Raw genomic sequence first — 72,089 nt, 5'->3', positions numbered from 1 at the left:
AATAAAGTTATTAGATCTGAGATCTTCAAGTTCTGTTACTGGATTATTTTTTTTTTATAGAAAATTTATTTTTCCTATATTTTTCTAAATGGGAGGGAAGGATAGATGGATGTTTCATTATTTTATAAACTTTGATCCATGCCATGCCATTGGTAAAGTCTCCTTTCCCAGCATTTCAGCTATGCTCTGAAATTGTTCGTTGGATCTAGATCCCTGTTCGTCAATCCCACTGAAAGTTACTTGCTAAGTCCGATTCTAACGTTAGCTGTGATCATGAGAATGAATGTTAATTGGAGTCGGTGAGCCTGATAAGAATCGATCAGCAGAGTCGATCTGCTGGGAGTCTAAGCAACAAATCTGAGATCCATGATAGCTGCGTTAATGGTCTTCTGCTGCAAAACCATCAGGCCCGATCATTGAGGAAAGATCTGTTATACCTCTGCAACACCATCCCTTGTAACCCATTACAGTAAGATTAGGCATGTTGCCATTTATCTTTTACTACAACACACCTGGGGTCATCACTTATTGAGGATACGCTTCCTCGGTCATGGATATATCTGTCAATGGTTGCAACAAAAAATTTTTTTTTGGAGGAAACAAAGTGGATTTACAAATCCTGGTCATAATGTTGTGCAAAAAAAAAGAAAGAAAAATTTGATGTCCATTACAGGAATTACAATTGTTGTGCTCCAGTTTGCTTGCTGTTTACATTTAAAATGTATGCTTATCTTGTTATGTGAATCTATTAATAGAGGTACTTATCAGCATGTTTCGATATTTGAAAAATAATCTGCATCATATTTAGCCTTTATTTTCCTGTAGGATGTCAGGTTCAGTTTCTGCAACAGGATTTCCCATCACATACTATCCCAACAATATCAACAATCCCTTATGTTTGATTGTAGCGGATACTCCAGATTTCATTTCTTTTTATATATGTATATCAGATTCTGAGGTAGTTGTGTAATATAGATGACTGTGTGAATGGTAATTCTAATAAGCATGATACGTTTGCTTATGAGATTCTATGCATATAGGTATTTTTTTTATTTTTTTTTTGAAAGAGAAAACTCTTGTGTATATATTCAGTGTACAATTTTTTTTTTTTTGTTTTCTCTGCTCCTTTTGAGTGGATAGTCAATGTAGGGAAATAGATTATCTAGATTTCTGCAATAAGGGCAATCGTAACCAGGAGATCAACTGAACCACTATAGGAAAACTTCCACGAGTCCCACTTCTGTATTACTAATTGAGTGATTGTTAATTTTTTCTTTCTTTTTTTATTCCTCAATAACTTCCTCTCCCGTGCAGATTTTCTCCCTTTGCATCTTAATTATACATGGGACCTCTGTATTTAGTGTTTTAGTTTGTTCTTTCATAATCACATGTGTATGGTGTATTATGGTCTTCATATAACATTGTGTTAAGTATATATGTGAAGATGAAATTCTGGAGTATCTGTAAAGATGGAATTTTGGAACATCTGTGAAGATCGCATTGGTAGTCATTGCCAATGGAGAGCTACCATGGTACATTGTCACGACCAGAACTCCTGGAAACAGCAACCAGGGTAGTTAAATTGTTTCGTTTTAGAGAAATCAGAGTCCACTGTTGCTGATGGTACATCGAATCCATTGAAGGGTTATCTTCCTGCAAAATTGCTTATTATTTGTCTCACTGTAGTGCACACACGTGTGTATTGACCACACCATTTCTGCATGATATCTTGTATTCTGATTCTTTCAAAATCAATGTTATACAGAAGGATGTAAAAAGGGAGCTCGAGTGTTTCCCCTTATCATACATCGGCATATGTTTTGCAATTCAATGTGAAGCATGTTGTTGTTTTTAATGCTCGGTTATATATATCATTTGCGGTAGATATATGCACTTAATACCTTTCTCATATCTTCCTCTCTGCATACTTATTATACCATTCATGTTGTCCCAAAGTCATTATAACCTGTCTGAGTATTCATTGTTGCGCCATCTGTAGCAACTCTTTCCCTTGCCAATCCCACCCATAGTGCCTACCACTCTCTACCACTTATATTCCCACTGTTATTTCCCTATTGCACAGTATTTTATTGTCACTTCCATTTTCTATATATCCACCTGCACATTCACCAGCAGCCATGCTTTTAACCAATTTCATAACAACCCTGTAGCTTCCGGCGGCTGTGTGTTGCCAAGCCACCCTCACAGCAAAGCCCAAATACCTCACATTATTCTTTCCCCACTGCCTTTAGGTATTGCTGCACTCACTTTTCCCGGCACTTCCTCTTGTCTTTTCATTATTACTGCATTGTTTTACCTTTTGATCTGCAGGAAAGTGCAAAAAGGATGTTGTTCATAACCCTTTTTCAGCCATCCTGTGCAAAAGGCACATTAAAGCTACTTCCTTTGTTATCATTTGCCATTCGAAGTTGTATTGAATTGATGGCTGTATTTCTATAAAATGTGTTATCTCATTTCCTGCATTCATGTAAATACTAATTAGAATCAGTGCCAATTCCATGCCTACATTTCATTAGGCACCCCTACTACCTGTGCACTTACATTTAGTGTGTCACCAGCCATAATATCTCACTGCCTTATTGTTTTCCTGCCGCCATACAATTTGCACACATCACTCCACTTATATATATATATATACATATATATATATATATACATATATATATATATATATACGTTCATACTCAGGTACATATATATATATATATATATATATATATATATATATATATATATATATATATATACGTTCATACTCAGGTACATATATATATATATATATATATATATATATATATATATATATATATAAATATATGTATACATATATACATATGTACATAAATATATATCATTTTTTTTTTTTATATATATATATATACTTTTAGATTTCAAATATCTTGGCATGTGAGCATTCTTCTACTATTAACATCCATATGACATTTTGCAAAATCTCTCCTACATTTCATACTAACCCAATGCTTTTGCAGGAACTATGTAAAGAATGTCATTACTTGGGGAGTTGTATTGGCAATTTCACGTGTTGTAATAGTTAGATTTTAATGAGAATCTACCTTTTTCTGCTTTAGGTAGAATAAATGAACATTGTAAAAAGAATGAATTACTTGTTTTATGCATTTCTCCTTTATTTCTCAAATTCTCACAATGGTGAAACACGAATGACACGTGCACCATTTCATAAGAGGTAAATCAATCCTAAGTTGACGATCCACATCAATGGCCATAGTCAGGGTGTGGACAAAACTTAGGATTTTTATCTTTTACGAAATAACACTGGATCCACACTGGATCCGTTTTCAAAATTCATCATATTTCCTCAAATATTTTCTTCTTTTATCAGAATTTAACTTAAAATTAATTCAAGATATATACCAATGGCCATAGTCAGGGTATATTGAGAGTTAATTTCATTTTAAATTCTATAAAAGCACCAAATGTATTTCATTCTTCACCTGAATTTAAATATAGATTATTACATAATACATTCAATGACCATAGTCAAGGATGTATTATATTTTCAATCTTATTTTAATTCATCTAAAGAATGGAATAGCTTTTTCAAAAATCCAATTTCAAACTCTTTAAATTCATTCATCACTTAGGATAGAACTGCATCATATTTTCCAAATTCCTTTTTCAAAACTCCAAGTGATGTAAATATCTTCTTCAATCAATCTTCAATTCTTGTAAAATCCTATTCATCTTTTCATTTTCAATTCTATTTCATTTTCCATCTCAAAGTCCAAATTTAACTTTGAGATTTCAAATTCATTTCATATTCAAATTTTCCAATTCAAATTCATTTTTAAAAGTTCAATTTGATTTTGAAATTCCAAATTTAATTTATATTCAAAACTCCAATCAGATTTCAAAGTTCAATTTGACTTTGAAATTTCAAGTTCATATTCAAAATTTCCAATTCACAACAGAAGTCAAGTCCAATTCGACTTTGAAATTCATTTGTATATTCAAGATTCAAATTCTAAATTTCATTTTTCAAGTTCAAATTCTTAATTCGTCTTCTGAATTTAACAAACTCCAAATCAATTTTAGGATCCAGGATTCAAACTCATATTGGATCTCAGACTTCAGATCCAATTCCTCTTTAGGATCCAGGATTCAACACTCATATTGGATCTCAGACCTCAGATCCAATTCCTCTTTAGGATCCAGAGTCCAATTCCACTTTTGGATCTCAGACTTTAGATTCGATTCTCCTTTAGGATCCAGAACCCAATTCTACATTTGGATCTCAGACTTCAGATCCAAATCCATCTTAGGATCTAGAACCCAATTTTATAACGCATCTCAGATTTCAGATTTTAAATCCATCTTTAGATCCAATTCCATTCCCAATTCTAGATTTCAAATCCAATTCCATTTTCAGATCTCATCTAAACTCCCTAAATCCATTTCTATTCTTAAATACCATTTGATTATCTCAGATCCATTCCAAACTTAAAAATCCAAATTCAATTTCATCTCAAGTATTCATTTCCTTTTCTAAATTCAAATCCAAATTCAAGTCGATTTTGACTTTGAAACTTCATTTCCTTTCATTTCAAAGCTTCAAGTATCTTTCTCATTTATTTTCCCAACTCTGATTTACTTCAAAGACTTAGAACTTCTCTGATCTATCTAAAGTTCTAAGTTAAATTCAAACATTTCTTCATTCTCTTACCAAGTTCATCTCAGAATACTTGGAAATTTCCAAAAACATTCTTTTCCAAAGAGCATACATTCTTGCATTGCACAAGCATGACTCTTTGTGCATTTAGAGTTAGATTAAATTCTTAGATTATATTTAGACAAAGCAAAAGGCATAGATTTGATCCTTGGTTCGATTACCCCTGGTAAAGGCGCCAGGAACGGTCGAACCTCGTACCGACGAGCGAATCCCGTCTCTCCATTTTTTCCCGCAATATTTTCAAAACGGAGGCGAGTAATCTTTTAAATCTTTTCAAATCATGGTCAAGTGAAAACCCGCAAAAGAGTTCTTCTTCTCTCTCTCTTTCTTTCTTTTCTCTTCTCTCTTTCTTTTCTGCCTTTTATTCTTCTCCTTTCAAAAAGGAGGAAAATAGAGGTTAGAAAAGGAAAAGAGAAGGAAGAGAGAGAAACAACAAGAGAATAGGAAAAATTTTGCGATGATCACAGAGTTCTCATTCATAAATCTCAAAAAATTTAGGTTAATTAGGTTTACTTGTTGTTAATTTTCTGCCAAAAATTTCATTCCCTTTGAATTTTATAGTCCCATTAAATAAATCCAAAACTGAGTTTGGATTTTGAACTCACTGGGAATTCTAGATCCATCTTTAGTAGACAAAAACCTCCGGCACCACCCTTTTGGGAGATCCGGGTCATCCTTCAAAAATCACAGTAGATTCATGATTGAATCTACTAATGATCTGGAAATTTTGAGGTTTTTTTAATTAGTTTTGATCTCTGTAAAAAATCGGATTTCTCAAACCTCTGGGAAAATATCGATTTTCTTTTGTCAGGGTATAGACAGACTCTAATGCACCAGGTCCATCCAATCTGTAACCCGTCTGCAAAAACTTTCAACATAAAAGTTGTTCCTAACATAATTTCCTGTCATTTCCCAAAATTTGGGAATTTTTGAATCTGTTTAATTATTTTGCCCGGATTTTCGATTTCTGTCTAACAGATTCCAATGTCCAGAAATCTCAGAGATTTAGGTCTCTGATAACAGTATGGCCTTTTCCAAACCGTAACCCAAATCCCCATGGTGTCAAAAGTCAAATCTTTCTCTGTTTGTCAGAGACATTTTCCCATAATTTCAGCCTTTTTCCCATCTGTCTTCCATTTTTCCCATGTTTTCTACCGAAACCTGTTTGTTTCCCCTAAATCCTAGTCGCCGGATTCCGATCCGACTTTCCGGAGTGTCACAGCTCCGACCATAGGTCAAAACCAGAAAGTGTAAAAGGCAAAAATCCTTGAATTACTATCCTCTATCACCCCATAAAATTTGGAAAATTTTTATAGAAATTTTGATATCCTAAATCCCCTTTAGAATCAACATTTTAGGCAAAAATCACAAAATTTAGGGTTTTTATTTGAATTTCCATATTTAAAAATACAAAAAAATTATATTTTCGAGCTCCATTATGTTTCTAGGGTTATTTTAGGTGTCCATTCCAAATTTGGTTTAATTCAAAGTTCATTTGATCCATGTGTTAGTTTATCTTTAAATTTAGAAGCGAAAATCAGGCGAAAATCAGGTTAAATTCGATATTTTATGATATTTTTGCCATTTTAGGGTTTTTATCATGTACATTAGCATGTATAATCATATTAGGGTTAATTTCAATCTCATTTGCATTTCATATTTTTCAATTTTGCAAAATTTATTTCAGAAAACCCTGGTTTTAAGGCCATAGTCTTGTTATCGGGGGTATTTTGGTCATTTTGACCTAAATTTCGAAAGTTAAATTTCTAATTCACCAAAATTTCATGGATATCATCATATTTTATCATGTTATATTTGATTTATTTCATTTGATTTTCAAAATTCCAAAATTTCTTTCAGAAAACCCTGATTTCAAGGTCATCAGGGGTATTTTGGTCATTTTGACCACAATTTTGAATTTTCAAGTTTATTTTCAAAATTTATTCATTATTTATAATGTTTATATCAAAGGGGGTATGATTTTGGGTTTATATTTGAATAATATCCGATAATTTCCCATATTTTCGGATAAATTCAGAAAAACCTACATTTTTGTGCTAACCTTGTTTTCTAGTTTTGCAGGAACATTCAAGAAGAAGGCTTAGCTTTTATTTTTTTTATTTCAATTCAATGTAACCTCAAATGTAATAATTTGGAATAAGACTTACTTTTCTGCTTAGAATAGGGTTGCATTGCATATAGTTTAATTTATGCAAATTTTGATATTTGATGTATGATTCATGTGAATTTATTTCAAATCCACTATGGTTTACACGAATGGCACGCGCACAAGATTTTATGGAGTTTATAAACTCGGTGGGATTCATATTTATGGCCATAGTCAGAATACGAAGAAAACCAAGATTTATGATCTTCGTATTAGCCACATTCAGCCTACACACTTAGGCTAACTTCAAAATGCACTGCATTTTTCAAAGTTTTAAAAGGATTTTCCAATTCCTCAATGAAATTCCCTTTTCAAATTCATATTCATTCATTCATATCATTCAAATTGCATTGTTTTCAAATTCATTTTCCAATTTCAATTTCAAAAAATTCAGTTTTCTCAAGAATTTCCAAGTCTTTCTTAGGATCTGATTTTCTCAAAATCCTGAGTTTTCAAAAGAGATTTCAAAGCATTTCTCAAGTTCAAACCAAGATTTTCCAATGTTTTAAAATTCTCAAATTTCAAAGTCTCAAGTTTTAAAAAAGATCGTTTTTCTCAGATTTCCCATTTTCCTGAGAATCCATTTTTCATTTCAAAAGTCATTTTCCAATGAATTTCTTAGATTTTCTCAGAATTCTCAAATCCATGTCCTCAGAAAAGAAATCTAAATCTCAAAATTGATTTTCCAAAGTACAAGTTTTCCTGAGAAATCACTTTCCAATGCAAATTTCTGATTTCCAATGAAATTCAATGATTTTCTCAAGAATTCAATTTTCAAGTACTTTTCCAATCAATTTTCCAGCATACTTCAATTTTCCAAAGCAAACATCATATTTTCTCAAACTTGCATTATTTTCAAAATTTCATAGCACAAGCCTGATTCTTTGTGCATTCTAGGAAAAATAGAGCATAATTTAGCTATTTGAGTCGAGTTAAAGCACATAATTGGTCCTTGGTTCAATTACCCCTAGTAAAGGCGCCAGGAACGGTTGAACCTCGTACCGACAGACGGATCCCATTCCACGGAATTTTCCCGCAAATTTTAAAAACGGAGGTGAGTTAATTTTCAAAACCATTTTAAAAAACTTTGGTCGAGTTTGACTCGCGAAATTCATCTCTCTCGCAAGGGAGGGGAAATTTTTTGCGATGATAACAGGTTTGGCGACCGTGATGGGACCTGTCTTCGCCTGATCAATTATGTGTTTTAACTTAGCTCAATTATCAAAATTATGTTCTATGGAATGTCAGCTTTAATTTCTGATATCATGTAAACCTAGGAGCCTAGACTTGAACCCAGCTGACATGGATTGCATGTAGACTAGGCATGGTTTGGTAGGACCATATTGAGGAGAATTATGCATGCTCACTTAGACTTAGGTCTGAAATACAACACTCCTCAATTTAGGACTTGTATGAAAACAATGTTTGCTTCTTCAAAAGTTTTCAAAATTCTATCTCTTTAGGACTTAGAGCTCTCTGTTTGCCTGCATGTGATCATATTTCAAAAACCACCCCACCTATGTCTACCCGGTCTTCACGTTGTTGGGCTCTCTTCCAGAACCATAGTTCGGGACAGAGCCTCACAACTGGGCCACTTATTTGGGCTAACGCCCCCCTGCCACGTACCAAGGGCCATAGTCTAAAGTATATCGGCAGGCGCTCAAGGATGTTGGGAAAACACAAGCCTAGAACCGGAGATGAATTTATATGCCATGTACATCGAGCCTCGGCTCGAGTATATCGGCATAACTGGATTTGACACAGTTGATCTGAGCCTAGAGTCAGGATTAGGGTCCTAAAGCTCTTTCAAAATCAATGCATTTAGAGTCAGCTTCTTAGGGATTGTTGTATGTGCATAATTGTTTGAGAATGTATGATATTCATTTTTGTCTTATTTTCTCATATTTTTCCCATTTTTTCCAAAATACCGAACAATTTTCCAAAATACCTCATTTTCCATCTTTTGTGAAATATCTCCTTTTTTTAAAAAAACCCTGGACGATTTTTCTAAATTATCCACCTTTTCCTTCAAAACTCCAGGAGATTTTCCATTCTTTCGTTCCTCTGGACTTCGAATTTCCAGCTTTCATTTTATCCTGCCTGCAATTTTCAAAATTCTTGTATTTTTCCAAAGTCTAATTTCAGTCTTTTTGTCTTTCAGTCCAATGGCATCCAGTCAGCTCAATTCTGTTTTTTCTGAGGGTCACATCTCCTACGAGGTGCAACAAAGTCTTCTTGAGCATCGATCTCTTAGCACCGGACCCTTCTTCCCCCGGTGGTACTATGTCTGGTTCAAAAACTTCTCTCGTATGTTTCTGGACCACTTGAGCGATTGCGGGTTGGAATTGGCATCTGCAGTGGGAAAGTTGACAGTCAACGGCAATTTGATTCATGCACTGGCAGAGCGGTGGAATCCGCACACTTGCACGTTCTGGTTCCCGTGGGGCGAGATGACACTACTGATGGATAAATTTTCAGAGATTATGGGACTGCACGAGCCAGCCGGTCAGCCTGGAGATCCATTAGAGCAGCAATTTCTAATCAATGTCAAGGGTCTGGACCCCAAAGATGTCGTAGCTCGCATGACAGGGCGCAAGTCTTGGCCACTAATTGAAGAAAATGGGAATGAGTACGTGAGCCTGATCGAGATCTACCGACAGTATGGAGAATTCGCAGAAGTCAGCTCGCTGTCCAGAATAGCTCGAGAGAGAATTCAGCATGCGATGGTTTTGTGCACTGTGGGACTTGCTTTCTTTCCAGACGGACAGAACTATGTGGATATGAGAATAGTTCAGCTTCTGAGGAGATGGGGAAGTCGACAGACCAGTCGTCTTTCGATAGCCATGGTCGCACTTGCTTTTCTATACAGAGGACTGACCCGTTTCACACTTGGAGAGTCCATCTTAGTCGAGGGATATACTTATGCTCTTCAATCTTGGTTCCTTCAGCATGTACCGGCCAAAACTAGTTCGTTCAGATACAATGGCAAGGAACTTCTTCCAGTTGCGCGGTACTGATTCATGATCGATTATCTGTAGGAAGAAGTGGTGTGGGACTACTTTGATCAAGAATTATCACCTCCCTGCAAATTCTTCAAATCTTAAATCTTTGCCATCTACTTTCAAAATTCTTTTTCCTCTTTTGTAATAAAACATCTTTTGTCAGGATATGTCCTTTTCAAAATTAATATTTGTTCATGTTTTACTTATTCATCCTTTTCAGAAAAACAATATGGTTGTCGCAAATTTTGGTGACAACCTGATCTCTCGTAATGGGATATTTTCATTTTCAGATTATGATTTCCTTCTTTATTAAAATTTCTTCCTAGATCTTTTTCTAAAGACCCCTATTTTTCCCTCCAGTAGAGAGCATTGACATTATCAGTTGATTTGGGGCGAAGATCAAAGATTGCACTACTCTAACATCCCAGTTATAAGCAGAAAGTAAGGAATGGATTCTCAAAAGTTTGTCAAAGAGGGAGTTCAGGATAGCAAAAGTGAGATCGATCCCGCGATATATCAATTATTCAAAAGGATGATGGTTGAGATATTGTCTGAACAAGCTGAAGCCAGTTGCAGAAAAGCTCCCACAGAAGGAAAGGCACCTGTCACTTTCCCCATGAATGAACACAGCAATATCAGTGTAGGAAATTCCAAAGCCAGCAGAAGCAACAACCAAGGCAATCAGGGCAACAACTTGGGAGAGCGTAAAGGCCAGATTGGGAAATATTGTGAAAACCATGATAGACTTCTTCAATACAGTCCTCAGCAAAAATGCAAGAAGCAAGAAGAACAAAAGCGTAAGGATTGGAGCAAGGATCGAGATTTCACTCGTTTAGATGAACCACTCGACAAAATCCTCGAATACATGATGTCTAGCGGATTACTCAGGCTCCCAAAAGCCGCCAGCCCTTCCACAGTCATGGGAAAATATATAGACCAGTTCTGCGGGTACCATCGAGTAACAGGGCATGACACTGAACATTGCTTTGACTTCAAGAATATTGTTCATGATTGCCTTGATAAGAATCTTTTTGTCAAAAACGAAGAAGAAAGGCATCCAGATCTCCTAAACATGCAAGCTCAGTTCAGCTACCAGGCAGGGGTCAGCACTCGGCAGAAGTCAAGCAAGCCGAAGAAAGCAAAGCATGAAGGTTGGGGTTATGATCGTTTGCTTACCCCTCTAGGTCAGCCGATCGAAGAAGTTCTCCAATACCTGCTCGAGAAAGAAATGATCAAACTCCCAAAGCAGGATCATCCCTCTGTCACCAAAGGGAAATGGAAGAATTGCTTTTGCAAGTTTCATCGAGCAAGGGGGCATGACACAGAGCGTTGTTTCGTCCTTAAAAATATTGTGCAGGACTACATTGACAAAGAGCTTCTGGTGCCAGAGAAAAGAGAGGAGCAGACTGCAATTCCGCCCGAACCATTTCCAGATCACCCAGAGAGTTGAGAATACCAAGAGTTTTTTGCTTTCATCCCTTTCTGTCAGTCGCTTTGTAGGGGCAAGTCAGCCCAGTCTTTGTGACCTTTTTTTAGCATACTTGTAAATATTCAGTTCTGTTATCAAACTTTTGCTTATCAATGAAATATCGATTTTCTTTATATCTTTGATATTCAATACTTCCTTCTTTTTTGGGGCATTAAATTCCTTTTCTTTTTCAAAATGTAGGACAATCCTGACATCATTCATGAGAGAAATGATATTACCTATGAGGGTCTTTCAAAAATCATGAAAATTTTAGTTCAAATATTTTATTACAACCTTTTTTTTTCAAAGATCAACCCTTGTGTTGATCATATTTTTCTACAAATTGATTCTGAATCATTGCATTTCAAAGATCAACCCTTGTGTTGATCATATTTTCTGAAAATTCACTTCAAATTATTGCATTTCAAAGATCAACCCTTGTGTTGATCATATTTTCCAAAAATTGACTTCGAATCATTACATTCAAAGATCAACCCTTGTGTTGATCTCATTTTTCAAAAAGTTTGATTCCATTACATTCAAACATCAACCCTTGTGTTGACCACATTTTCTAAAAAGTTGATTTCGAATCATTACATTCAAAGATCAACCCTTGTGTTGATCATATTTTCTAAAAAATGATTTTGAATTATTGCATTTAAATATCAACCCTCGTGTTGATCATATTTTCTAAAAATTGGTTTTCAAATCATTGCTTCAAAAAATTAACCCTCATTATGATCTCTCATGAATGATCTCCTTTCAAAGATTAGTTCTCGCAGTTAATCTTTCTTTCCAAAAAATGATTTTCTCATCTTCTTCTCTCATTTTAAAGATCCCATATGCAGGCAGAATCAAACTCTTTTTCAAATTTTTTCAAATCTTCTTTCATTCTTTATCAGTTTTATTTACCTTTATCAAATTTTATTAAATTTTATTCATCCATTTTTCCTTCTTGTCAATTCTTATTTCAAAATCCTACCCTTTCAGGTTAAGGGATAAACCTGATGCCTCTTTTCCCACGAGGTATTTCTTCTTCCATCTTTGTCCTCCTCCCCCCTGTAAACACCCCAAATTTTCACCCTCATCCAGTGTTTGTCCATTTCATAGGTCATCACAGATTATTGCATATCATTGCATGTATTCTGCATTTCATTTCATCACATCTCATTGCATTACATAGCATTGCATGTCATCCCATCTCATTTTCGAGATCCAGCACTCCTGTTTTCAAAACATTCAATCCAGATTTGAATTTTAAAGCTTTATTTCAAAATCAATTTCAAAACCTGGGTTTTTATTCAATACTCTGTCATTTTCCAACCCCAGGACTTTATATTTCGAAATATTTTCTCAAGGAAACAATCTGGATTCATTTCAAATTCAAATTTTAATCGATTTCAATTCACAGATGAGACCCATTGAGGTGGTGTTGCTTCTGAATTCCTCTATTCATCAAATTTTTTAAATTTTTGAAAGTTTCAGTCCGATCAGGACTCTGTCTCAGAGTCCTAATCCGGTCAGGAGTCTGTTTTGAAGTCGGTTTTACTTTCATTTTCAATCTTTTCCGTTTGCTTTCAAAATTTAGGTTATTTTACATAGTCCAGTTAGTTCAGGACTCTATTTTAGAGTTCGGTCGAGTTAGGAGTCTAACCCTGACTGTGTTTTCTGACTTATTTCATCATTTCTTGATAAAATCTTTTGAAAATTCTTTCATTTGGATTTTAAAATCTAAACTCTCAGAGTCCTAAGAGCTCAGGACTCTAACCCGGAGTTCCAGTTCGCTTGAGACCCTATTTTCAAAGATCTTGAATTTTAATTATTAATTTTAACCCCTTTTCAAAGGTATTTTCAGTGTTTATTTCAAAATTTGCAAAACTCGATGTGGGCCTACTCAGTTGGTACCATATTCAGAGGAGTCTTGATCCAGTTAGGACCCTATGCCATTTCAAAAATTTTAATTTCAAAGTTTACTTTTGAAAATCTTTTGAAAACTTTCTCAATTTCAAGTTTTAAAAACATTTTTAAAAAAAAAAAAACTCAAGTAGGGCCCACTCGGGGTGGCGCCATATTCGAGTAAGTCAGGGCTAGACTAGGGTTAGTCATTGTCCTAGTTAGGTTAGAGGTTTATAGGAGTCAAAATCAATTTTAAAAATCCATTTTATTTAAGTTTTAAACCATTGGTTTTTAAAGGTTTTAAATTCAGGTTTTAAAAACCAAATGTGGGTCCATACTAGGTGGTACCACATTTGGACTTTTTAGGGTTTAATTAGGTGTTAATTAAGGTTTAATTAGAGTTCATTTAGGGTTAGAAAACCACAAAAAATCGTTGTCTTTAGTGAATTTATTAGAAAGAGTCCTAAAAAAATGAAAAAACCTCTTAATTAACCCTAATTAAGTGACTTTTTGAAAAACTATAAAAAGGGACCTAAGGAGGGCTCTTTTCTCTAAAATTTTCGTGGCCTCTCTCTCCTCTCCAGCACTTCCACCTTCCTCCATTACAGCTGCAAGCACCAAGGTAATATTTTTAATATTTTTTAGTTTTATTTAATACTTTTTCATGTTTTAAATCAATTTTAGCCATTGGTGTCATCCCCTTCATGGATTAAACCATGGATTCAACCTCAAGAACCATCAATAATCAGCAAGAACGATCCAATAAGGTGATCTAACCCTGTTTTGGGTGATTTACAAGGATTTTAATCCATTAGAATTGATTTTAATATGGTTCTTTATATTATTAACCAATAAAATATATGATTTACCCTTTTTAATGGGTTAAATCTATGTTTTAAAGGTGATATCAAATTCCATCCATTGATTCCCTGTTTTTAATTTATTTTCATGGTTTATTCATGTTTGTTTTACGTTCTACAGCATAAAAATAATTTTTATTTACTGTTTTATGGTTTATTTTATTTATTTACATTAGTTAATGCATGGTTTTTCAAGTTTCTTAAATTTCTGTGTGTTCTAGGTTTGGAACAGTAAAGATGATGTTATTTCGGATGGAAGCACTCATTGTTTATTTCTGATTTTTTTATATGTGGTGCATGCATGAGTTATTGAGTTACTGTAGAAAAATCAGAGGTTTTGGATCTCGGGAACCCTGTCAAAAAAATCAGACATCAAATCCGGTTTTTAAAGCTTTAAAATCGTGGTTAAAATCAAGAAGGTAACTTGCTGTTATGATATTTCTCTCATCTTATATCCGATTTTAGATCTGTAATATGCTATGGATTCACATTGAGTAGATATTTCTTCTGTGAAATTTTAGGATTTTTTGATCACTGTTTAGTATTTTTCCCCTTTTAGAGAATCTGTTTTTAAAGTTTAAACTCGTTAGGGTTTACCAAAACCCTAATCAGACTTGTATTAGTCATAAATCCCAAACCACAGATCCGATTTTAGATCTGTAAAAAGTGAGTATTATTATTTTTATGTCTACTGTTCATCACTAAAATTTCAGAGATTTTTGTTTAGGTTTTCTATTTATTCCTGTATTTTCAATCTGAAGTAGCCGTTTTAATCCCTGTTAAGAGTGATATATTTTAGCCCAGGTTGCCGGAAGGGTTTCTCCCTAACCGGAGATTACTTTTCCGATCTGTAAATTGGGAAATCTCTGTTTTCCTTTCTAGTTAGTCTCTGTAAAATTTCATAAATTTCTATGGAGATTTGACCCCTGATTCAGGTCTTGGATTGAAACTGGTTGGTGAATTAGGTCAAAAATAGCATATTTTTAGGGTTTAATGCAATTTTCGGATTAATTTAATGTCAAAAAATTATTTTTATAATTCCAATTCGACATTAGGGTTATAAAAAGTACAGGTACCAATTTTTATGTATTTTGGAATCCATTTGATGGCTGAATTAAGCAAATTGCAAAACCGGGTTCTAGAAAGATCCAAAAACACTGCAAAAATCACAAAATTTGTGATATTATTGGATTTTCGTGCATAAGCATATATTTTTAGGGTTTAATCATGTTCATAATCATGTTAGGATGCTTTAGGTTTAATTTGATGCTCATTTGATTTCATTTAGTGCATAAAACCTAGGTTTTTACCAAAATCTATTTCAGAAAACCCTGATTTCAAGGCCATAGTCTTGCTATCGGGGGTAATTTGGTCATTTGACCTAAATTTCGAAATCCCTAACCCTAATTTCATATTTTTAATCATGTCATAGCATATTTGGTTTGGGTTTATTCCATTCAAATTTCAAAATTTGCATTTTATCAAAATATCTTTCTAAAAACCCTAATTTCAAGGCCATAGTCTTGTTATTAGGCGTATTTTGGTCATTTTGACCCCAATTTCGAAATTCCATATCTTCTCTTTCATATTTATTCAATTTTATTTCATACTTTATCATTTTTATTTAAGGGAATCAAGGAAGAGGCTTATATCTAGCAAAATCCAACAGTTTCCTGATATTGTTGGATAAATCTAGAAAAACCAACATATATTCATTAACCAAGTTTTCTAGTTTTGCAGGTGCATTGAAGACTTTATTTTTCATGTATTTAATTTTCAATAGTGATGTAATTTGTAATTAAACTTTGGAATAAGAATTTACATTTCCTGCATAGATTAGGTTGCATTGCATATAGTTTATTTTTATCATGTTAATGTGTGATGGATGATGATTCATGCATATTTTTACAAATTCACCATGGTCTACACGAATGGCACATGCACCAGCTTCTATGAAGTTTATAAACTTGGTGGAATTTGTATTTATGGCCATAGTCAGAATATGAATGATACTTAGATTTATGATCTTCACATTAGCCACATTCAGCCTACACTCTTAGGCTAACTTCAAAAATGCACTGCATTTCTCAAAAATACAAAAAGTATTTCTCAATTCCTCAAAATCATATTCATTCATTTCATGCATTTGCCAATTCCAATCTCAATTCAAAGAAGTTCATTTCCTCAAAATCTCCTAAGTCTTATAGCAAAATCGATTTTCCCAAAGACATTGAATTTCAAAGGATATTTCAAGTATTTCCCAAGTTCCAAATTCAAATTTTCTAAGTTAGAATTTCAATTTCCAAGTTTGAATTCAGAGAAACCAAGTCTCTCAGAATCGATTTTCACTAAATGTCAAGGATTTCTCAAAATCGATTTTTATTTCTCTCAGAAGTATATTTCAAATCCCAATTCACGATTTCTCATGTGATATCATTTCCAAGATTTACATTTTCTGAATATTTCAATCATTCAAAGCAAACATCATGTTTTCAAATGTGCATTTTCTGAAAATTCATAGCACATGCCTGATTCTATGTGCATTTAGAAATTAGAATATGATTTAGACAAGTTGAATAGATTAGAGCATAAGATTGATCCTTGGTTCAATTACCCCTGTTAAAGGTGGCAGGAACGGTTGAACCTCGTACCGACAGGCGAGTCCCATTCTTCGGAATTTTCCCGCATTTTAAAAAACGGAGGCGAGTTATTTTCAAAACCTTTTTCAAAGGTCAGTTTGATTTGCAAAAGTAAAAATTTTGCGATGATAACACCCCCCCCCCCCCCCCTTCAGGTTAAGGGATAACCCTGAAACCTCATCCTACGAGGTTCTTCTTTCTTCAGGATAAGGGATAGTCCTGAATGTCTTTCTCTTTTAAAGCTTCATTAATCTCTGTTAAATCTTTTTCTTCATCCAATTTTATCAATTTTATTTCTTAATTAAATTTTAATTCTTCTAATTCTTTATCAAAGCTTTTCATCAACTTTTGCCTAAATTTTATTCCTTTCCCATTCAGGATAAAGGATAATCCTGAAACCCCTCATAGGAGCAACAATGCTACCTGTGAGAATTCTTTTTACAAAGAAAATTTCCATAAAATTTTCTTGATTCTTCTCTTTCGTCAAATTTCCCATCAATTTTTATCTCTTCTTGTCAGTTCTTCTCAAATTTTATTTTCTCCCCAGTCGAGATAAGGGGCAATCAGATCACCATGCAAATAAATTTAGTCCTCTAAATGGTCATTCTCAATCCTAGGTCCAGTCCTCGCATTAGCAAACTTTCAAAACTCAATCTTTTGATTAAAAACATTATGTCAAAAACCCAAATTCTCACTTGGGCTTCTTCCCTTTATTCTTTCATTTGAAGTTCTGAGTTCCGACCAAGACTTCCTTTTAAATCCAATCATCGCATGGGAAATCAATCATTTCTTTAGAAATCTGAGTTCCAGCTCAGGTTTTTTCTCTATTATTTTTCGTTCGAAGTTCTGAGTTCCGACTAGGACTTCCTTTTGAATCCAATCCTCGCATCGCAAATCAATCATTTCTTTAGAAATCCGAGTTCCAGCTCGGGTTTTTCCTTTATTATTTTTCGTTCGAAGTTCTGAGTTCCGACCAGAACTTCTTTTTGAATCCAATCCTAGCATTGGAAATCAGTCATTTCTTTAGAAATTCGAGTTTTCAAAACTCAGGTTTCTCTTTATCTTTTATCCGAGTTCCAGCTCGGGTTTTTCCTCTATTATTTTTCATTCGAAGTTCTGAGTTCCGACCAGGACTTCCTTTTGAATCCAATCCTCGCATTGGAAATCCGTCATTTCTTTAGAAATTCGAGTTTTCAAAACTTAGGTTTCTCTTTATCTTTTATCCGAGTTCCAGCTCGGGGTTTTCCTCTATTATTTTTCTTTGAAGTTCTGAGTTCCGACAAGGACTTCCTTTTGAATCCAATCCTCGCATTGGAAATCAATCATTTCTTTAGAAATCCGAGTTCCAGCTCAGGTTTTTCCTCTATTATTTTTTCGTTCGAAGTTTTGAGTTCCGACCAGGACTTCCTTTTGAATCCAATCCTCGCATTGGAAATCAGTCATTTCTTTATAAATTCGAGTTTTCAAAACTTTGGTTTCTCTTTATCTTTTATCCGAGTTCCAGCTCGGGTTTTTCCTCTATTATTTTCGTTTGAAGTTCTGAGTTCCGACCAGGACTTCCTTTTGAATCCAATCCTCGCATTAGAAATCAATCATTTCTTTAGAAATCCGAGTTTCAGCTCGGGTTTTTCCTCTATTATTTTTCGTTCAAAGTTCTGAGTTCTGACCAGGACTTCCTTTTGAATCCAATCCTCGCATTGGAAATCAGTCATTTCTTTAGAAATTTGAGTTTTTAAAACTCGAGTTTCTCTTTATCGTTTATCCGAGTTTCAGCTCGGGTTATTCCTATATTATTTTCATTTGAAGTTCCGAGTTCCGACCATGACTTCCTTCAGAATCCAATCATCACATTGGAAAACAATCATTTCTTTAAAAATTCAAGTTTTCAAAACTCGGGTTTCTCTTTATCTTTTATTTTCTGAAGATTCGAGTCCCAACTTGGACTCCCTTCTTTTTCAAAAAACCCTAATTGCCAGGCGGGACCTTCTTCCAAAATCCAGCCTTTCGACTAGTCCATTTCAAAATTTCAAAATTCAGGTTTATTTCTTTCCCTCCTTCCCCTTCAGGTTAAGGGATAAACTTGATGCCTCCTGCTAACGAGGTATTTCTTTCCTTCCTTCCCCATTCAGGATAAGGATTAAATCTTGAAAAACCAAGCCACATATATTTAACTATGATGGCCTATTAAAATTCAGAAATTCCATCAATCTTTCCTTAAATTTTGTCACTCTCTATCAATCTTTCATCGATTTCTACCATTCTTCAATTCTCATCAATTTTCCTTTGCCCTTTCAGGATAAGGGATAAAACCTGATGCCTCCTACTAACGAGGTATTTCTTCCCTTTCCCCTTCAGGTTAAGGGATAAACTTGATGCCTCCTGCTAACGAGGTATTTCTTTCCTTCCTTCCTCCTTCAGGTTAAGGGATAAACCTGATGCTTCCTGCTAACGAGGTATTTCTTTCCTTCTTCCCCCGTTCAGGATAAAGAGATAAATCCTGAAAAGAGACCACACAGTTAGGATGTGACGGTCCATTGAATTCAAAATTTCTCATCAAATTTTACTTTCCAAATCTAGCTCATCTTCATAACCCATTCCTCACACTGGTTATTTCTCAAATTTTTCAATCATATGTTGAGCTCATTTAGAAAATCCGGTTCTCGCACCGTTAATCTTCTAAATTCAGTGTTCTGATCAAATTCTTTCCTTTTACAAAATTCAAGATCTCACTTATATCTGATGTATTTCCAAAAGATCCAGCAGCTCGCTGGTCATGTATTTTCAAAGGATCCAACTTTCATTGGTCATGTATTTCCAAAAGACCCAGCTTTTGCTGATCATGTATTTCAAACGTTCCAGCTTTTTGCTGGTCAGGTATTTCAAACATTTCAGCTTCCGCTGGTCAGGTATTTCAAAAGATCCAACACTCATTGGTCATGTATTTCAAACGTTCCAGTATTTTGCTGGTCAAGTATTTCAAACGTTCCAGCTTTTGCTGGTCAGGTATTTCAAGCGTTCCAGCTTTCGCTGGTCAGGTATTTCCAAAAGATCAACACTAGTTGGTCATGTATTTCAAACATTCCAGCATTTTGCTAATCAAGTATTTCAAACGTTCCAACTTTTGCTGGTCAGGTATTTCAAACGTTCCAGCTTTCGTTGGTCAGGTATTTCCAAAAGATCAACACTCGTTGGTCATGTATTTCAAACGTTCCAGTTTTTGCTGGTCAGGTATTTCAAACGTTCCAGCTTTTGCTGGTCAGGTATTTCAAACGTTCCAGCTTTCGCTGGTGAGGTATTTCAAAAAGATCCAACACTCGTTGGTCATGTATTTCCAAACGTTCCAACATTTTGCTGGTCAAGTATTTCAAACGTTCCAGCTCTTGCTGGTTAGGTATTTCAAACATTCCAGTTTCGCTGGTCAGGTATTTCCAAAAGATCAATACTCGTTGGTCATGTATTTCAAACGTTCCAGGTTTTGCTGGTCATGTATTTCAAACGTTCTAGCAATTTGCTGGTCAGGTATTTCAAATGTTCCAGCTTTTGCTGGTCAGGTATTTCAAATGTTCCAGTTTTTGCTGGTCAGGTATTTCAAACGTTCTAGCTTCTGCTGGTCATGTATTTCAAAGGTCCCAGCTTTTGCTGGTCATGTATTTCCAGAATCAAAAATTGCAAATAAATGTCTCATCAAAATCTATATCGAGTGATTATTTCATAAAGAATTCATGAAAATTTTGCCAATTTGCTAAAAGCATTTGTTGATTCTAAATATTTTTACTGCACAAAAGATTTTCGTCAGATCACCTCTAGTATTCTTTCCAAAAAGGTGAAACTTTTTGCAAAAAAGAGGTAAAATTCAAATCTTGTCATGTTGATCAACCACAAGGATGTAAGAAATGTCCTCGATATGATTTATGAAAGAAATATTCAATGATGTTGAAAAGCCAAAAGTGATTTGTTATTGATCATGGCTATAACACATGTTTTAAAATGACTTTCTGGCAATCAGGGAGTGGAAATATCTTGAGCGATAAAAAAAATCCACTTAACCCATATCTTCTCATTCGTTTTAAGCAGCAATCAAATATCTGCAAAAGGGATCTCTCAACTATCGTCAAGATGAAGACGAATATGCGAACAGACCCCCGGGGCCAAAGAAGATTCAGATCATCTCCGAGATGAAGAAGTTTGTGAAGGATCCTTCCAGGGAAAGTTTAGATCACCGTCGAGATGAAGGCGAGTGTGATGAGCCTACCGACAAACCCTAAAAGATATTTGATTTCTGCTATCATCTAAAGACCTTTTGAGCCAATATCATATATGAAAGTGCACTAGGATCTAGGCAACGAGCACTAGAAGGGGGGTGAATAGTGCTTTTAAAAATTGTCTGCGAAATATTTAATGATTTTGCAAATCTCAAAGCAAACACACAAAGAATGCAAGATTTTATCCTGGTTCGGTCTAACCCGACCTACATCCAGTCCCCAAGCAAAACCCGCTTGAGATTTCCACTGTCAACCTTGTAAACTACAAGATCACACAGACCATAACCGGTGCCACTTTCAGTAACAATCCTACTGAAAGCAAACAACTCCTTTACACCAAGGAGTCCTTTTTATAGAAAAGAAATAACAACTTACAATACAACCTATGAGCCTTCCTTTTGAATGCAAATGAGATGCAATTGGCTTTTGAGGTTGTTGAAATACTCTACTCACGAATTCACTATCTCTCAAAGTGATTTGAGTGAAAAACTGAAGTGAAAATATCACGTGAGTGAGAAAACAAATACTTGAATGAATAGGAGTGAAAAACAAAAAGTAATTCAATATAATTCTATTGAATTTTATATTTTTTGAGTGTAGAATGCACTCATATTTATAGCTGAAAATTTTCCATACGTTGAGAGTATGAATGGGTGTCAAAACGGTCCATTTCGAATGATCAAAACGTTTGAAAAATGAAAAGACACGCCTTTGTGAAGTTTCAGGAAAATGACAAAATTAGTCGACTGAAACATCAGTTAGTCGACTAATAGTTAGTTATTAGTAGACTGACAGTTATCGTCGGTCGACTAATCTGTTAATCGATCCGTTTGAAAATCTGAACTTTTGAAACTTAGTCGACTTGAGAAAAGTTAGTCGACTGATAATATCATCAGTAGACTGAAAAACCGTTTAGTCGACTGCTGCTAAAATCTTCTGAAAAACAAACATTTTGTTCGGTCGACTGATAAAAAGTATTAGTCGACTGCTGCTAAATTTTCAGAAAACACATGTTCTGTTCAGTCGACTGATAAAACCATTAGTCGACTGCTGCTAATTTTCCAGAAAACAGACATTCTGTCCAGTCGACTGATAAAACCTTCGGTCGACTAATTTGACAAAAATGACTTTTTAGAAAATATGGCGCGAAAGGATTAGTCGACTGGTAAGTCTATTGGTCGACTAATAAACATGAAAATTTAAGAAAAGAGTTTTCTAAAAAGATTTTCATGAGGGTTATTTTTAGAAAAGTTTTTCTAAAGACTTTTAAGGTGAAATGCAACCTAAATATGCACTCTAAGTAAGGCTCTTACAAGAATCTAAGACTTTTAATGAATTAAACATTTGCACACTAGTCTTCAAAGATTCTTCACTGAATTCTTCAATTTCTTCATAGCCTTAGCTGAAATGCAGTTGATTCCACTTGCTTATCATCAAAACCTTGTACTTGAAGTATCATGTTTGGCTTCATTGTCGTAACAATCTCCCCCTTTTTTATGATAACAAACTTAATCAAAGATGAAGCATTTAGATGCATAGATGAAGATTTTACTCCCCCTATCAATATGCTGCAAAACATTAAAAGTTAGCACATTTAAAGCACATATAACACATATTGATTGGTTTGCATTTCCATTCATCATTTCTTCATGCATTTAGAAATACATTCATTCAAAGCTTTCTTTTTCTCTTAATTTTGCATTTCTCATGCAAGATCTCTTGTAATGTAATTGCTATCATCTTTTTCTCCCCCTTTGTCAGAATAAAAAAAGAGTAAGGGCAGAAATAGCATAAGCAAAATAGAGATACAAGTTTACAACCCATAAAGTTACCAAAAACAATGATGACTTCCAAATGATTTCCGGCAGAACTAGAACGTTGTCCGGCGATGTGAAACAAAACCATAGGAGGATACAATGGCTGACGGTGAGTGAGAAGTCGGCCACAAGGGGATTCCGGCAATGCACTGTCACACAAGAGAGTTCCGATGTGTTTTGAAGATGCGCCAATCACTGCAAGAGGATTCCGGCGTTTCAAGATCACGGCCAGAAGATTCCGGTGTCTCCTTGTTACGGTAAGAAAATCCCGGCGAAGATGGAGTCGAATGGCACTCCGAGGGTTTTTCGGAAGAAAGAGAGGAAAGAGACCAAAAGGGGTTTTCGTTTTTAAGGGTTTCGTTTTTAAGAAAAATGAAAAGATACGAAAATGAAGTGAAACTATGCTTATTTTAAAAAGAACGGGTGTTTTAAAAATCCAAGGGGTATCGGGTCCCTTCATTTAAAAATTTAAAAAATTTTAGTCGACTAAATCTTTATCGGTCGACTAGGAATGTGCTACTCATTCAAAAAATATCATCAGTCGACTAGAAATATATTGGTCCACTAATATGGTGCGATACATTCCAAAATTTAAAACACCAGTCGACTAGAATTTTATCGGTCGACTAATATAGTGCGATTTTGAGATTTTGTTCAAAAATCAGCATTTTTATAAATCCAAAAATGAGCAAATACCTAGTTCTCTCCTAATTCTCATAAAATCTTCATTTTTAAGAGGTTTAGTGAAGATATTGGCATGTTGTTCTTTAGTGGAAATAAAATTTAACGAAATATCTCCTTTTAACACATGATCTCTTAAAAAATGATGTCTAACTTCAATATGCTTAGTTCTTGAGTGCTGAATAGGAATTTTCAAAAGATTTATAGCACTAGTGTTATCACAATAAATAGTTGTTGTGGAGTAATTCAAACCAAAATCTTTTAAGGTCTGTTTCATCCAAAGTACTTGTGAACATGCTAAACTAGCCGCTATATATTCTGCTTCAGTTGTTGAGAGTGATACTGAATTTTGCTTTTTACTAAACCAAGAGACTAAGGAATTTCCTAAGAAATGACAAGTTCCACTAGTACTCTTGCGATCAGATTTACTTCCTGCAAAATCTGCATCACTATATGAAACTAAATCAAAGGAAAATGATTTTGGGTAAAACAAACCGAAATCTGAAGTATCTTTCAAATAACGAAGAATTTGTTTTATTGCAGTTAAATGAGATTCCTTTGGATTAGCTTGAAATCTTGCACGCATACAAACACTAAACATAATATCAGGTTGACTAGCAGTTAAGTATAATAGAGATCCGATCATACCTCTGTAGAGCTTAGTATCTACACTTTTACCATTTTCATCTTTATCAAGAGAAGTAGTTGTACTCATAGGATTCTTTCTTGATTTCGATGAGTCCATCCCAAATCTCTTGAGAAGTTCTTTTGTATACTTAGCCTGATTGATGAAGATTCCTTCTTCAGTTTGCTTTATTTGAAGTCCAAGAAAGTAGTTTAATTCGCCCATCAAGCTCATTTCAAACTCTTCCTGCATAGCTTTAGCAAATTCTTTACAGAGAGAATCATTAGTAGAACCAAATATTATGTCATCAACATAAATTTGCACAATAAGAATATCTGAATTAAGATTTTTAATAAATAAAGTGGAGTCTACCCGACCAATGGAAAAACCAGATTGTTCTAGAAAATTTTGTAGTGTTTCATACCACGCTCTTGGTGCTTGTTTGAGTCCATACAAAGCTCTTTTCAATTTGTAGACTTTTTCTGGATATTTCTCATTTTCAAAGCCTGGAGGTTGCTCTACATAAACTTTTTCATTGATGTGTCCATTTAAGAATGCACTCTTAACATCAATTTGATATAACTTGAAGTTCATGTAACTAGCAAAAGCAAGCATCATTCGAATTGACTCTAATCGAGCCACTGGTGCATAGGTTTCATCAAAATCTATGCCTTCTTGATTATAGCCTTGTGCTACTAGCCTTGCTTTGTTACGAATGACTTCACCATTTTCATCCAGCTTATTTCGAAAGACCCATCTTGTTCCAATTACCGGATGATCCTTTGGTCTATCAACTAGATCCCAAACATCATTCCTAGTGAATTGGTTAAGTTCTTCAGACATGGCCAAAAGCCAAAATTCATCATCACATGCCTCATTGATATTCTTTGGTTCTAATTTAGATATGAAAGCAACATTTGCAATATATTTTTCTAACTGCCTTCTAGTTTGGACACCACTCTTTATTTCACCAATAACTTGTTCATGTGGATGATTATGAACTTCTTTCCAAATCGGTTGAAGAGGAATATTTTCTTGAGAAGTACTCTCTATCAAGGGTTCTTCTTGAAGTATTACTTCTTCTCCTTCACTTAGAGGTATACCCTGCTCACAATTCTCATCAAATGCAACATGTAAAGATTCTTCAATACAAGATGTTCTTTTATTGAAAATACGATATGCTGTACTTCTAGAAGAATATCCAAGAAATATTGATTCATCTGATTTTGAATCAAACTTATCAAGATTATCTTTGGTATTTAACAAGAAACATTTACTACCAAAAATTTTGAAATATGAGATCTTTGGTATACGATCATAATACAATTCAAAACATGTTTTATGTAAAATTGGTCGAATAAGAACACGGTTTAGAACATAACATGCTGTATTAATTGCTTCAGCCCAAAAGTATTTTGGTAAATTTTTATCTTGAAGCATGGTTCTAGCATATTCTTGCAAAGTTTTATTCTTTCTTTCAACAACTCCATTTTGTGGAGCCGCTCTAAGAAAAGCAAAGTTGTGAGATATACCATGTAAATCACAAAACTTTAGAAAATATTCATTTTCAAATTCACCACCATGATCACTACGAATTTTAATAATAGATGTTTATTTTTCATTTGTAATTCTTCTACAAAGTTTAGAAAATTCTGAAAAAGCATCATTTTTGCTTTTTAGAAAAATCACCAATGTAAACCGAGAATAATCATCTACTATAACAAAAGCATACTTGCTACCATTCAAACTTTGAATTCTAGATGGTCCAAATAGATCTAAATGTAAAAGTTCAAGAGGACGTTTTGTTGAAACTATATCTTTTGCTTTAAAAGAACTCTTGATTTGTTTACCCCTTTGACAAGCATCACATAAGTGATCATTTTTATATGGTATTCTAGGTAGGCCTCTTACAAGATCATTCTTGGATAACTCTGAAATAATTTTAAAGTTAACATGTCCAAGTCTCTTGTGCCATAACCATTGAATTTCATTTGAAACAATAAGACATTTTTCATTAAAAGAGGGTAATTCATCTAGATATAGTTCATACACATTGTTTCTTCTTTTACCTTTAAAAAAGATCTTTTTAGATTGAAAATCAGAAATTAAGCATAAATCATTTTCAAAAGAAACATGAAAACCTTTATCACATAATTGACTGATAGATATTAAATTATGCATTAAACCATCTACTAAAAGAACATTTTCTATCAAGGGAAATTTTGGATTACCAATATTACCAATACCTATCACTTTTCCCTTGTTATTGTCACCAAAGGTGACGGTTCCTCCATCCTTATTTTGGAAGGTGAAAAATAACTCCGGCCTTCCAGTCATATGTTTGGAACAGCCGCTGTCCAATATCCATTTGCTCCTTATGTTGTGTACCTACAACAAAATCAGAAAACAGAGCATTTGACCCCTTTCTATTTTCGGGTCCATGAGAGTTAGTCTTAGGAACCCATATCCATTTGGATTTTGGTTTCCTTTGATAATAAATATTCTTTTTATAAAAGAATTTAGAATAAACATGTCTAGAATAATCATATCTAGATGCATTTCTATTAGAACTAGACAGTTTAGTTCTATGAACAAAAGGTTGAGAATAATGTCTTTGATTTTCCACCACATAGTTTGGTCTATTTTGAGTATCAAAGAAGCTATATCCCAATCCGGTTTTATTAACCGAGCATCTTTGAGAACCAAGAAGTTTTTCTAGATTCTCTTGACCATTTGTGAATTTGGTCACTATAGAAAGAAGATCATTAGACTTTTCTTTAAGACTAGATATTTCTTTTTATAAGAGATTGGTTCTAACTCCAATTTCTTTTATCTCAAGTGCTTGGCAAGAATTTTCCTTCTTGAGATCTTCTATTTCTTGAAGTAACACTTTATTTTGAGAGTCAAGAGTTAAATTTTCAGTTTTTAACTCTTTATTTTTAGAACTAAGACTCTTAAATTTAGCATATAAATCATTAAATGCTTCAAATAACTCATCATAGTCAAATTGACTTACTGAATCTTCTTGTGCTACAAAACACATGTTGGCGATTTCTTCATTTGATTCTTCATCGAAAGAGGAGTCACTATCATCCCAACATGCTTGAAATGCCTTTTTCTTCTTGAATTGGTCCTTGGGCTTGATTTTGAGAAGAGGACAATCTTTCTTGATATGTCCTGCCTTTTTTCAGTTAAAGCACTTGACTTCATTGGGAATGGAAGAATCTACTTTCTTTACCTTTCTTTGAAATCTTCCCTTTTTTGATGAATCTTCTGAATTGCCTTGTGATGAGGGCAATATCTTCATCTTCATCTTCTTCTGAATTTTCTGAGTCAGAAGTAGCCTTAAATGCAAGAGATTTCTTTTTAGGCTCTTCTTCTTGTCTGTCTTGAAGTTGGACCTCATATGCCATTAGGTTACCAACTAAGTCTTCAAGAGTGAGAGTATTGAGATCATTTGCTTCTTCAATAGCAGTGGTTTTTCTCTCCCATTCAGGAGTTAAACACCTTAGAATCTTTCTGACTAAATCCACTTGTGAATATTCTTTTCCAAGGGATTTCAAAGTGTTAGTTATATCGGTCATTCTAGTTACCATGTCCGATATAGATTCATTTTGCTTCATTTTGAACAATTCAAATTTATGAACTAAAGAAGTAATTTTAGATTCTTTTACCTTTGACGTACCTTCGTGAGTTACTATAAGAGTATGACAAATTTCATTTGCTGTAGAGCATTGAGAGATGCGATTGAATTCTACCTTGTCAACGCCACAATATAATGCATTCATGGCTTTGGCATTCAGTGAAGCAGTCTTCTTTTCATCATCGGTCCATCGGCTGAAATCAGTTGATGGAGTTTTGTACTTTTCTGAAACAACTCTCCAGATATCGAGATCCATGGATTGCAAGAATATTGTCATTCTTACTTTTCAGTATCCATAGTTTGTTCCGTCGAAGAGAGGAGGACGAACAGAGGAGCTTCCTTCTTTGTGCTGAGATGTTGTAGTTGCCATGCTAGTTGATGGTCAAATCAAAGTAATAGCAAACCTGTGCTCTGATACCAAATGAAAGTGCACTAGGATCTAGGCAACGAGCACTAGAGGGGGGTGAATAGTGCTTTTAAAAATTGTCTGCGGAATATTTAATGATTTTGCAAATCTCAAAGCAAACACACAAAGAACGCAAGATTTTATCCTGGTTCGGTCTAACCCGACCTACATCCAGTCCCCAAGCAAAACCCGCTTGAGATTTCCACTATCAACCTTGTAAACTACAAGATCACACAGACCATAACCTGTGCCACTTTCAGTAACAATCCTACTGAAAGCAAACAACTCCTTTACACCAAGGAGTCCTTTTTACAGAAAAGAAATAACAACTTACAATACAACCTATGAGCCTTCCTTTTGAATGCACATGAGATGCAATTGGCTTTTGAGGTTGTTGAAACACTCTACTCACGAATTCACTATCTCTCAAAGTGATTTGAGTGAAAAACTGAAGTGAAAATATCACGTGAGTGAGAAAACAAATACTTGAATGAATAGGGGTGAAAAGCAAGAAGTAATTCAATATAATTCTATTGAATTTTATATTTTTTGAGTGTAGAATGCACTCATATTTATAGTTGAAAGTTTTCCATACGTTGAGAGTATGAAAGGGTGTCAAAACGGTCAATTTCGAACGATCAAAACGTTTGAAAAATGAAAAGACACGCCTTTGTGAAGTTTCAGGAAAACGGCAAAATTAGTCGACTGAAACATCAGTTAGTCGACTAATAGTTAGTTATTAGTAGACTGACAGTTATCGTCGGTCGACTGATCTGTTAATCGAGCCGTTTGAAAATCTGAACTTTTGAAACTTAGTCGACTTGAGAAATGTTAGTCGACTGATAATATCATCAGTAGACTGAAAAACCTTTTAGTCGACTGCTGCTAAAATCTTCTGAAAAACAAACATTCTGTTCGGTCGACTGATAAAAAGCATTAGTCGACTGCTGCTAAATTTTCAAAAAACACATGTTTTGTTCAGTCGACTGATAAAACCATTAGTCGACTGCTGCTAATTTTCCAGAAAACAGACATTCTGTCCAGTCGACTGATAAAACCTTCGGTCGACTAATTTGACAAAAATAACTTTTTAGAAAATATGGCGCGAAAGGATTAGTCGACTGGTAAGTCTATTGGTCGACTAATAAACATGAAAATTTAAGAAAAGAGTTTTCTAAAAAGATTTTCATGAGGGTTATTTTTAGAAAAGTTTTTCTAAAGACTTTTAAGGTGAAATGCAACCTAAATATGCACTCTAAGTAAGGCTCTTACAAGAATCTAAGACTTTTAATGAATTAAACATTTGCACACTAGTCTTCAAAGATTCTTCACTGAATTCTTCAATTTCTTCATAGCCTTAGCTGAAATGCAGTTGATTCCACTTGCTCATCATCAAAACCTTGTACTTGAAGTATCATGTTTGGCTTCATTGTCGTAACAATATAGAATCCCTGAGATAAAAGAAGGACCGGAACATCTCCAAGATGAAGGAGTTTGTGACGTACCCTTCCCTGAAAAAGAGAGAAAAGTCAAGACATCTCCAAAATGAAGGATGATGTAAAAAGCCCGGAAAGCCCAGTGACTCAAAAAGAATGCAAAAAGATCATCGTGGGAAAACACCCAGATCTCAAACTGCCAAAGTTGTCAGAAGTCATCTTTTCTCATGCAAAGTTCTTTTATCAATATCTTTTCACTACTTGCTTTTATGAAATTAAGAATATTTCTTCTCTTCTCATATTAGGGAAATGGATAGCTTTTTTGAAGAAAATCATCAGCGTTAAAATTTTGAATCTGACTCTTAGAACTGAGGAGTTAACCGCATTTGGGGGGAAATACTCTAGGTAAAAGAGGAAATATCTTTTGCACATACGTGCACATTTCCAAGCATTTGAATCAACTATAATTTTATTTTATTGGCAAAATTTTGTAGCTATTCCAAGAATGAAATAAACATTCAATATCCATTTTGATGCAACCTAGCGTTGTTTATATCTTCCAGAAGAGTTGCCTCTGAAGGAAGTATCTCTTCCTATCCCATCACGGTTTTTCTCATTGAAGAATTCCATATGAATGCCCCACTCAGGTTAAGGGTAAAAACCTGAACTTTCTGCGAAAGGTCATTTGATTTCAAAAGCTATTTCAGTCTCAACAATGAGACAATCAATTTCTTCCCCTTTTCAAAGCTTTAGGCAACCCTATATTTCTCCTTTCACAAAACCCCTTTCGGATTTGTTCGTCCAAATTCCGAAGGTCCCATCGTGCTTTTCTCCATTTTGAGAAATCTGTATGGTAGATTTCCCCTACTTAGGATAAGGGTCAAACCTGACCCCCCTGCGAGAGGTCATAGATTTCAAAAGCTATTTCAGTCTCAGCAATAAGACGCCCAATTTCTTCCCCTTTTCAAAGCTTTAGGGAACCCTATATTTTCCTTCTCTCGTAAAACCCCTTTCGGATTTGTTCGTCCAAATTCCGAAGGTCCCATTATGGTTTCTCCATTTGAGAAATTCATATGATAGATTTCCTATTCAGACTAAGAGTTAACCCGGAACCTCGCTTCACGAGGTATCTTCCTTTCAGGTTTGGGTTAAACCTGAGACTCGTTCCAACGAGATTCCTCGTTCTAACGAGATGTTTCCTTCCAATCCCATCATGGTTCTTCCCATCAAGAAACCCAAGTTTTGTATATCCATCCAGGATAGGATCCTACTTGAGCTTCATCTCACGAGACATTTTTCAAAAATGTCCCATCAAGGTTCTCATGTATTCCTTTCCTCATCTAATTCACCTTGATATATCTTCGTCCCATCTAGGTTAAGGGCTAAACCTGAATCATTCCAAAAAGAGTATCTTGTCTCACCCATGAGACTTGATCAAAATTTTGATTTCCACCATTTCGGGATTTTCACCCAAAGTCCCATCACAATTTCCTCATTTTCTACTCAATCATATCATTTTCGAGGATTTCGTCTCCCCAAAACCATTCAGGATAAGGTTTTAAGCTTGAGAAGCCATCTTTCAAATAAATTCTTCCACACCCAGTTCAGATTTGCTGACTGGGGCATTTTTAAAATTTGGAGTGTAGTCTTTGCCACTAAGCTCGGCTTTCAACCAGCTTAGTAGCAAATAGGGGCATCTGTGAACACCCCAAATTTTTCAAAATTTTGTAAAAATGACCCTTTTGCCCTTAACCCCGTTTTTTGATAAAATCAAAGCAATTTCAAAGCTAAAATTCAGTCATTCTTCAGATTTTCTGAATTAAATTCCATATTGGTATATTCAAAATTAATTCTGGATCCGAATCCAGTGTTTTAAATCCATATTTCCTCAAAATCCGGATCCAAACCCATTTCTGAAGAAATTTTCTCAAAATAGCTTTTAAATTCTCAGAAAAATTCGCTTTTGTAAATATTTTGCAAAAACACAAAAAAAATAGTTTTAATCTTTGTTTTCTCACAAAATTTAGGATTTTATTCTAAAAATACAAAAAAATAATTAAAAGATAACACAAAAAATCAAAAATTGGGAAAATTATGAGAAAAACGAATGAGTTTAAACCTTTTAAGTCAATTTCGTTAAAAAAATCATTTTAAAACCATTTTTATGAAAAATTTTGTTAAAGGAGCCTCTATTTGGAAAATCCAATTTTTTTTTACAAATGAACCCTTCACGAACCTTCCAAACCCTCCCTTTTTCCCTCTTTCGCCCAATTTCTCTCAAAGCTTTCCCTCAGAAACCCTATCGCCTACTGATTCCTCTCTTCTCCACCCTCAATCCTCTCCATTCTCGTCACCCAGCTGCCCGATCACCTTCGAAACCATCCATCTCTGAACCCCCTTCCATCGCCCTTCATCTTTAACCGTCTTCCCTTTCATGAACCTTCTTCATCCTCCTTAAAAGGGCACTCGAGGGAACCCTAAAGGGATCGCTTCTTCACCCCTCCACCCGGCTTCTTCTCTATCTCCTTCTTCCTCTTCTTCTTTTAGTATTTCTCTATTCGGATCGAAGGGTCTTCAGCTCTGGCAACACAAGCAAACCAGAGACTCCAAGGGATTCAAAGAAGATCGCCCCTCTCCTCTCTCAACTCTCCTTTAAAGGATCGAAAGACCTTCAGCTCCCAGCAGAAGCAACCGAAGGTAAGTGCCTATCTCCCTATTTCCCTTTGATTTTCGGTATAGGTTTCTTTTTTTAGTAATCCTGCATAGGTTTCTTGTTCCTCTTCTATATTCTGAGGCATCCATGGTAGGATTGACCTGCTCTTAGTAGGACCAACCTACCATTTGCTATATCGATGGAATAACCGATTCCGACATTTTCTTTATTTTTATTTTTTATTTTTTATGTTTTTGCTTACCATCTCAATGTATAGCTTGTTTTATTTCTGACTTCTCTTTCTTATTATGATCTCCTGTTTGCATCTGGTTTTAGATTCCCTTTTGGATAATCGGTTTGTATATGGCTCTCTCTTTGGGTTTGATGCACTGTTTGGTCTTCGATCTCCTGTTTCGTGTATTCATTATTTGTTATGCCCAAATTCACTGTGATTTCTCATCTGCATCTAACATCGTAACCCCATTGCATCTTATCCATTACGCTTCTATTTTGCATCATGCGATTGTTTTCATTTTCCCTTTTCATCCACTGCAATTTATAGATTCCATATGTATGTCAATATTTACACTTGCGCGCTACTTAGCACGACATCCAGTCATGATCATTGTGCTTGACCACATTGTATCAATGTGATTGCTACTGTGAAGCACAAGAAATTCAAGAAGTTAATCCTGCCGTCGCCACCAATATCAATTTGCGGTTGGCAGTACAGACAAATCAGCTCATCATCTGTATTTCACAATGATTAATTTCCTATATATCAGTTTAGTTCTCTATGCATTATTATTGTTTATAGTAATGTTTCGCTCACCATGGCATGATGGGTTGCTGAATCCTTTCATATGACATACATGTACATTTCCATATCACCTCTACGTTTCATAAATATCATATAACATCATCAAGCATCAAGCATTTTTTTCCCAATCATATTCATACAATATTTGCCAATGGTCTGATTGCTACCTGTGTTTATATTCTGAATAATCCTGAATCTAATGTTGTGAGTGTTGTTCACATTTACTAACCTTTGCTAGCCTTAAGTCTGATTCACATCTATTGGCATCCGTTAAAATTGATAAGCATTTGTTGACATTCGGTTCAAAGATCAACTTGCAGCTGAGAGTAGTGGCTGATAGCAGCAGATGGGAGTACCTTTAATAATTGAGTATTTCGTCTCCCATCAATGTGCAACGATGAAAATTGGTCACTGACAGGCACTAGACTGTTTCACAACATCCAAGTTAAGCTCCAGAGCATGCTCAAGCCAGGATCCAAATACTTATAGTTCAGGTTTGAGATGAATAAAAGAAGGTTTTTTTGGTGAATACTCTGACTTTATATTTTATATGATTGTTAGTGGTAACCCATGCCTTCGTCTGCATAAGATTGGCATTCCAGTCAAGACTTCTCAAGAAATCATTATATGTTAATCAACCAGAAGCTGTCAATAACCTCTTGAAGCACTGTTTGGGATAGCCTTCTTCATGCATTTCGAGGCATATGTCAGATATTGAGCATTTCAGAAGAATTACTTACTAATCCAAAAAAAAATTGTCATTATAAAGTGGAAGGCTCTTTTAAATCCTTACTTGAAGCCAGAAGATGATGAGGTTTGTGTTAGTGAAGCTCAGTACTTGATTTATCTCTCTTCGTTGCTGTAATTTTAAACATTGCTGGTTGAACTCTTTGCCATTAACGAAAAAGAATAGATGGTTAACCTAATATCCAGGTATGTGTGTATCATCTGCTGTTTGCTAAGGTCTAATGAATGCCAACACTTCTTATTCAAGAACTGTAATTCTCGATGCCGACTCTTGTAGCTGTAAATGGCAATCTTTACCTTGAACCAACAGAGCTCAGAACCATGGAAATATGTGTTGTTGAGTGTAGAGGCTGCTATATATACACAAGCAACATATTTTTTTTCTTAATTAAGATTTATGCTGGTAGAAATATGAGTTGTTTAGACATGAGCTACACCCAAGATTACGAAGATAGTGGTAAACATTATTGCATTTTAGCATGTTTCCATGAAATCCTGTCAAGCCTTAATTTCCTGGCATGAGTCTATGGTTTGAAGCTATTACAATTGTTATTTTTCCACTAGTAGAAATACATGCTGAAAATATTCTTAAATTTGTATTGGCAGGTGGCCTTGTTAAGTAAGAGTTTTCAAGCCCATCTAAGACACAAAAGGCTTAGTTATCTCCAATCATGAGATTATGAGAGATTTTATCTACATGATCTCTACCTTTCATCCTGCTCCCCAATGGTAACATTTTTTTTTTACTATGATTTACATTTCTTCATTTCTAGTCAATTATAAGGATTGTGACTTTAAATACACTACAAATTACACTTTGCCTCAATGGTAGGTTTCTAGTGTGAAAATCAATCTCTTTCAACATTCTAGAATTTCTGTTTTATTTTCTCTTTTCCATGGGCATGAAGTATATATGTGTTGTTGACATTTGCTGAGAAAACCCAACTTTATAAGTATGATCAGTCTATCCTTGAGGGCAATGCAGTTTTGATTTGATTTTTTTTTTACAGGTTTATAGCATACATCTACACTGTCAATTATCCACATATGTCCTACCATAATCTTGTTAACCACTACCTTCCCTTTTCACCATCTTCCTGCAAATTATGCTTTGCTCCACCTTATACCATTCACTTTATCACTTTGCACTCACTGATGCTGTCTACCCTCACATCTTCCTACAGCTCGCCATGCATCACGGTCACCACCAGTAGATAAAACCCTATTGTTCTTGCTGCCAGCACTCATAACAGCTCTGCACATTCCTTTCACAATAGTACCCCAGTATATGGTCATCACTCCACTACATCCACACACAGCACATGCAAGTTGTACATAACCTTGCACCTACTTCCTTTACATGTTGTTGTTGCAATAGTAACCACCATACCTGCCATATAATGCGTAACACCCTGTCAGCCTCCCATTGCACTACCTATGGTCAGATACTTACTCCACAACCTTTTACACATTTACCACTCATTGGCTGCCACCTGTTGCAAGAAATATCACAGCATCCATTACCATATCATGATCACTCTGTTACATGTATTGCAATAGGTGCTCTTTATTAAGACAATGTATTATACAAATGTCCTAGAATTCATTATTAGTTTAGGATTTGGTATATACACTCTTGCTTTTTGTATATTTTTCTCATTTAGGCGTCATCTTATGCATTCTAGCCCTTTTAATTTCTTCTCATATTTTATAGGTTACTTTATGTCTAACTCAAATTCTGCAGGAGTTATATGGGAACGGTTTGTTTTTCTTTCTTAATTTAGGATCCCTTCAATGATGTAGAATTTACATTCCTCACACTAAATTAGAATGTATGAGCATGTACATCCTTCAAAATTGCTTGTTTCATGTCATTTTTCACTTTTATTTGCAAAAATCACGAATGGGAACACGAATGGCACGTGCACCTTTTTGTAAGAGGTAATTAATCCTAAGTTGATGATTCATATCAATGGCCATAGTCAGGATGTGAACAAAACTTATGATTTTTATCTTTTATAAAATAACACTAGATCCACACTGGATCTTCTTCAAAAATCATCATATTTTCAAATATTTTTCTTCTTTTATCAGAGTTTAATTTAAAATTGATTCAATATATATATCAATGGCTATAGTCAGGGTATATTGAGAATTAATTTCACTTTAAACTCTATAAAAGCACAACAAAATGTATTTTATTCTTCACTTGAATTTAAATGTGGTTATAATATAATATATTCAATGACCATAGTCAGGGATATATTATATCTTCAATCTCATTCTTAATTCATTTAAAGAATGGAGCAGCTTTTCAAAATCCAATTTCAGATCTTTTAAAATTCATTCATCATTTAGGATAGAGTGGCATCATATTTTCAAAATTCCTTTTTCAAAATCCAAGTGATTGTGAGTATCTCTTCTTCAATTTCTATTTCAAATTATCAATCCTATCCCATTTTCAAAGTCCAATTTGACTTTGAAATTCATTTATATATTCAAAGTTTAAATTCTCAAATCAAAAATTCAAAGTTAGATCCTAATCCCAACTTGGATCCAAATTTCCAAATTCAATTTCCACTTTGGATCTCAGACTTCAGATCCAATTTCATTTCAGGATCCAGAATTCAACTTCCACTTTGGATATCAAACTTCAGATCCAAATTCATTTTTAGGATCTAGAATCCAATTCCACTTTGGGTCTCAGACTTCAGATCCAATATCCAATTTCATTTCAGGATCCAAAATTCAACTTCCACTTTGGATCTCAGACTTCAGATCCAAATTCATTTTTAGGATCCAGAACCCAATTCTACATTAAATCTCAGATTTTAGATCTTAAATCCATTTTAAGATCCCATTCCATTCCCAACTCTAGATTTCAAATCCTATTCCACTTTGGATCTCAGACTTCAGATCCAAATTCCATTTAGGATCCAGAACCCAATTCTACTTTGGATCTTAGACTTCAGATCCAAATCCACTTTAGGATCCAGAACCCAATTCTACTTTGGATCTTAGACTTCAGATCCAAATCCACCTTAGGATCCAGAACCCAATTCTACTTTGGATCTCAGACTTCAGATCCATATCCACCTTAGGATCAAGAATCCAATTCTACTTTGGATCTCAGACTTCAGATCCAAATCCACCTTAGGATCCAGAACCCAATTCTACTTTGGATCTTAGACTTCAGATCCAAATCTCATCCCAAAATTTCAGATCCAAATGCCATCTTGATTCTGATTCTTAAATCCAATTCCATTTTCATTTTAGATTTCAAATCCAATTCCTATTTCCAGATTCTAAATCGAGAATTCAAATTTTGAACTTTATTTAGAATCCAGACTTTGGATTCAGATTTCATCTTGAAATTCCAACTTTCAAATCAATTCTATTTCTCAATTCTATTTCTCAATTCTATTTTTCCTACATTTTTATTCTGATTTCAAACTTCAAAAGTTAGAATTCAATTCCATTTCATCTCTATTCTGATTCAAAGTCCATTTATGACTTTGAAATTTCCTTTCTTCTCCTTTTATCTCAACTTTAGAATCATTCCTTTCAATGTCAAGATTTATTTTCAAAACTTAGAACTTTAAATCTTAAGTTCTGAGTTAAAAACCATTTCTTCACTCTATTTTTATCAGAAACACTTGGAGATTTCCAAAATCAATTTTTCAAAAAGAGTATACATCTTTGCTTTCGCACAAGCATGATTCTTTGTGCATTTAGACTTAGAATAAATTCTTAGATAAATTCTTAGCAAAGCAAAAGGCATGAATTCGACCCTTGGTTCGATTACCTCTGGTAAAGGCGTCAGGAACGGTTGAACCTCGTACCGACGAGCGGATCCCGTCTCCCAGTTTTCCCGCAAATATTTAAAAAATAGAGGCAAGTTATTTTTCATTTTCAAAAATTAAGGTCAAGTGAGACCCCCCAAAATAAATCCTCTTTCTCTTCTTTTCTTTTCTCTTCTCTCTTTCTTTCTATCTTTTATTTTCTCCCTTCAAAAGGGAGGAAATAGGGATTGAAAAGGAAAAAGAGAAGGAAAAGAGAAAAAACATCAAGAGAGGAAAAATTTTGCGATGATCACAACTAGTTTTTTGAAAGTGCACACCAGTACGAGCACTGGGTTTTTGAAAAATGCATGCCAGTATGAGCACTGGGTTTTCGAAAAATGCACACCAGTATGAGCACTGGGTTTTCGAAAATGCACCAGTACGAGCACTGGTTTTTTAGTGGAAAGTTTAAGGAAGAGACCGACATTCGAAGAAACTTGAAAATTTAAGCGAGAATGACTGTCGGTGTTTCAGGATTATCCCTTATTCTGAAGGGGAAGTTCAGGTTTTTGTCCCTTAACCAGAAAGGGAATGTAAGAAAAACTTTGGTCCAATATGAGCATTAGATCAAGAGGGGGGAATCCGAGTCGGAACTCGGAATAAAAAATGGAAGAGAAAAGGGAAAAACTCGAGTCGGAACCCGTTTTTTCAAAATAAAAGAATGAATGAAAAAATTGAGTTTGAGAAACTCGGATCCTTGACGTAACAATTTGTCCAATGCGAAGATCGGATCCAAAAGGAAGTCCGAGTCGGAACTCGCAACTCCAGAAATACGAATATATATATATATATATATATATATATATATATATATATATATATATATATATATATATATATATATATATAAAGGAGAAAATCCGAGTCGGAACCCGATTTTTCAAAATAAAAGAACGAATGAGAATCGAGTTTTTTTTGAGAACTCGAATTCTTGACGTAACAATTGGTCTAATGCGAACATCGGGATCAAAAGAATGTCTGAGTCGGAACTCGCAACTCTGAAAATACGAATATATATATAAAAAAGGAGAAAATTCGAGTCGGAACCCGTTTTTTCAAAATAAAAGAACGAATGACAATCGAGTTTTTGAGAACTCGAATTCTCGACATAACAATTGGTCCAATGTGAACATCGGGACTAAAAGGAAGCCCGAGTCGGAACTCGCAACTCTGAAAATACGAATATATATATAAAAAGGAGAAAACTCGAGTCGGAACCCGGTTTTTCAAAATAAAAGAACGAATGAGAATCGAGTTTTTGAGAACTCAAATTCTCGATGTAACAATTGGTCCAATGCAAACATTGGAACCAAATGGAAGTCTGAGTCGAAACTCGCAACTTCGGAAATATGAAAAAAAGGAGAAAACTCGAGTCGAAACCCGGTTTTTCAAAATAAAAGAACAAATGAGAATCGAGTTTTTTGAGAACTCAAATTCTTGACGTAACAATTGGTCCAATGCGAACATTGGAACCAAAAGGAAGTCCGAGTCGGAACTCGCAACTCCGAAAATACGAATATATATATATAAAAAAGGAGAAAATCCGAGTCAAAACCTGGTTTTTCAAAATAAAAGAATGAATGAGAATCGAGTTTTTGAGAACTCGAATTCTCGACGTAACAATTGGTCCAATGCGAATATCGCAACCAAAAGGAATTATGAGTCGGAACTCGCAACTCCGGAAATAAGAATGCATATGAGACCCGAGTCGGAACCCGGACCTTTAATAGAAAAAGAAAGCAAAACCTGAGTCGGAACTCAGATGGGAAGGAAACGATTCCAACCCGGGAGTCGGATTTTAGCAGGATTGACAAAATGTAGGAATAGATTCCGACAATGAAGAAGATGAGGGATTCTATTGAGATCCTTGACCCAAGATGACCTAAGATTCGAATCCATTTATGACGGATTCAGGATTTTCTCTCATCCCGAAGGAATATAGAATAAAATTTGATGTGATTTGAGGAATTTATGGAAAATAATTCAGGTTTATCCCTTAACTTGAAAGGGAAAAAAGAATAAAATTTATAAAAATGGAGAAGAATTTAAAGAAATTTATTGAAAAATTATTTTGAAAAAGAATTCTCACGGGTAGCATTGGTGCTCCTATCAGGATTATCCCTTATCCTGAATGGGAACACCTCGGACAACGAGGGTCAAGTTTATCTCTTAACCTGAGAGGGTAAATGAATAAAAGAATACCTCATTGAAAAAAGGCATCAGGTTTATCCCTTAACCTGAAAGGGTTGATAAAATTTAATAAAATTAATGAAAATTTGATAAAACTTGACAAAAATTGATAAAAATGGATACAAAATTTGATTAAATTAGAAAATAAAATGAATGCAATTAATAAAGATAACAAGATTAACTGAAAAAATTGATAAGGTTTTTAGAAAAGAATTTGTCTGATCCTGCCTGCATATGGGATCTTTAAAGTGAAAGAAAAATACTCATTGGAAAAATAAGTTTGAAACCATTTTGGGAAGAAAATCCACCGTAAGAAGAATGATTAGTACCAAAACTAATCTTTGAAAGGGGATCAGACACGAGAGATCATCATGAGGGTCAATTTTTTGAAGGCAACAGTTTGAAACCTATTTTTGAAAAAAATGAGATCAATTGCCAGGGTTGATTTTTTTTTAATATAATGGTTTGAAACCAATCTTTGGAAGATAAGACCAACACAAGGGTTGATTTTTTAATACAATGGTTCGAAACCAATCTTTGGAAGATAAGACCAACACAAGGGTTGATTTTTGAATATAATGGTTTGAAACCAATCTTTGGAAGATATGATCAACATGAGGGTTAATAATGGTTCGAAACCTATTTTTGGAAAATATGATCAACACGAGGGTTGATAATGGTTTGAAACCCATTTTTTTGGAAAATTCGATCAACACAAGGGTTGATAATGGTTCAAAACCTATTTTTGGAAAATATGATCAACACGAGGGTTGATAATGGTTCGAAACCTATCTTTGGAAAATATGATCAACACGAGGGTTGATTTTTGACAAAGGTTGGAAAAAATATTTGAACTTTTTGGTTATCATAACGAAAACTTTCAAAATTTCATGATTTTTGAAAAACCCTCATAGGTAATATCATTTCTCTCATGAATGATGTCAGGATTGTCCCGCATTTTTAAAGAGAATAGGAATTTAATGCCCCAGTATGGAAAAAGAAAGAAGTATTGGACATAAAAGTATATAAAGAAAATTGATATTTCATTGATAAACAAAAACTGATAGCAAAAGACTGCATATTTACAAGCATTTGACCAAAGGTCACAAAAGACCGGGGTTGACTTGCCCCTACAAGGTGACTGAAAAAGGAGGAAAGCAGGAAAATTTTGGCACCATCAATTCTTCGAGTGAGCCGGGAGAGTTTTGGTCAGAGCCGTAGGTTTCTCCTCTCCTCCCTCTGGTACCAAGATTTCTTTGTCGATGTGATCTTGCATTATGTTTTTGAGGATAAAGCAATGCTCTGTCTCATGTCCTCTTGCTCGATGGAATTTGCAGAAACACTCTTTCCATTTACCCATGGTGACAGAAGGATCGACGATTCTTGGGAGTTTGATCATATTTTTCGCAAGCAGGTATCCGAGAACTTCCTCAATTGGCTGACCCAAAGGGGTGAACTTGCGATCATAACCCCAACCATCATGCTTTATTTTCTTTGGCTTGCTCGACTTCTGTTAAGTGTTGACCCCTTTCTCGGATCTGGACTGACCCTGCTCAGTTGAGACCGCCGGATGCTCCTCTTTTCCGTTTTTAGCCAATAGATTTTTGTTAACGCAGTCTTGAACAATTTTTTTGAGGACGAAACAATTATCAGTGTCATGCCCCACCGCCCGATGGAACTTGCAGAACTGGTCTTTGAATCTTTCCATGATCGTGGGAGGGCTTGCGGTTTTTGGGAGCCTGACTAATCCCTTGGTCAGCATGTACTCAAGAACTTTGTCGAGCGGCTCGACTAAAGGAGTGAAGTCTCAATCCCTGCTCCAATCTTTACGCTTTGGCTTTTCTTTGCCCTTGTGTTGAGTGGATGGAAGCGGTTTGTCCTGGGTCATGCCGAACTTTCCCTTCTGATCTTTAGATTCCTCCAAATTGCTGCTTTGATTGCCTTGGGTGCCTTCGTTGTTGCCCCTGCTGGCCTTAGAACTTCTTGCGCTGCTAACGCTTTGTTTCCTCATTGGGAAAGTGACAGGTGTTTTTTCAGCGGTGGGAGATCTTCCGAAACTGGCTTCAGCTTGCTCAGATAATATCTCAACCATCATCTTTTTGAACAATCGATATATGGTTGGATCGATCTCATTCTTGTTGTCCTGACCTCCTTCTCTGGCAAACCTCTGAGAGTCCATTTCTCAATTCCTGCTTCTAACTGGTGCTAGAGTGATGTGGTCTTTGATCTTTGTCTGAACCACCTGACAATACCAAATGCTCTCTGCTGGACAGAATGGGGCCTTTTTAGAAAAAGATTTCGCAGGAAACTTTGAAAAAAGAAGAAATCAAATTGACAAAGAGATATCCCGCTACTAGGGATTGAGTCTACACGAAAGGCACAACAATCGTATCTTTTTCCCGTGAGAAGAAATAAATAATTTAGAATATAATCAAAAGGACATCTCTTGCTGAAAAAGGCGAGGAATAGATTAAGAAGATTCATAGACAAAAATTTTCGAAAATAGATGGTAAATTTTGAAAAATTGCAGGCAGGATCAGAAAAAGAATTTAAAGAAATCAGGAAAAGAGAAAAAATACACCTAAGGTTTCTGAAAATAAGGAAATTTTTTGAATAATGTTTATATTATCATGGTTGTATCCCTATTGAGTTTAACATTTCCACCATCACACTTCAAAATCAGCCTACACTGCTTTTGCTCTATCATCCGGTAGCTTTATGCATGGCCGCTTTTGCATGGAATCTAGTATAATGTTTTAATGCATCTTCTGCACAATATCCATTATTTAAGCTTTTCATAGTACATCAGGAAGTATGTCACAATACCTGCATACATAGATATATTATACTAATAGTTACATATGGGCATTCTCCTAGGTAGTCCATTCAGGCTCTGGGTATCCGACCGTACATTTCTATTGTAAGCTATATATAATCGTAGATGTGTTAGTGTCAATGTAAAATTCCCAATTTCTCCTCTATGTGATACATTTCTTGTACTAACTCATGCTTGCAGGGAAACCCGAAGGATGCTGACATCTTTTAATTCGCTATTCCTTTTTTTTTTTTTTACGTCAGAGATGTAATAATCAAAGTTGGAATAATATTTACTTTTCTCTGCTTAGATTAGGATGCATATCATGTAGTTTGATTTCTGCAATATCCTGACTATGTGATTCATGCATTGCATTTCAAAATCACCATGGATGTACACGAATGACACATGCACCAACTCTTAGGGAGTTGACGAACTCGGTGGACTTCATATTTACGGCCCTAGTCGAAATATGGATGAGACCCAGATTTAGCATCTTTCTACCAGTCACATTGAGCCTACACTCTTAGGCTATCTTCCAAAATTTCATTACATACTTTCAATTTTACCAAATATTTTAGAATTAGCTAAGTAAATTACCAGCATATTTACGGCCATAGTCGGAATATGTGGTAATATTACCTTAGTTTAATTCTGAAATTACATATTTTCCTGAAAAGATGTTTTCTCAAAATGACATTCATCCATTCAAATCATTTGCATCATGAAATCACCTGCATTTCTCAAGCCTTTTCTCGAGAAAATTTCATTCCATGGAAATCAATTCTTCAAGAAACACTGAAAATTTTCAAAGTTGGATTTTCCAAATCAAGTTTTCTCGTGATTTTCTCTGGAAAATATTATTTTCTTAAGATTCATTTTCAAAAGGGAATTTCTCATCTTTCTCAAGAATCACAATCGATTTTTTTTAAGGTCAATATTCTCAGGATTTCAGTTTCTTGAGTTTTGATTTTCCTTCTCTAAAGAGTTTTCCTATAAAATTTTAATCATTTTCCAAAGAAAATTCTCAAGGTCAGAGTTTTCCTAGCAAATATTTTTCTTTTCAAATGTTCATCTTTTCTCAAGAATTCTCTCCATTTTCCCAGGATTTTCATCTATTCATGATTCTTTTCAAATCTTTATAAACTTTCTTGAGATTTCAAATCTTTCCATCAGAGTTTCCTGAGAGACTGATTTCCATCTTTTTCTTGAGAAATATTTTTTTTCAACTCCAAAGCATTTTCTGAGCATACATCATGTTTTCCAACTTGCATTTTACAAAATTTCATAGCACATGTCTGAATTCTTTGTGCATCTAGGATAGAACATGATTTCGATGATTTAGCTAAGTCAAGCACATTTTTGGTCCTTGGTTCGATTACCCCTGTTAAAGGCGGCAGGAACGGTCGAACCTCGTACTGACAGGTCGAGCCCCATCCCATGAATTTTCCTGCTATTTTCAAAATGGAGGCAAGTATTTCAAACAATTTTCAAAACTCTGGTCAAGTTTGACTCGCGGAAGCATTTTTCCTCTCTCTCTCTCCCTCATGGAAGGGAAGACAAAAAAATTTTGCGACGATAACAGGTTTGGCGATCGAGATGGGACCTGTCCTTGTCTGATCACAAGTGTGCTTGGCTTAGTTTAATTATCAAAACTGTGTTCCAAAATGTCAGCTCTTTTGCTTTCTGATATCATGCGAACCTAGGAGCCTAGATTCTGACCTAGCTGGCATTGACTGCATATAGACTAGGCATGGTTTGGTATATTGAGGAGATATTTTCATGTTCACATAGACTTAGGTCTAAATACAACTCTCCTCAATTTAGGATTTGAATGCAAACAATGTATGCTTCTTCAAAAGTTTTCAAAAGCTATCTCTCTAGGACTTAGAGCCCTCTATTTCTTGCATGTGATCATTTTTTCAAACCTCCCTTACCTATCTTTACCCGGTCTTCACGTTGTTGGGCTCTCTTCCAGAACCCTAGTTCAGGACAAAGCCTCACAACTGGGCCACTTGTTTGGGTTAACGCCCCCCTACCATGTACTGCGGGCCACAGTCTGAAGTATATCGGTAGGCGCTCAAGGATGTTGCAAAACCTTACCTTAGAACCAGAGTTGAAATTATATGCCACGTACCTCAGATTTCGGTTCGGGTATATCGGCATAACTGGATTGGACAAAGATGATCTGAACCTAGAGTTAGGATTAAGGTCCTACAGTTGTTTTCAAAATGATGCATTTAGAGTCAGCCTTTTAGGGAGTGCTGTATGTGCATAAATGTTTGTGCAGAATGTGAGTGTTTGTATGTTACCTTTATTTCTCTCATATTCTCCCCCAAAAACATTTTTTCAAATATCCATATTCTCATATTTTCTTTTCTCAAACCCTGGATGATTTTCCCAAATATCCAATTTCTTTCAAACCTCCAAGTGGTTTTCCATTCTACCGTTCTACTGGATTTCAAATTTCCAGCTGCATTTTATATCCTGCCTGCAATTTTTCAAAAGTTCCTATATTTTTCTAAGTTTGATTCTGAGTCTTTCTTTGTTTTCAGTCTGATGGCATCCAGTCAAATCGATCCTATTTTTCGAGAAGGTCACATCTCCTACGAGGTGCAACAAGGTCGTCTTGAACATCAAGCCCTTAGCACCAGAACTTTCATTCCCCGGTGGTACTATTCATGGCTCAAAAGCTTTTCTCGCATGTTCTTGGACCATTTGAGCGAGTGCGGATTAGAATTAGCGTCAGCAGTCGGAAAGCAGACCATCAACGACAACCCGATCCATGCAATGGCAGAGCGATGAAATCCACGAACGTGTACCTTCTGGTTCCTGTGGGGAGAGATGACCATTTTAGTAGATGAATTTTCAGAAATTATGGCATTACCAGAACCAGTCGGTCAACCAGGAGATCCATTAGAGCATCAGTTCCTGATCAATGTCAAGGGTTTGGACCCCCGAGACTCTTTAGCTCGTATGACAGGCCGCCGATCTTGGCCCCTGATTCAGTTGGACGGAAATGAATATGTCAATCTAATTGAGTTATACCATCAATATGGGACCTTCGTCGAAGTCAGCTCATTATCAAGGACAGCTAGAGAAATGATTCAGAATGCAATGGTTTTATGCACTATAGGATTAGCCCTCTTCCCAGATGGACAAAACAATATGGATATCAGAATAATCCAGCTCATGAGAAGATGGGGAAGTCGACAGACCAACCGTCTCTCCATAGCCATGGCAGCACTCGCTTTTCTGTATCGGGGTTTGACTCATTTCTCACTTGGAGAATCCATCTTAGTTGAAGGATGCATTTACGCGCTTCAATCCTGGTTCTTCCAGCACATTCCAGCCCGAGCAAATTCTTTCAGATACAATGGTCAAGAACTCCTTCCAGTGGCGCAGTACCGGTCCATGATTGATAGCATTCAAGAAGATGACATAGTATGGGACGACTTTGATCGACAATTGTCTCCTCCCAGATATACATACGCTTATGGCAAGCGGTTCAAATTATTGGGACCATTCTTCTGCACACCAACCTAAGCGATGTGTTCGACAGTTCTCCCAGAGGCAGCAATACGTCGAAGCCCGACTACTATCAAGAGCTATGACAGAATTTGATCTCACTTCCGCACAATGGTTCGGGACATATCATTCTGCTCGCTACAGCTGGGATTCCTTTGTCACTCTCAAATTCTTTCCTGGTCCTAAAGTGTCTACCGACTATCATGAATGGTGGCAAATTGTTTGTCCTCCACCTCTTTGTCAAGATCAATAAAATCATATTTTTTTCGTTTCAATAAAATTTTCTCTCTCTTATGGTTTGACGACCTCGCCTAGACAACAAGGCATATTTTCCATTGTTTCTCTTGCAAAGAAAGATAACACAATTGTCGTGATTCCAGCAACGACTCAATCCCTAGTAATGGGATATCTTTTTCAAATTGTTTACCATATTTCCAACAAATATTTCTTCTAAAAACCATTTCCTTCATAATCTAAGCAGGTTTTTGCCCTGCAGAGAGCATCCGCAACATTTGATGGTTCAGACAAGATCAGGCAAAAGAATGTCTTCTCAGTACTCATCAGCTTCAGAAGAAGAGATGGGCTCCCCGCGATCCGTCAGAAGTCAATATCAACAGCAAGAGGATGATGGTATAGATCCACAAATATATGCTATGTTCCAGAAGATGATGAGTGAGCAGCCCGAAACCAGTTCGGAGAAGAATCTGTTTAGGCGGCAGTTCCATGGTCACAAGGATAAGAAGGCTTCCAAGAAGCAGGTTCAGCCAGAGGAAATTTCAGATGAATCAGAATCAGCAGAAGACACCGATGAAGAGTATGAGGTGCCTCCAACATTTCAGAAACATGGCTGAGAACAAAAGAAGAGCCGAAAACCAAAAAGCCAGGTCGCAGAAGATCCCCTGCAAGTACAATTCAGGGAAATGGCTAGAGTCGTTAAAGATTTGCAAGCCCGCGACAAGGGCAAAAAAGTCTTCACCAGTGAAGATTTTTATGATGGCCTAGAAGGGGATGATGATCCTGGAAACCTTTCCCGAAAATTCATCAAGTTCGATGGTTCTGGCGACCCGAAAGCACATCTCGCCACGTTCTTCGCAGAGTGCTCAAGATTCAAGAGAGACAATATAGAACTATTCCTATGTTTTTCCCGCAGCTTGGAAGGAGTTGCGGCTAAATGGTATGCTGAGCATATCAATCCCATCGTGCTCAAAGAGTTCGATAAAGTGGTGAATTTGTTTATTGAATGCTTCTTGTTCAACACAGAGGCACTCCCAACATTAAGCCATCTCTGCAATCTAAGGCAGAATGAAAACGAAAAAGCACGGGATTTCATCCATTGATGGAGGTCAGCCTGCAACAAAATGAGGGATTCTATATCAGAAAGGCATGCTCTATCACTGATCCTCAACAACTTTTTGCAACCTCTGAGAGAATTAATCTCCACTGCATCATCCCATATTTTCATTGAGCTGACCGAATGAGCCAAATGACTCGAGCTAAGCGTGAAGAATGGAGTCTACGAAGGCTTCACATTTTCCAAGAATAACCCCCAAGGTGAACAGAAGAAGAAAACTCACTTCACCTATTCTGCCAACAACAGCAACAACAATCGCTACAAAGGGCAGAAGAAAGATTACTGCTACGACGCTAGAAATTCAAATAACAAAGGAGATCAAAAAATGAAGCCTGCTCCTCAATACAACAAGCCCCCTCAGTAGGATCAAGGGCCAAAACTGCGTGAAAAGGTTAAACAGGAAGGATGGAGCTACGACAGAAAATTCACTCCTCTCGACCAATCACTTGAAGATGTTCTCGAGTATATGCTATCGAAAGAGATGATCAAGTTGCCAAGATTGGTCGATCCCCTTGTGCCTATGGGGAAATGGAAAGACCAATTCTGCAAGTTCCACAGGACAGTGGGACACAACACTGAGAACTGCTTTGTCCTCAAGAATATTATGCAGGATCTCCTTGACAAAAATCTTTTGGTGGAAGGAGAAGAAGAAGAAAAAATGGATATTCTCAACCAGCCATTTTCTCCGCACACCACAGCAGTGATATCTGAACAACCCTTTCTACCCCAAGAACACATCAAGTTGTGTTCTTCTCAAAATCTCCAAGTTCAGCACCAGGTTTTGGTGTTACAACAAGCAACGCCAGCCACCAAGAAGATGGACCTAATCTCAACATTCGGCAAGCTGAAAGTGTCTGAAGAACCCGCAAGATCGTCCCCCAAATTAAAAGGAATCTCGAAATTCCTTAATCAGTTTATGAAGCCCATGCCGGAAAAGGAAAGTCAAAAGCCTTTGACTGCTCTGTCCAATGTTTCAATTTTGGACTTAGCCAAAAGTTCTTGCAAGCATCAACAAGTACTGGATGATTTGCTCAGAAAAATTAAAATCAAACCCAATACCACACCTGAAGACATGGCACAAATTATGAATTCAGCCCTGACCAATGCGCCGATCACCTTCTCGGATGAGGACCTTCCAAAGCCTCACTCCTTTCATAACAATGCCTTGTACATCATCGTTCGAGTAAGAGGAATGACAGTACCCCATGTGCTGGTTGATGGACGCAACAATCATCATGCATATATTCCAAGGAGAATTAACATTAAAATATGCATGATTTTATGAAAAAATGTTTTAAAAACTCAAGTTTATGCTAGTTTTCGTTAAATGAGCTAAAATGATTTCAAAATAGAAAATGTATGAAAAATAGCTTTATTTGTATATTTTAGTACATATTTTAATTCACATATTAACATAGTAGTTTAGTTTTAGTTTTTATTAAAAATAAAAATAAAAAAATGGATAAAATAGTTTTATATTGTTAATAAAATCATTTTAATTGTTTGTTTGTTTTTAGAAAATAAGAAAAAAAAATAGTTAGAATAGTTTTTTTTTGAGTTTCCTTATAAATAAATAGTTTTGTTTTTTTTTTAACTTTTGAAAATTTTATAATAAACCGGTTTATAAGGTTTTTGATTTTTAAAGCTAAAAATATTCTATTATAAACCGGTTTAACCGATTTAGTTTTTAAAAAAAAAAAAACCAAGAAAAACTGTTACAAACCGGTGAACTGGTTTGAATTTTGTTAAAAACCCAAAAAACGAAAAAATCAGTCGTCTTCACCCTGTACGCCAGACCCTCTTCCCTTTCCCCTCTTTCCCTCTCTTCCCTCTCTTCTCACCAGCTACCACCATCGGCTGCTTCTTTCCCTACCTTCCCCTTCTCCCTCTTTCTCTATTCAGTCTTCCAGCCGATGGTGGTGATGGATCCTCAATCCGGCGACGGCGCACGGTGGATGACTGCCCTTCTTTCCTAACCCCTCTGGTAAGTCTTTTGTTCTTCTTCTTCTTCTTCTTCTTCATCATCTTCTTCTGATTCTTCATCTTCTTCTTCTTCCAATTCTTCTTCTTCTTCTTCTTTTTCTGATCTTCTGATTTTCTTCTTCTTCTGATCTGTCATCTTCTTCTGATTCTTCATCTTCTTCATCTTCTTCATCTTCTTCTTCTTCCAATTCTTCTTCTTCTTCTTCTTCTTTTTCTGATCTTCTGATTTTCTTCTTCCTCTGATCTGTCATCTTCTTCATCATCATCTTCTTCTTCTTCTTCAAATTCTCTTCTTTTTCTTCATCTTGTATTTCATTTCTGTTGTGTTGTTTTACTTCTGAAAAAACGAAAATACAAAAAAAACATATATTCCTGATTTGTTTTCTGTTCATCGGCCGATACTTTACTTTACAGTGATTCTTTAGCTAGATTTTGTTAAGTAATTCATAGTTTTGTGTAATGTTTTTTTTACAGCAGTACATTTTCAATTTTTGTTCAGTCATTAGTTGTTTAAAGCAATTTTTTTTAATTTCCTGTTGTTTTCACCCTGTTTTCATTCATCGCACAGATTTTCATTGTTTTACATTTAATTTTCTGTAGGCATTTGTTTTGGATTTGTTTGCATCTGAATTTTCATCTCTGCTTGTCATTTCTGTTGCTTTATATTCTCATTTTTTATTTCATATCTGTATTGCTGCTTATTTTGCATTTTCCATTTCTGTGTTGATTCATTTCTGAGATTTCTTGCTGCTTGTTTCATTCCTTGGAATTCCTGTTTTGTAATTTCCTATTTTCAGCATATTCTATGTTTTGTATTTTCAGCATGTTCTATGTTTGTAATTTTAGTTTATCTATTTTTTGAATGTTTTGTTTTTGTTTCTAATGTCTTCATTTTCTGTTTTTTTGCTAGTGTTTCTGTTTTGTCCGTTTACTAAGTTTCTTGTTTTTCCTGTTTTTTTTTTTACTTGTTGTTTCCCTGTTTTTCACCTTCTAAATTCATTTTGCTAAGTTCCTGTCTCTTTCATTTCTAATTCCTGTTTTAGTTTTTCAATTTTTTCATGTTTAGTTGAATTGTTACTCATTTACCTTATAGTTTTTTTATTGCAGTTTATTCTTCAAGAATGTAGGTTTGTTTTTCATTTTATTGAACCTCTTGCCTTTCATTACATGCATTGTTTGTGTTTTTTTTGTATAATACATTTCAATTCATTTACATCTTTTCAGTATATCGTTAAGTTTCTGTATTTTTTATATTGCATTTTCCTGTGTTAATTAGGTGTTAGTTGTTAATTGAATTCTCTGTTTTGTGAGATTTGCTTAGTTGTCTTTTATGTTAGTCTTAGTTTTAGAATTACTTAGTTAATTACATTAGTTTAATATAGTTCTAATGGTCATTAGATTCTTTTGATGATATATTTCAGTGTTCTTAGCATTTAGCTAGTTTAATATTGTTTTTACTTCTATCTCTGGTACTGCTCGTGTTCATTTGATTTGTGCAGGATAGCACAAGAGTGGAGAATAAGCGATTGCACGACACGAAGTACAAAGATAGAAGATTTTTATTTTTCAGTTTAGAATTAGGAATTTAATTGGGTTTGTAAATATTGCACTTTACGCCCTCTGCAAAGGGTATTCATTTGTTGTAATAGTTAGTTGTTTTTACTTTTCTTGAACATTTTACATTTCAATAATTCGGCAATAAAGATTAGTTTAGATTTGTGTGTTTGAATACGAAATATTCCCGTTCCCTGAGTTTGACCCGGTCTCATCCACTAGTGAGAACCGGTTTTTATTATTTGATGTCTGGTTTTCACATGTTTTACATTTAAAAATCTTTTCAAAAATTACAACGATTTAAAAGAAGACATCAAATTTTTGGCGCCGTTGCCGGGGAATGGCATAATATTAGTATTCACTTTATTGCCTAGTGTTGGTGTTGCATTTAGGTTTAGAACCACGTATGTGCATATCTTAGAGACGAGCTTACTTTTCTGCACAACCCACCTACTAGGATCCCCTTAGAGGTGACTGTGTACGATTGGTACCGTACACATAGATTTCATATTTCTTTTGCATAATCTCTGCTATGTGTAACTGCGTGGTGTTTGTTTAGTTTTTGTTGTTGTTAGTTTACTCGCTTTGTGGTTTGCGTGGTTTGGCCGCTTAGTGTGTTAGTTAGGTAGAAAACCCAAAGTTAGGACGTGTGCTACACCGGTCTACTCCAAGGTGTACGCAATAGCTGACGATCATCATTTGATCCATCCTTTAAGGGAGTATTTTATGCCAAATACGTATACTCCCGCCTCCTGCATCACGAGACCTGATGTAGGAGCAAGCCATTTTGAGATTAAGGCCAATGTGATTCAAATGCTACCTTCGTTTTATGGCCTTAGCAATGAGGACCCATATCGTCATCTCGACGAATTCCTTGAGATTTGTTCGACAGTGCGAATCAATAACTTTGGAGATGACGCTATGAGGTTGACTTTGTTTCCGTTCTCTCTCAAAGATAAAGCCAAGCACTGGCTAAAATCTCTTGAGACGGTTCGTATTACTACTTGGGAAGGAATGCAGCGCGAATTCCTCAAAAAGTACTTTCTAATTGGTAAAATGAACCAGTTTCATAAAGCTATAACCAGTTTTTCTCAAATTGAGGGAGAACAGTTTCATGAGTCTTGGGAGAGATTGAAAGATCTTCTCTGCAACTGTCCCCATCACCAGGTGCCTCGTTGGCAGTTGGTGCAATATTTCTATGGCGGGCTTACTGAGAAGCATCATCAAATGGTTGATTCGTCTTGTGGGGGCACTTTATGCTCAAGAGTGAGGACGAGGCGTGGTCTCTATTCGAGACTTTGAGTGAAAACACGATGCATCATGCTTTGTCTTCACGGCTCGATAGGACTACATCTCTGTCTAGTGGTCCTAGAAAAGTTGGGATTTCCGAAGTTAGGTCTGAGTTAGAATTGCGTACCAAGGTTGACCAGTTGACTAGGAAGTTAGATAAATTCCTAGCCAATTCTTTATGAAATCCAGTAGAAAGAGTGTGCGAGCTATGTGCTAGCCCTGCACATTGTGTTTCAGATTGTCCGGCAGCGCCATTATATCCTGAATTCGTTCAGGAGCAGGTGAATGCTGCCCAAGGTTTCGCTAAACCCATGCCTGATTCATTTACATCATCATATAACCCAAGTTGGCGAAACCAGTCCATTTTCCCATCCCATCAACCCTCCCAGACACAGTATAGACCCAGTAACCCTTCACAAGGTTATTCGCATCCCATTTTTCCACAGGTTCATCCCCCAGCCCAACCTGTTTATACTCAACCCCATTCTCATGAGCATTCACCTAGTCAATCCTTCCAAGATAGGATTTTACAAGTTTTGAGCTTCCATACGCAGTCAATAGCCAAGCTAGAGACTCAAATAGGACAGTTGGTTGAGACCTTTAGTAGGCAAAGCGAGGGGAACCCATCTAGTAAGTTTGTTGTCACATCTAAGGGAGAAGATTCCATGTCATTTGACTTGCAACCCAATGCTTCACATCATGCGCAAGTCGAATCTGTTACATCCCTTCAGAGCGGAAAGGTGTTTCTCCCCACTCGGGAATCGACTCATGAGCCCCATATCATTTCTACTGACGAGTCGATTTCCGTTATACCTCAGCAGAAGGGGCAAGGCCCTCAGTTGTTACAGTCTTCACATAAAGCCCCATTTTCTCAGCTTTTAGGATCACTGATTGTTTTTAGTAAGCAAGAGGTGCAGATGCAGAAGGTCCTTGACCAAGTCAAGCCTGATCATATTCACCACTTGTCTGAAGTTGCATTCATTGATACTCGGTCGGTCCTAGACTCTCATTTCTTGAAGAGTCTCTCAGATGAGACTAATCTCTGTTCTTCATGTCGAGAGAGTTATGATCCTACAGTTAGAGGTAGAAGGGATGGAAACACAGTGCGTAGTGTCACATATGACACTCTTTTCTACATAGAGCCCGATTGAGCCTGACTTCATGTCCATTGATCTCATGGACGATGAAGGTTTTTCCAGGGATCCGTCTGGCTGGGGACATGAAACTTAGCACTTTATGGGAGGCAACCCATATTCTGTACAGTATTACATTTGTTGTTAGGATTTGTAGATTTTATTTGGTTTTATTTTTCGTTTTCTATCTTTTTCTATAAGTTTCATGTTTTGTCATGTATACATTGCATTCATTACATTCATAGAACGTGTATTTTTAATTCATGTCAGGTCATTCTACTCTTTTCCCTCATTTATTTCTCTCATGTGCATTCACTTAGTTTCATATAAGCATGGGGGAGTGCCACTGGGACAGTGTCATTCAAGTATGGGGGAGGGTCTAGTTTGCACACCTTGATATTTTTGTTTATGTTCTTGCACATGTTTACACATCTCTCATGAAAAATGGATTTTTAAAGAAAAAGTTTGAACTTATATGAATGTTATTTCAAATCTGATGTTTTTAGAGGATTTTTAAGCCCCACGAATTTTTTTTTCTGACATAGATCTAAAAATTATGGTTGTTTATGCGGATTTCGAAGAAATGATGATAGATACATGTTAGAGTTTATTTTGAATCATAAATATGAATATGCACAGTTCTATTTTTGAAAAACTAAGCAAATGAACAAACATGTAAAAAAAAAAGAGCTACAAAAGTGAAAAAGACGCATGCGTTAGGTTGTTTGGATAATTCCACAATCCTTAGTAGATGGAACTTAGATGTAAGTTGAAACTTTTAATTCCATTTCGAAAAGGAGAGTGGAAAACTTTGTGATCCTAAGTAGCTGAGAACAGATACAAGTTGAAATGTTTGACTCTCACGTTATAAAGGTGAAAGAAGGAAGTCACTTTTATGTCTTAGTTGATATCTTTTGGTATGCATTGAAAAATTATAGGAGATATTGACATTGCACAAGGCATAAAAGCAGACCACACACAAGCTATAATAGAAGAATGAATACGCAAAAAGAAAAAGCGTGAAAAATGAAAAAAAGAGCTTAAAAAAAAGAAAGAAAAGTTCAGTGCTTAGAAGTGTGATTGAGAAAACCTGTGCAGAAAACATGAGTGAGGATAAGTAAATAATAACTTGTTTTTATTGGATTTTCTAAGAATAAAACATAAATAATTGTGATATTTAGAAAAGTGAAAGAAATTCTTTTTCTGTGGTGGTATATAAAAGACTCTAATTATGTTTTGATTTTTTTTGTAACACGAAATATTTGTGAAAACAAAGTCTTTAATTACCTACTGCTTATGAGGATGTGTAATATTATGCATACATGACAGAGATGTTTGTGGGTAGCATCACTGCAAACCCTCACGAGACCTTACTCGTCCACTGGGGTAATCCAGGGGTTGAAAGGGCTCGTTGCATGAGCTAAATGCAACCGTGATTCCTACGAAAGTGAGTTAGGTGATAGTTTTCATTTCATGCATTTTTCTAGTTTGCTCGAGGACTAGCAGAACATAAGCATGGGGGTATTTGATCATTGTTTTCGTCGCAAAATTTTTTTCCGTCTTCCCTTCCTTGCGGAAGAGAGAGGGAAATGCTTTCTTTTTCTTGCGCTCAGGATATTTCCACTGCCTCGTTTTATAAGAATAATCTTTAAAGATGTGTCATTGACTGCGATCAATATCAATCATCTATGGCTTTTCAATAACATTGAATCTTCTTTTCTAGCCATATCGAGGATTTATCCTTCATCCTTTTGGTTGGCCAATAGAAAGAATTTGAAATTTGAATCTCTTCTCGCAAAAGCTTCACTCTCTTGGGAGTAATGCTGAAGGTAGACTGAGGTAAAGATTTGTATAATAAAGTTTTTGAAATCAACAAATAATTGATTAACAAATTGACAGAATTTTCTTGAAATCTTTGGTAAAAGTGAGCATTTGAGGTCCGGCTCAACACATCCGTGATGAAAATTCTCCTCTCTTTTCCCCCAAAAAGAGAGACTCAGGTTTAACCCAGACCTGAATGGGAAATGAAAAATACTCCTCTCTTCCATGAAGAGGAGGTGTTTGCAAAACGAACTTTCGAAGAGAAATTAAGCTTTCGTCAAAGCTCCCTAATATTAGATTTCTCTTATGGAAAGGGGCCGATAATAGTGAGGTCTGAAAATCGGGTCATGAAAGGAACGAGTCCATCACACTCTCCCTAAAGAGGGTCCTCCATGACGAAAATAGCCTAGTATGAAATTGGGGGGTCACAAGAAAAGCGAGTCTCCGTCGAGCCTCTCCCTTTAAAAGGGTTCCTTGTGTGAAATTGGAAATTGTTTTACAAACGGTTCACGAAGACGCGAGTCCCTTCAAACTCTCCCTGAAGAGGGGCTAAGTGAACGAATTGGATAGCATGCGAAAAGAACAAGTTCCCTCGAACTCTCCCTAAAAAGGGTCTCTCGCAAGAGAAAATGATTGAAATTGGATATTGAGATTGATTGACCCAAAGGTCGAAATTGGAAATTAGAAAATTGGTTGCTAGAAATTGAATGACCCAAAGGTCGAAATAGGATGACCTGATGGTCGAAATTGAGAATTGATTGACCAAAAGGTCGAAATTGTGAATTGAGTGACCCGAAGGTCAAAATTTGGAAATTGGGTGACCTGAAGGTCAAAGTTGAAGAATTTCCTGATTTGAAGATTTAAATTGGAATTTGGAGGGCAAAATATCAAATTTGAGTAATTGACAGACCCTAATGATTGAAATGAGTGGAATTAACAAAGGAGAATAATGAGTTTGAGTCAGAGCTCGAATAAAATATAGAGATCACGAGTCAGAAGCTGGATCAACAGAAGAAAATGAAGAGCTCGAGTCAAGGCTCGAGTAAGGTAATTGAGATCATGAGTCGGAACTCATCAACAGAAGAAAAAATGAAGAACTCGAATTTGAGCTCGAATAAGATAGTGAGATCATGAGTCGGAACTTGGATCAACAAAGGAAAATGAAGAGCTCAAATCAGAGCTCGAATAAGATAATGAGATCACGAGTCGGAACTCGGATCAACAAAGGAAAATGAAGAGCTCAAATCAGAGCTCGAATGAAGAGATCTCGAGTCGGAACCCGGATCAACAGAAGAAAATGATTTGAATAAAAACCGGAGTCGGAACTCGGTTTTTCGAAAAGTTGGGATTTTGAAAATGTGCCAGTTTGAACACTGGATTTTGAAATAATACCAGTTCGAGCACTGGGTTTTGGTTCAGTACTGGTGATTACCTTTCAATTTTGAATCATTTAAGAATTGTGATGGGACTTGTTTGTTGAAATCCCGATATTGACCGGATTATTGTTAATGCAATTGGATGCAAATGAATGCACAAGTGCGAGAAATGAGGAATTTGTTTATCCTGCCTACATACAAGACGAAATTTTAAAAATGCCCCAGTGTAATTGGGAAAGAAAGTTTGATCATTATTTTAAAGAAAATAGGAAGATTACAAAGAATAAATAGAGGCTTCAAGTATAGAACTTTTTCAAGTGTCGAGCATTAATGGGATCTGGTAATTCCACCCCATCGGCGTTGATGAGCCGATATGAATTGCTGGGTAATGCTTCTTTGACGACATATGGGCCTTCCCAATTTGGCGACCATTTCCCGCCGGTATGATGCTTAAGATAAGTTGTGGATTGAAGTACTAAATCATTGACTTTGAATCTTCTTTCGATGACAGACTTCGCATACTGCCTGGCTACTCTCTGGTGATAGGATTGAGCATGTTCTGTTGCTTTCAGCATTCTCTCATAGAGTAAGTCTAGTTGTACCAGTCGCTGCTGCTGGTATTGATCAAGAGGTAATTGCAGAAGCGATGCGAATTTCAAAGCGGGCTTCTAAACATGTAGTGGCAACACTACTTCTGTTCCGTAGACCAATTCTGATCTAGTAGCATTCGTTGGAGTGCGAATAGTGGTCCGATAGGCCCATAGTGCATCGTGGATCTTCTCATGCCAATCACGACCTGTTTCCACAGTTCGCTCTAAGATACGAATTAAGATCTTGTTGGTGGCCTCTGCCTGACCATTCCCTTAAGGATAATATGGGGCAGAGAAATGATGATAAATCTTGAACTTTGAGCAGAATATCTTCATTCTTTCATTCTTGAAATGACTGCCATTATCTGATACAATGTTATGCGGAATGCCGAAACGGCAAAGGATGCTCTTGTGAATAAAAGAGACCATGTGTCGGCCTTCTACTGTGCGAAGAGTGATAGCTTCTACCCACTTGGTGAAATATTCTGTTGCGACAAGGAAATATTTGTGGCCATTTGAAGCAGAAGGGGTGATGGGACCTACGACATCGAAGACCCACATAGAAAATGGCCATGGAGAGACAACAGATTGCAGATATGCTGCCGGAGCATGAATAGAAGGTGCATGTATCTGGCATTGCACACACTTCTTCACATAATGATAACAATCTTGTTGCATAGTCTTCCAGTAGTAACCTGCTCTGATGATTTGCTTGACAAGGGTTTGGTAGCCGACGTGGCCACCACAAATGGCTTTGTGTGCTTCTCGCACGACTTCTTTGGCTTCTTCTTCATCTAAACATCTGGAATACTCTGAGTTGAATCCTCGACGATAAAGGACATTTAACAGAATGAAGTATCGAGTAGACATACGCTGGATTGCTCGCTGCTCTTTCTTTGAAAGTTCTAGAGAAAATTCGCCAGTTTCTATGAAAGTTTTGATGTTGTAATACCAAGGCTTCTTCCTTTGCTCAGCCTGGTTTACTTGTTCCACTGGAAGGAAAGCAGGTTGGTCAAGTCTGCCAATTTCAAAAGAGAGACAAGATTCTCCATTTCTGAATGCCATAATGGAGCCTAAACTGGCTAGGCTATCGACCACTTGATTAAAATCTCTCTTGATATGGAAGAGCTGAAATTCTTCAAACTTGCTGGCAAGAGCTGCAACAATTTTCTGATAGGGGAATAGCTTCTGATCTTTGACCTGCCATTCAGCTCGAAATTGATTGACAACGAGTAGAGAATCGCCATAAACATGCACTCTCTTGACATTGAAGTCTAGTAGAATCTTTAGACCTTGAATCAGGGCTTCATACTCAGCCATGTTGTGGGTGCATTGAAAATCTAACTTGAGAGAAAATGGAATCATCTCTTTCTTAGGAGTGATTAATAGGATTCTAATGCCTATTCTGGCCATATTCTTGGAACCATCGAAAAATAAATTCCAGACTGGAGATTGCTGGATATTGCAAATTTGCTCATCAGGGAAGTCATCTTCGGCTTTCACTTCTTCTACCAGAGGAAAATCCACCAATTGATCTGCAATTGCTTGGCCTTTTATTGATTGCTGCGAGACATATTCTAAGTCATACTGCATCAATAAGACTTGTCATTTTGCGACTCGTCCGCTGAGGAAAGGTTGCTCTAAGATGTACTTGAGAGGATTGAGTTTAGACAAAATTTTGACTTCGGATGTCAGCAGGTAGTGTCTTAACTTCTGACACATCCATACCAGAGCTAGGCATGTCTTCTCTATTTGAGAGTATCTCTTTTCGTAATCTATGAAAGTCTTACTCACATAATAGATGGCGTGCTCTATCAGGCTGCCTTCTTTGTACTGCGCCAAGAATCCACCGCAGGCAACTTGATTGACTGAGATGTATAACAAAAGAGGTTTTCCCAATTCTGGCAGCTTCAAGATAGGAGGATTGAGAAGATACTTTTTTATTCGATCGAATGATTGCTGACATTCTGGTCCCCATTCGAACTTTACTCCTTTTCTGAGTAAGTGGTTGAAGGGCTCACATCTTATCGCCAAGTTGGAAATAAACCGCCGAATTGATGGCATGCGTCCCTGAAGGCTACACAACTCTTTAAGATTTTTCGGGGGTGGCATATCAATGATAGCCTTTGCTTTGGCTGGGTCGACTTCAATTCCCTTTTTGCTGACCAGAAAACCCAACAGTTTGCCTGATTTGACTCCAAAAACACACTTTTGCGGGTTAAGCCTTAACTTATAAAGGATGAGTCACTTAATAAATTGATCAAGCGCTTCGAGGTGATCTTCTCCCTCTTTAGATTTCATGAGAATATCGTCAACATACGCATCCATGATTTTGCACATCTGATTGTGAAAGATAACAGCCATTGCTCTTTGGTACGTTGCTCCCGCGTTCTTGAGTCCAAAAGGCATGACTGTATAACAGAAAGCGCCCCAAGGCGTAGTGAATGAAGTTTTTGATTGATCGCAGGCGGCTAACTTAATCTGATTGTAGCCGAAATATCCATCCATGAAGGAGAACATGGTATGTCCTGCTGTGCTGTCAATCAGAAGATCAATGCTTGGCAGTGGATAGTCATCCTTCGGAGTTGCCTTGTTGAGGTCTCTGAAGTCTATGCAAATCCTGACTTTGCCACTTTTCTTTGGGACAACGACAATATTAGCTAACCAATCTGGATAGTCAATAGGTCGGATAAATCCTGCTTTGAGCAGATCTTCAAGTCCTTCTTTGACTTGTTGTTCTATTCTGGGATCCATTTTTCTCAGCTTTTGCTTAACTGGCTTCAAAACGAGTCGGTGTTCGACCAATTTGGGATCTAAGCCTGGCATATCTTCATATGTCCATGCGAACACTTCTTCATGTTGCTTGAGAAAATTTGTAAGCCTTTCTTTCTCTTCCGGACTTAGACTGGTACCGATCTTGAGAATCTTGGGATCTTCCTTTGAGCCGATATTGACATCTTCAGTAGGATCTTGTACTAGAGCGGATGGTTCATCCTGTTTCTGAACTGAGGCGAATTCTGGTAATTCCTGAAGAGACGGATCAAATTCTGCATAATCATCTAACTGCTTTGCAACCTTGCTATCTCCTGTGCTAGCTTTGACTCGGTGAATTGTTGCTGATTTCTGGAAAGCCTTTGGATTGATAATGAGTTTCTTGATTATTCGGGAAGACATTTCTGAAATTTTGGATAAGAAATTGGATTTAGGAAAATCGTCCATCATACGACAAACCATCATTAAAAAGAATTATGCATAAAATGACATTGAGTTATAAAATGATGATATAGAGATAAAAGAGATAGATGGCATCCAGATAGACAAAGAAACTTGACATTTTATTGATTTGACTTTGATAAAAGACATTGAGACATTTATTCTGAAAGGAATAGAAAGGAAAATCAACAATTGATTCTCAATGTGCCCCTTTAACAAAAACAATCTTCTTTGGTGAGCTCCCGCCGAAAAACCCTAATCCTGCCCTGTGGGGATGATGCTTTTGGATCATTGGCTCGACACGACCATCTTCATTTTTGCCCAGTCCTTTAAAGGGTTGATATCCATGCTTCAGAAGTAAATCAAATCCCTTTCTTGCTTTCATGAATTGTGGAAACAATGGATGATCTTTGACAGTGTCGTAGCTGACACGACCTCCAATCTTGAAGAACTTGGGACCTCTCTATCGGGTCATGGCTACAGTGTGCAAGGATAATTCTGACGTTGCCTGGAGTATTTCCCGACTTTCTCTAAGACTGATTTCTTCATTCTCTCTGATGCTAGGAATATCTACAGTGAATGATGGTCGAGGGATCATAGGCTGTGGGAGTCTTTCTTCTGGGTCCTCTCTAAGCACTGTTGTAATCATTCCACCTTTGGACCATTTTACGCATTGATGCAAGGTGGAAGGTACTGCATTTGCATTATGAATCCATGTCCTTCCGAGCAGCAAATTGTAGGTGGGTGGCACATTGACCACATGAAAAAGCACTGAATGTACCGAATAATTAATGAATACTTCCAGGAATATCTTGCCTTTTGCCGTCTGACCATGGTTGTCAAACCCATAGATGGTGATAGGGTCTGGAATGTATTCTTCTTCCTTAATGCCTAGCGCGTTTGCGGTCATTTCGGGACATATATTGAGGCTGCTACCTCCATCTACTAGCACATGGGGTAGTGTCATTCCTCTTACCCGAACAACGATGTAAAGAGCATTATTGTAAAAGGAATGAGGCTTTGGAAGGTCCTCATCCGAGAAAGTAATCGACGCATTGGTCATGGCCGAATTCACTATTTGTGCCATGTCTTCAGCAGTGATACTGGGCTTAACTTTGATCTTTCTGAGCAGATCATCCAGTACTTGCTGATGCTTGCAGGAACTCTTGGCCAAGTCAAGAATGGAAACATTGGACAGAGCGGTCAGAGGCTTCTGACTTGAATTCTCTGGCTTGGGCTCGATGATTTGATTGAGAAAATCAGGAAATCCCTTTGACTTGGGGGATGACTTTACAGGTGTTTCAGAAATTTTCATCTTGCCGAATGCTGAGATTAGGTCCATCTTTTTAGAAGCTGGAGTTGCTTGTCGAAGCACTGGCACCTGATGTTGAACTTGTAGATCTTGTGCAGAACACGGCTTGATGTGTTCGTGAGGCAAGAAAGGTTGTGCAGACACTACTGCTGTGGTGTGTGAAGGAAAAGGCTACTTAAGAATATCCATTTTTTCTTCTTCTTCTTCTTCTCCTTCTACCAATAAATTCTTGTCAATAAGATCCTGCACAATGTTTTTAAGAACGAAACAGTTCTCAGTGTTGTGTCCCACTGTTCTGTGGAACTTGCAGAATTGATCTTTCCATTTCCCCATAGGCACAGGGGGATCGGCCCGTCTAGGCAACTTGACCATTTCTTTCGACAGCATATACTAGAGCACATCTTCGAGTGATTGGTCGAGAGGAGTAAACTTTCGGTCATAACTCCATCCTTCATGTTTAACTTTTTCATGCAATTTCGGCCCTTGGTCTTGCTGAGAAGGCTTGCTGTATTGAGCAGCAGGCTTCATTTTCTGATCTCCTTTATTGTTGGAATTGCCTGCGCCGTAGCAGTAATCTTTCTTCTGCCCTTTATACTGATTTCGACTATTGTTGTTGTTGTTGTTGGCAGAGAAGGTGAAGTGAGCTTTCTTCTTTTGCTCACCTTGGGGGTTACTCTTGGAAAAAGTGAAGCCTTCATAGACTTCATTCTCTACGCTCAGCTCGAGCCATTCTGCTTGCTCAGTTAATTCAATGAAGGTCCTGGATGGTGCTGTGGAGATCAATCCTCTTAATGGCTGCGAAAAATTGTTGAGGATTAGGGACAAAGCGTGCCTTTCAGATATGGGATCTCTTATTTTGTTGCAGGCTGACCTCCAACTGTGAATGAAATCTCGTGCTTTTTCATTCTCATTCTGCCTCAGACTGCAGAGATGACTTAATGTCGGGAGCGCTTCTGTGTTGAATAAGAAGCGTTCAATAAATAAATTCACCACTTTATCGAACTCCTTGAGCTCAATGGGATTAATATGCTCAACATACCATTTAGCTGCAACTCCTTCCAAGCTGCGAGGGAAACACAGGAATAGTGCTCTGTTATCTCTCTTGAATCTTGAACACTCTGCGAAGAAAGTGGCGAGATGGGCTTTCGGATCGCCAGAACCATCGAACTTGATGAATTTTCGGGGAAGGTTTTCGAGATCGTCATCCCCTTCGAGGTCGTCATAGAAGTCTTCACTGGTGAAGACTTTCTTGCCCTTGTCGCGGGCTTTGAGATCCTTAACAACTCGGGCCATTTCCCTGAATTGTGACTGCAGAGGTTCTTCTGTGACCTGATTCTTTGATTTGCGGCTCTTCCTTTGTTCTCGGCCACGTTTTTGAAATGCCGGAGGCACCTCATATTCTTCCTCAGTGTCTTCCGTTGATTCAGATTCATCTAAGATTTTTTCTGGCTAAACCTGCTTCATGGAAGCCTTCTTATTCTTGTGCCCGTGGAACTTTTCTCCGAATTGATTTTTCTCTGCACTAGTCCCAGCTTGTTCACTCATCATTTTATTCATCATCTTTCGGAACATGGCATACATTTGCGGGTCTATGCCATCATCCTCTTGTTGTTGATCTTGATTCACGGGATGATCCATTTCTAAGCTATATGCAGTCAAAATAGTGTATCTGGGAGGAGATAGTTGCCGATCAAAATAGTCCCAGACTACATCATCTTCTTGAATGTTGTTGATCATAGACCGGTACTGTGCCACTGGAAGGAGTTCTTGTCCATTGTATCTAAAAGAGTTTGCTTGGGTTGGAACATGCTGGAAGAACCAGGATTGAAGTGCGTAGATGCAACCTTCAACTAAGATGGATTCTCCAAGTGAGAATCGAGTCAAACCACGATATAGGAAGGCGAGCGCTGCCATGGCTATGGAGAGGCGATTGGTCTGTCGACTTCCCCATCTTCTCATAAGCTGGATTATTCTGATGTCCCTGTAGTTTTGTCCATCTGGAAAGAGGGATAATCCTACAGTGCACATGACTATTGCATTCTGAATACTTTCTTTAGCTGTCCTGGATAACGAACTGACTTCAACGAAGGTCCCGTACTGGCGATACAACTCGAGCAGGTCGACATATTCATTTCCATCCAACTGAATCAGGGGCCAGGATCGGCGACCTGTCATACAAGCTAAGAAGTCTCGGGGGTCCAAACCCTTGACATTGATCAGGAATTGATGCTGTAACGAATCTCCAGGTTGACCGGCTGGTTCTGGTAATCCCATGATTTCTGAAAATTCATCCATTAAAACGGTCATCTCTCCCCACGGGAACCAGAAGGTACATGTCCGAGGATTCCATCGCTCCGCCATTGCGTGGATCAGGTTGTCGTTGATGGTCTGCTTCCCGACTGTTGACGCCAATTCTAATTCGCACTCACTCAAATGGTCCAGGAACATTCGGGAAAAGCTTTTTAGCCAGGAATAGTACCACCGGGGAATGAAAGTTCCGGTGCTAAGGGCTCGATGTTCGGGACGACCTTGTCGCACCTCGTAGGAGATGTGACCTTCGGAAAAAATAGGATCGACTTGACTGGATGCCATCAAACTGAAAACAGAGAAAGACTCAGAATGAGACTTAAAAAATGTGGGAAATTTAGAAAAATTTTGCAGGCAGGATATAAAATATAGCTGGAAATTTGAGATCCAGTGGAAAGGTAGAATGGAAAAACCACCTGGAGTTTTGAAAGAAATAGGATGTTTTGAGAAAATCATCCAGGGTTTGAGAAAATAAAGGAAAAAGATGAGAAATATGGGTATTTGAAAATATTTTTGGGAAAATGTAAGAAAATAGAGGTAACATACAAACAATCACATCCTGCACAAACATTCATGCACATACAACACTCCTTAAAAGGCTGACTCTAGATGCATTATTTTGAAAACAGCTGTAGGACCCTAATCCTAACTCTAAGTTTAGATCATCTTTGTCCAATCCAGTTATGCCGATATACCCGAACCGAAATTCGAGGTACGTGGCATATAATTTCAACTCCGGTTCTAAGGTAAGGTTTTCCAACATCCTTGAGCGCCTACCGATATACTTCGGACTGTGGCCCGTGGTACGTGGTAGGGGGGTGTTAACCCAAATAGTTGGCCCAGTTGTGAGGCTCTGTCCCGAACTAGGGTTCTGGAAGAGAGCCCAGCAACGTGAAGACCGGGTAATGATAGGTAATGGAAATTTTGAAAATGATCACATGCAAGAAATAGAGGGCTCTAAACCTAGAGAGATAGATTTTGAAAACTTTGAAGAAACATACATTGTTTGCAATCAGATCCTACATTGAGGAGAATTGTGTTTAGACCTAAGTCTATGTGAACATGAAAATATCTCCTCAATCTGGTCCTACCAAACCATGCCTAAGCTATATGCAGTCAATGTCAGCTAGGTCAGAATCTAGGCTCCTAGGTTCGCATGAAAAAGTAAAGAGCTGACATGTTGTGAACATAATTTCGATAATTGGACTAAGTCAAGCATAATTTAGGTCAGACAAGGACATGTCCGATCACGGTCGCCAAACCTGTTTTCGTCGCAAAATTTTTTTTCCGTCTTCCCTTCCTTGCGGAAGAGAGAGGGAAATGCTTTCGCGATTCAAACTTGACCGGATTTTGGAAATTGTTTTGAAATACTCGCCTCCGTTTTGAAAATTGTGGGAAAATCCATGGGATGGGACTCGACCTGTCGGTACGAGGTTTGACCTTTCCTGCCGCCTTTAATAGGGGTAATCGAACCAAGGACCAAAATTGTGCTTGACTTAGTAAAATCATTGAAATTGTGTTCTATCCTAAATGCACAGGGAATTCAGCATGTGCTATGAGATTTGTAAAATATAAGTTGGAAAACTATGATGTATGCTTAGAAAACATTTGGAGTTGAAATTTTTTTTCAGGAAAAGATGCAAATCAATCTCTTAGGAAACTCAGACGAAGAAGGTTTGAAAATTTCGGGAAAATTTATAAAGACTTAGAAAACCATGAAGAGATGAGAATCTCGGGAAAATCTCGAGAAAGTTTATAAAGATTTGAAAAATCATGAAGAGATGAGAATCTCGGGAAAATCTCGAGAAAGTTTATAAAGATTTGGAAAATCATGAAGAGATGAGAATCTTAGGAAAACTAAAGGAATTCTTGAGAAAAGATGAATATTTGAAAAGGAAAACACTTGTCAGGAAAACTCAGACTTTGAGAATTTTCTTAGGAAAATGAGGGAAAATCTATAAGAAAACTTATTGGAGAAGAAAATTCAGAACTTAGGAAATTGAAATCTTGAAAATATTGTCCTTGAAATATCTGAAAATCGATTTTTTTGTTGTTGAGAAAGATGAAAATTCCTTTTGAAAATAGATCTTAAGAAAATAACTTTTTAGGAAATTCACAGGAAAACTTTGATTTGGAAAATCCAACTCCGAATATCATCATAGTGTAAACACCCCAAATTTTCACCCTCTTCCAGTGTTTGTCCATTTCATAAGTCATTACAGATCATTGCATGTATTCTGCATAGCATTGCATGTCATTGCATAGCACTGCATGTCATTGCATCTCATTTTCGAGATCCAACACTCCTATTTCAAAACATTCAATCCATATTTGAATTTTAAAGCTTTATTTCAAAAATCCATTTCAAAACTTGGGTTTTTATTCAACACTCTGTCATTTTCCAACCCTAGGACTTTATATTTTGAAATATTTTCTCAAGGAAACAATCTGGATTCATTTTAACTTCAAATTTTAATCGATTTCAATTCACAGATGAGGCCCATTGAGATGGTGTCGCTTCTGAATTCATTTATTCATCAAATTTCTCAAATTTTTGAAAGTTTCAGTCCGATCAGGACTCTGTCTCAGAGTCCTAATCTGGTCAGGAGTCTGTTTGGAAGTCTGTTTTACTTCCATTTTCAATCTTTTCCGTTTGTTTGCAAAATTTAGGTCATTTTACAGAGTCCAGTTAGTTCAGGATTCTATTTTAGAGTTCGGTTGAGTTAGGAGTCTAACCCTGACCGTGTTTTCTGACTTATTTCAGCATTTCTTGATAAAATCTTTTGAAAATTCTTTCATTTGGCTTTTAAAATCTAAAATCTCAGAGTCCTAAGAGTTCAGGACTCTAACCCGGAGTTCCAGTTCGCTTGAGACCCTATTTTCAAAGATCTTGAATTTCAAGTATCGATTTTAACCCCTTTTCAAAGCCATTTTCAGTGTTTATTTCAAAATTTCTAAAACTCGATGTGGGCCCACTCAGTTGGCACCATATCCAGAGGAATTCTAATTCAGTTAGAACCCTATGCCATTTCAAAAATTCTAATTTTAAGATTACTTTTGAGAATCCTTTTGAAAACTCTTTCAATTTCAAGTTTTAAAATCATCTTTTTGTAAAAACTCAAGTAGGGCCCACTCGGGGTGGCGCCATATTCGAGTAAGTCAGGGCTAGACTAGGGTTAGTTGATGTCTTGGTTAGTGTTAGAGGTTTAGAAGAATCAAAACCATTTTGAAAAACTCATTTTTGAAAGTTAGTTTTTAAAACTAGTGTTTTTAAAGGTGTTTTAAAAACACAATGTGGAAAAACGCCAAGTGGCACCACATTTAGGGGATTCTTAGGTTTAGCTAGGGGTTAATTAGGGATTAATTAGGATAATTTAGGTCAAGGGCATATAGGTAACTCCACCCAAAAATCGCCCCCCCCTTTAGAGTCCAAAATTTTCAAAATTGTCAATTTTTAAACCTAAATTTTTTTTATAAATAGATGCCATAAGGGGGGTCGATTTTCCCATCTCTCTCCTATTGGATTCTTGGAGCTTCTCTCTCCTCTTTAGCCCTTCCTCCATTGCAGCAACCTCAAGGTAATTATTTTCTTTAATTTTTAGTTTTTATTTAATATTTTTCATTGTTTTAAGCATGATTTAGCCATTGGTACCATCATCTTCATGGATTAAACCATGGATTCAACCTCAAGAACCATCAAGAATCAGCAAGAACGATACAAGAAGGTGATCTAACCCTGTTTTGGATGATTTACAGATATTTTAATAAATTAGAATTGATTTTAATATGATTCTTTACATTATTAACCAATAAAATATATGATTTACTCTTTTAATGGGTTAAATCTATGTTTTAAAGGTGATATCAAATTCCAGCCATTGATTCCCTGTTTTTATTTTATTTTCATGGTTTATTCATGTTTGTTTTACGTTCTACAACATAGAAATAATTTTTATTTGCTGTTTTATGGTTTATTTTATTGATTTACATTAGTTAATGCATGGTTTTTCAAGTTTCTTAAATTTCTGTGTGTTTTAGGTTTAGAACAGTAAAGATATGTTATTTCGGATTGAAGTACTCATTGTTTATTTCTGATTTTTTTATATGTGATGCATGCATGAGTTATTGAGTTACTGTATAAAAATCAGAGGTTTTGGATCTCGGGAACCCTGTAAAAAAAATTAGACATCAAATCGGGTTTTTAAAGTTTTAAAATCGTGGTTAAAATCAAGAAGGTAACTTGCTGTTATGATATTTCTTTCATATTATATCCGATTTTTGATCTGTAAAGTGTTATGGATTCACATTCAATAGATCTATCTGCTGTGAAATTTTCGGATTTCGGATTTTTTGGTTACTGTTTAGTATTTTGCCCTTTTTAGGGAATCTGTTTTTAAATTTAAAACACATTAAGGTTTACCAAAACCCTAATCAGACTTGTGTTAGTCATAAATCCCAAACCACAGATCCGATTCATGATCTGTAAAAAGTGAGTATTGTTATTTTTCTGTCTACTATTCACCACTAAAATGTCAGAGATTTTTGTTTAGGATTGCTATTTATGCTTGTATTTTCAATCTGAAGTAGCCGTTTTAATCCCTGTTAAAAGTGATATATTTTAGCTCAGATTGCCGGAAGGGTTTCTCCCTAACCGGAGATGATTTTTCCGATCTGTAAATTGGGAAATCTCTGTTTTTATTCCTAGTTAGTCTCTGTAAAATTTCATAAATTTCCATGGAGAGTTGATCCCTGGTTCAGGTCTTGGACTGAGACTGGTTGGTGAATTAGGTCAAAAATAGCATATTTTTAGGGTTTAATGCAATTTTCGGATTGATTTAATGTCAAAAAAATTATTTTTATAATTCCAATTCGACATTAGGGTTATAACAAGTGCAGGTACCAATTTTTATGGATTTTGGAATCCATTTGATGGCTGAATTAAGCAAATGGCAAAACCGGGTTCCTGAAAGATCCAAAAACACTGCTAAAATCACAGTTTTTGTGATATTATTGGATTTTCGTGCATAAGCATATGGTTTTAGGGTTTTATTATGTTCATAATCATCTTAGGATACTTTAGGTTTAATTTTGTAGTTATTTGATTTCATTTAGGTTATAAAACCTAAATTTTTACCAAAATCTCTTTCTAAAAACCCTGATTTCAAGGCCATAGTCTTGCTATCGGGGGCAATTTGGTCATTTGACCTAAATTTCGAAATCCCTAACCCTAATTTCATATTTTTAATCATGTCATAGCATATTTGGTTTGATTTTATTCCATTCAAATTTCAAAACTTGCATTTTATCAAAATATCTTTCTAAAAACTCTAATTTCAAGGCCATAGTCTTGTTATTAGGGGTATTTTGGTCATTTGGACCCCAATTTCGAAATTACATATCTTATCTTCCTTATTTTTTCCATTTTATTTCATACTTTATCACTTTTGATTTAAGGGAATCATGGCAAAAAGGCTTATATCTAGCAAAATCCAGTAATTTCTAGATATTACTGGATAAATCTAGAAAAGCCAACATATTTTCATAAACCAAGTTTTCTAGTTTTGCAGGTACATTGAAGACTTTATTTTCCATGTATTTAAATTTCAATAGTGATGTAATTTGTAATTAAACTTTGGAATAAGAATTTACATTTCCTGCTTAGCTTAGGTTGCATTGCATATAGTTTATTTTTATAATTTTAATGTGTGATGGATGATGATTCATGCATATTTTTACAAAATCACTATGGTCTACACGAATGGCACATACACTAGCTTTTATGAAGTTTATAAACTTGGTGGAATTTGTATTTATGGCCATAGTCAGAATATGAATGATACCCAGATTTATGATCTTCACATTAGCCACATTCAGCCTACACTCTTAGGCTAACTTCAAAAATGCACTGCATTTCTCAAAAATACAAAAAGTATTTCTCAAATCCATATTCATTCATTTCATGCATTTGCCAATTCCAATTCAAATCTCAATTCAAAGAAGTTCATTTTCTCAAAATCTCCTAAGTCTTATAGCAAAATCGATTTTCCCAAAAGCATTGAATTTCAAAGAATATTTCAAGTGTTTTTCAAGCTCATAAACTCAATTTTCCAAGTTATGCAGTCAATTTCAAAGTTTGAAGTTAGAGAAATCAAAATTTTTCTAAGTCTTATTCAAAAATTGATTTGCCAATGATATTTCAAGTATTTCCCCAGTTCCAAATTCAAATTTTCTAAGTTAGAATTTCAATTTCCAAGTTTGAATTCAGAGAAACCAAGTCTCTCAGAATCGATTTTCACCAAATGTCAAGGATTCCTTAAAATCGATTTTTATTTCTCTCAGAAGTATATTTGAAATCCCAATTCACGATTTTCCAAGATTTATATTTCAATAGTTCAAAGCAAACATCATGTTTTCAAATGTGCATTTTCTGAAAATTCATAGCACATGCCTGATTCTTTGTGAATTTAGAAATTAGAATATGATTTAGACAAGTTGAATAGAGTAGAGCATAAGATTGATCCTTGGTTCAATTACCCCTGTTAAAGGTGGCAGGAACGGTTGAACCTCGTACCGACAGGCGAGTCCCATTCTACGGAATTTTCCCGCATTTTAAAAACGGAGGCGAGTTATTTTCAAAATCTTTTTTTCAAAGGTCAGTTTGATTCGCAAAAGTTAAAAATTTTGCGATGATAACAGGTTTGGCGACCGTAATGGGACCTGTCTTTGCCTGATCAATCTAATGCTCTACTTAGTTCAAATTGTCAAAATCGATTTCCATGGAATGTCAGCTTTTAATTTATGCTATCATGTGAACCTAGGAGCCTAGACTTGAACCCAACTGACATGGAATGCATATAGACTAGGTATGGTTTGGTAGAACCATATTGAGGATAGTTATTCATGCTCACATAGACTTAGGTCTAATACAACACTCCTCAATTTAGGAATTGTATGAAAACAATGTTTGCTTCTTCAAATATTTCAAAAATCTATCTCTTTAGGACTTAGAGCCTTCTATTTGATTGCATGTGCTCATGTTTTTCAAAAATCACCCCACCTATATTGTCCCGGTCTTCACGTTGCTGGGCTCTCTTCCAGAACCATAGTTCGGGACAGAGCCTCACAACTGGGCCACTTATTTGGGTGAAAACCCCCCTGCCACGTACCAAGGGCCATAGTCCAACGTATATCGGCAGGTGCTCAAGGATGTTGGAAAACTTGAACCTAGAACCGGAGAAATTGATTTTATGCCACGTACATTGAGCCTTGGCTTGAGTATATAGGCATAACTGGATTGGATACAGTTGATTTGAACCTTAGAGTTAGGATTAAGGTCCTATAGCTATTTCAAAATTTGTGCATCTAGAGTCAGCTTTTAGGGAATGCTGTATGTGCATACTTGTTTATGCAGAATTTGATTGAATATGTTATTTCCTTTTTATTTTCCATATTTTTCCCAATTTTCTAAAATACTGGACGATTTTCTCAAAATTCCCCAATCCATGTCCATGTACTGTCCATGTTTTAAACCCTAGACGATTTTCAAATATTTCATTTTATGAAGTACTTCTTTATATTTCAATAAACCCTGGATGATTTTCCAAATTTCCCTCCATTTTCTTCAAAACTCCAGGTTATTTTCCATCCTTTCTTTCTTCTGGATCTCGAATTTCCTACTTTATTTTTTTATCCTGCCTGCATTTTCCTCAAATTTCCTGTATTTTTCCAAGTCTTATTCCAATTTCTATGTTTCCCAAGTCTGATGGCATCCAGTCAGCTTGATTCAGTCTTCCCTGAGGGTCACATCTCCTACGAGGTGCGACAAAGTCTTCCTGAACATCGAGTTCTCAGCACCGGATCCTTCTTTCCCCGGTGGTACTATTTATGGTTCAAGAATTTCTCTCGTATGTTTCTGGACCACTTGGACGATTGT

The sequence above is a fragment of the Nuphar pumila genome, chromosome 17 (assembly GCF_984573655.1).
Source record: "Nuphar pumila chromosome 17, dmNupPumi1.hap1.1, whole genome shotgun sequence".
Lineage (NCBI taxonomy): Eukaryota > Viridiplantae > Streptophyta > Magnoliopsida > Nymphaeales > Nymphaeaceae > Nuphar > Nuphar pumila.
Note: the sequence above shows the minus strand (reverse complement) of the source record.